General features: G+C 41.9%; 3 protein-coding genes across 3 annotated transcripts; 1 reads left to right on the top strand and 2 right to left on the bottom strand.

The window, feature by feature from the left end:
- Positions 1-17917: 17917 nt before the first annotated feature.
- On the top strand, positions 17918-18976 carry LOC308279944 (ataxin-3-like; the record flags this gene model as incomplete). Its single annotated transcript, XM_080720169.1, has 1 exon — positions 17918-18976. The coding sequence occupies one exon, from the start codon at positions 17918-17920 to the stop codon at positions 18974-18976; it is 1059 nt and encodes a 352-aa protein (XP_080576295.1).
- A 1169-nt stretch (positions 18977-20145) lies between these two features.
- Positions 20146-25113, bottom strand: LOC308279945 (transmembrane protein 182-like; the record flags this gene model as incomplete). The annotated part of the gene is made up of 5 exons (XM_080720170.1): positions 20146-20201; positions 21404-21541; positions 22501-22556; positions 23784-23890; positions 24907-25113. The coding sequence occupies 5 exons, from the start codon at positions 25111-25113 to the stop codon at positions 20146-20148; spliced, it is 564 nt and encodes a 187-aa protein (XP_080576296.1).
- An 846-nt stretch (positions 25114-25959) lies between these two features.
- Positions 25960-41840, bottom strand: LOC308280380 (actin-related protein 3). Its single transcript, XM_080720642.1, has 12 exons — positions 41660-41840; positions 40575-40630; positions 40190-40314; positions 39147-39257; positions 38955-39050; positions 37239-37346; positions 36643-36786; positions 33960-34133; positions 32330-32422; positions 31810-31935; positions 30383-30466; positions 25960-29092 (listed from the first exon to the last, which is right to left on the bottom strand). Exons 1-12 carry the CDS (start codon positions 41701-41703, stop codon positions 28997-28999), a joined length of 1257 nt encoding a protein of 418 aa, XP_080576768.1. The 5' UTR covers positions 41704-41840; the 3' UTR covers positions 25960-28996.
- Positions 41841-72089: the final 30249 nt, after the last annotated feature.

A 72089-nucleotide genomic window follows, 5' to 3' on the forward strand; every position in this document is an offset into this window, starting at 1 on the left:
AATTTACAGCTTAAGAATGCACTCCAGCCCACATAAGGAGAGACGAAGGCACGAACGGGGGGGAAGCCTTGTCAGGGGCGTCACAAGGGGGGGGGGAAGTGGGACTGAGTTACTAGGGCCCAAGGTGGAGGGGCCTTCATACTTTTAAATATTGAAAAATAGCAGATCTACAAGCTCGCAGCGCGGCACTCCTTTGAAAAGTCGTGAAAATGTGTGCAAATCTTTGAATATATGTATTTTTTAAGCGAACATCTGTAACTCAAATTTTGCTTCTGGGTGGTCCCTGGAACTAAATATTTTGAGATGGGTGTCCGTGGCCAAATACATATCATTTTGGGGGTCCTTCACATGAAAACATTTGAGCACCACTGACATAGAAACATAGGTTTTTCAAAAAACCTTTTTAAACGATTTTTAAAAAATAGCAGAGCTTGTGTATCTGCTATGTTTCAATAGTTAAAGCACAAAATGATGCGTTCCTAGTCTAAATGGGTTAAACCCCCTCCTCCCCCTATGAAGTACATTCATGGGGGGCCCGCAGTGAATCCTTGTACCCACTATCCAGGGCCCAGGATTTGGTGCGACGCGCCTGCTTGTGGTTGTGGCGTCCGTGACATGGTTTAACAGTCTCACAGGATCCATGAAACACCCTGAAGGGTTCCTATAATCTCTCCTTTTTTCCCCTGCTTAATAGGAGATAATACAAGCATGCGCCCCAATGAATCAATATGCAACACCGGCTTTAGTCTGATAATTAATACCAGCGTCGGAAATAGATTTGTGATTTGGCAGCAACGCAGGTCTCCGAGTCTGATATCGCAGTTGTTGTCGGGGTGGAAACCTTCTATGTCCAAACCGTTCGTTTTTGCGACCGTCAGGTCCGTCTGTCTGTCCATCACGTCACGTCACACTTTTGCCCTACTCATATCTCTGCCACCGTTGCCCCTATCCATGCCAAACTTTGCACACGCACTCCTTGGCTGCCAATCCACAACGTCATTTCTCACATGGCCCTCTTCTAGCGCCACCATGAGGCTGATTGTTGCAAAACACATTTTTGGATACTGTTCCTACAAATTTTGCCCTAAAATCTCGCAAATCGGTACACAGTATGTCTACAGTCATGTCATCAACATGGATCTGTCCCATATAGCGCAACCATCAGCCCGTTTTTTTTCCAACACATATTTGGACACTGCTCCTACAGATTTTTCCCTAAAATCACGCAAAGCGGTACACAGTATGTCTAGAGTCATGTCATCAACATGGATCAGTCCCATTTAGCGCCACCATCAGGCAGATTTTTACAGGCGACCTGACGGTCGCTTATCTCCCGATTAGGGAGTCTTACTGGTGTATTTATCTTTTCAAAAAGGATTTCAAATAGTGAAAATAGCTGACCTACAAGCACCCAACGCCTCGCACCGCGAGGCATTGTGTGCTTGCAGATCTCCTATTTTCATTAGTGTTGTGCGACAGTCTTGTGTGACTTTTTTTTTTACGAAAAAAACGTACAAATGTGAAACTGTGGCGATACAAGGTTTCTGCCCGACAGTAATGATATGACTCCCTGGCCTCTGTATCTCTCTCTCTCTCTTTCTCTCTCTCTCTCTCTCCACATCCACAGTCCTCGTTCCACCACTCCACATATCCACATCCCATTGAACTAATCTCATTCAGATTCTCAATAGCGTTAATTCTTTGACTAACTAAAGCCTGTTATCTCATTAAAAGGCGGGCCCTGCGATGAGATTCGATGGCATCCTGACATCTGTATTCATCCCCCCCCCCCCCCCCTCCCCCCTCGAAATTAGTCCTCACACAAATTTAATGAAAAAAGAAAAAACACACTTGGAACAGTGGAGATTAGATGTCACGGCAAGTGTGTCAGCGGCGGTGAGGGTCGGGAGGGGTGGGGGTATAATCATCGTTTTAGTTTTGGTAACATTTTTAGAAGGGTAGATTAGTGCTGTTCCCTTTGCACCAATGAGGTCTGTGTCTGTCAGTACAGTACCTCTCACTACCTCTATGGCAGGGGTCTTCAGCGTTTTCGGGCCAGATGAAGGACAGTCCTCTCCTTTCTTGCAATGGGCCTGCATGGTGTACACGATACACTAACACCAGGCTTGATTTGGGGTCTCAATTCAATTCAAAGGAGCTTTATTGGCATGAGAAAACATACGTTTACATTGCCAACGCAAGTGGCACAAATAAAAATAAAAACTGTTGAAAATGTGTATATATGTGTGTACTGTATACACGCACGCGCGCACACACACACACACACACACACGCGCGCGCGCGTGTGCACACACACACACACACACACACACACACACACACACACACACACACACACACACACACACACACACACACACACACACACACACACACACACACACACACACACACACACACACACACACACACACACACACACACACACACACACACACACACACACACACACACACAGGGTATAAAGCTCTTGGAACAAATACCAGCATTATTTTTTTCTCAAAATGCATTTAAAGGTAGCAGCTCTGTTTCATAATGTACTGTATGTGCAGTAGGTCTAGATGTCAATCCATATTGGGTATTGGTCTCAATACCCAAGCTTTCATTCACACAGAGAGCTCTAAAAGGTAAGAAAGAAACAGGGAGTGGAGACAAAGACTTGAACCCCAGGCTTCTGTTAGATAAACACTGTAAAACCTAACAAACTGAAGGAGAGGAACCTACCGAGAGGTGGGTTTTCTTTTTCCCTTTTCCTTTTTTGCAACCAACTAACTTCCCTTCCAGGAGTGTCACACCAAATTCTGGGCCCTGGGTACAAGGATTCACTGTAGGGCCCCCCATGAATGTTCTTCATAGGGGGAACTGGGAACACATTATTACGCATTATTTTGTGTTTTAACGATTGAAAAATAGCAGATATACAAGCTCACAGAGCTTGTAGATCTGCTATTTTGAAAAATCGTGAACATTTGTGCAAGTCTTTGAATATTTCATATCCTTCTAAGGTTTTTGAAAGAACTATGTTTCAATGTCAGTGGTGCACAAACCTTTTCATGTATAGGACCCCAACATGACAAGTATTTGGCCACGGACCCCCATCTCAAAATATTTCGTTCCAGGGACCCCCCAGAAGAAAAGTTTTAGTTACAAATGTTCGCTTAAAACATTTGATTTGCACACATTTTCATGACTTTTGAAAAACATATCTAAATATCTAAATATAATCTTCAAGCTCACAGCGTGGCACCCTGTGCCGCACTGTGAGCTTGTATATCTGCTATTTTTCAATAGCTAAAGTATAACATAATTAAGGCCCCTCCACCTTGGGCCCTGGCAACTCAGTCCCACTTTCCCCCTCCTTGTGACGCCCCTGACCACCTAACTTCCCCTCCCCTCCCTGCATCTTCTCCCCGCTGCCCCCCTCCCCCCAACACACCCCCTCGTCAAAAGCTGTGTCGGTTGCCGTGCTGATAATTCCCTCTGTTTGGAAAAAAAAATGATGAAAGCCTTCATGGATGAAAGAAACTCGGATTTAATCTTTCTCTCTCTCTCCACTCGTCTCTCTCTCTTTCTCTGTCTGTCTCTCTCTCAGTCTCGCTCTCTTTCTCTCTGTCCATCTCCCTCCATACTGTCTCTCTGTCTAATGTCTTGCTCTCTCCACCAGTACACAGTAAGAGTAAGACGCCTCAGGGCAACATGCGACCTGCCGCCTGATTTGGAATCGCACATGAGTTCTGGGCGGAGCCGTTTGTTTTCACGCCCGTTGGCATGTTAGTTACTCACCAGCGTTAGTTTCATTGAGGTTAGGTTTAGGGTTAGGGTTAGAGTTAGGCATAGTTTTACTGAGGTTAAGGTTAGGGTTAGGGTTAGGTTTAGGCATAGTTTTACTGAGGTTAAGGTTAGGGTTAGAGTTAGGGTTAGGTTTAGGTTTAGGTGGTCGCACCTCCGCTCGGTCCAAGCGAACACAAAGGAGCGCTCCCTAGCTCCAGTTCAGTCAATCAAAAGCTTCCATGGGCGGGGTTTGCCCAGAACTCATGTGCGTTTCCAAATAATGCGTCTTGGCCATCTGGCCAGTGATGTATATAGGACCAGTTACCCATATATGGAGACCCCTGGTACCCATATATGGAGATCTATGTACTGTATATGGAGATATGCTGCGAGAGCCCAAACATGCTTACTCAGTTATTCATTATGTGAAAGTCCTATGACGTCTATGACATCTGACATCATACATACAATCCCTTTTATGCCCCTACAGGGAGATCCCTGTCTGTAGAACCAGCCACACAGGCTGTCTTGACCATCTGTCTTGGCCATATATATGGATTCTTTTAGTGTGGTATGTGGCCGATGTGGCCTCCATATATGGGCATTCCCATATGAAGTCGTTGAATATGGGCTTAACTCTTATACTGCTTTGGACGTTCCTGTTCGCCCCAATTCTCAAGAGACCGCGTTCGTTCGTTCGTTCGTTTACCTTGTTGAAGCTGATGAGGGGTCGCGCCGCCGTGTACTGTAAACACATTTTCCGCGGTGATGGTGTAAAAAATCCATTATGCGTTAACATCAACGGAGACCAATTCACTTCCTTGTTGATTTCCTCTGGCTGTAAGGCTCTGTGGCCAGTGACTGGTCTGAATGTACGGCAACACATAACAGGCAAATTAACATTCATTCTCGCATGACGCCGCCCTCTGCTGCCTGGCAGACCAAAGTGCACTATTGCACAATCAAAAAATAAATAAATAAATAAATAAATAAATAAATGTCTATCTACTATAACGTCGCAAAGGTAAGCCGCTTTTTGATGGCACCAGACCCAATAAATAAATAAATAATCTGGCAGTAGGAGAGTTAATATTGATGACATCAGGGATCTCCATGTATGGGCATGAAAGACTGCGTCTTTGAAAGACTGCGACGCATGCGTCACGTTTCAAGTAAAAGTCCCTCCTAAGCTGAAACACCCGCAGGTCACTTGACATGTTAATGGTATCCCACTCGGGAGAACCGGGTTGGAATCCAGCGTGTTGCAGTTGCCATTACCTCTCTGTCGGGAGAGGGCATAACGTAAAATATACGGAAAACAGCTTTAAAGGACAACTTTGTTTTTTTACAACAAGGGTTCATATTTTAGATTGTAATTAGAGGAAAGAAAAGATGAGTGTTAAAATGTTTTCATTTACTGCTTTCTATCGTTTTATCCATTTTAGAGAGTTTGATTTCAGTGGGGGGGGGGGGGGGCATGCGTACAAGTGGTTAAATATGTCTTTTTATACACAATAAGCCGACAAACTATTTTATTATTTACACTAACACTACAATAGCCCCCATAAGTCACACCTAACCATGAAACGGTGCATGAAGGGGGCTTATTGTGTCTAAGAATACATATTTAGCCACTTGTACGCATGTCCCAAACCACTGAAATCAAACTCGCTAAATTGGCTAAAACAATAGAAAGCAGTAAATGAACACATTTTAACACTCATCTTTTCTTTTCTCTAATTAAAATCTAAAATATGAACCCTTGTTGTAAAAAAAACAAAGTTGTCCTTTAGGCCAGGAAAATCTGAAAACAACTAGAATGCGAAAAATGAAATTCGATATGAAGCTATCGCAGGACATTTCAGATAAGGGAAAGAGACGTGTGAACGGAATAGAAAGCATCAAGTAGAACCAAGAAGGCAGACTAGAAGATACAATCAACCTGCACTGAACCCCGGAGGGAAATTCCACTGGTGAATATGTACTGTGAAAACAAGGAGCAGTACAAAGTAATCACACGAGTCACAACCAAATAGAACGGAAGGCAAAAAAACTAAAACAAAAAACACGACTGCAAGTTGGATCAAAGAATAAGTATACAAAAACAACAGTATGTGAGTCATATAATGGGGAAAGGGAATGATGATGGACAGAATCATGATGTACAAGTTCATTCTGGATCAGTAATACTCCCTAATCGGGAGATAAGCGACCGTCAGGTCACCTGTATACGCCCGGGGGCCGAGTTATGGCCTTTTTAGCGGGCTGCAGTGGCGGGAGTCCGACGCTAGAGGCGGACGCGTGGGTACCGGCCCCTGCTCTCCTGGTCGCTTGTAGGCCAAGTTAGGGCATCTTATGTGCGCTGCAGTGGCGGGGGTCCTCCACTTGGGGGCGCGACCACTTTTGCATGCGTGTGTGTGTGTGTGTGTGTGTGTGTGCGTGTGTGTGTGTGTGTGTGTGTGTGTGTGTGTGTGTGTTTGTCTTTCTTTGTGCGAAGCTAAGCATCACTGATCTAACCTAAGTACCTAACCCATAGAATTTTCCAAAATAACATTTACAGTGCGACGGCAACATTAAGGCAATGCAGAGTGTCAGTCTTATTGTGAGTTGTTGTTGTACAGCATCATGGCAGGCCTGAGGACACCAAGCCATCCTCCCAGGTGGTTGGAGGTGGTGGAGGGGAGGGCAGAGGATAATACAGCCCGCAGCTCCCCACTTTGCCAGCCGGGGCGAGGAACCATATGCAGGGGCGTCGCACCAAATTCTGGGCTCTGGGTACAAGGACTCATTGCGGGTCCCCCCATGAATGTTCTTCATAGAGGGAACTGGGAACGCATTATTACGCTTTATTTAGTGCTTTAGCTATTGAAAAATAGTAGATTTACAAGCTCACAAGTGCCACGCTGCGAGCTTGTAGTTCTGCTATTTTTTGAAAAATCGTTAAAATTTGTGCACGTCTTTGAATATTTCAAATCCTTCTAAGGTTTTTTGAAAAACCTATGTTTCTGTCAGTGGCGCTCAAACCTTTTCATGTCAAGGACCCCCAAAATGATATGTATTTGGCCACGGACCCCCATCTTAAAATATTTAGTTCCAGGGACCGCCCCAGAAGCAACATTTTAGTTACAAATGTTCGCTTAAAAATATATATATATTCAAAGATTTTCACACATTTTCAAAAATAGCAGATCTCAAGCTCGCAGCGCGGCACTCTGTGCCGCGCTGTGAGCTTGTATATCTGCTATTTTTCAATAGCTAAAGTATAAAATAATTAAGTGCCCCTCCACCTTGGGCCCTAGTAACTCAGTCCCACTTCCCTCCATTGTGACGTCCCTGACCATATGGCAGTGAAGCGTGGCCGGGGCCGTGGCTGGCTCATATGTATGGAAAACACTGGGCGTGGAGCGGGGAGTCACAGGGGGTCATAACAGTCGTCGGAGTGGCAGCCCCGGGTCCTGGTGCAGGTTAGAAAGGTCTCGGTGCAGGAGGAGAGGCTAATTTCTTCTACTTGGCTGAGCAAAGGCCTGAATAATTGCGCCCCCTGGGTTGGCCTCTGGGTAATGTGGAAGCGGAGTGGAGTGTACCAAAAAGAGAGGTTGGTGGGGGGGGGGGGGGGGGGGGGGGCAGCGGCAGCAGCAGGCCGTTTCTAGCAGCGTCCCTGATTATATTCATTTTTATTAGTTCTCAAACTTGGGGTCGGGACCCTAAGTGGGGTCCCCAAATTATTTTGTGATGTCCCCAGATGATTAGCTTAATGTAATTTTTTTCTCTTCCCACTCAATGGTAAACAAACCAACACACAGTATAAGTGTATACAGGGTATCTGCACATTCAAGTGACAATTTAAGGACATTCAAGACTGACCAAACTGGCCAAACTGTCAAATATTAAGTAAGCAAGAGGCAAACGCGAGGCGTTGTGAGCATGTAGATCTGCTATTTTCACAATATTTATCTGTGAAACCGAGTCACATTAAATGTAATACCTACAATTCCAAGTGCTTGTCAGGGCGGGGGTCCCCAGTTCAAATATGTTTATTTTGGGGGTCACGGCCTAAAAAGGTTTGAGAACCCCTGCTATACATTGGTAACTCTGCACTCTTGAAGGGTAAAATATATTATGTATATTTTTCACTAAAGTAGTATTGATTGGAGCCATACTGTACATTTAAATGCCCTTCTAGGCAAACTGACAGCACCTCAGATAAACACGCTCTGCTGCACATTGTAACGTTAACATTTCACCATAGCAGGGGTGCCTTTTGGCTCAGCCACTTAGTGCACAGCGGACCATGCGGATGATGCGGTCCTTGTGAACCGTGAGGATGCGAGTTCAAATCCAACTCCCGGCCTTGTCTCTCATAGAGTATCTCTCCTCTCCGTGCCCTGGGTTTCCTAGTTTCTTCTTTAATACTAAACTACCCTAATCTAAGATTTAACTGAGTAGTTCACCCCCAAAATGAAAAATGTTCTATTGAATACTCACGCCATGGAGACTTGAGTTCAATAATATATATTTTTTTGCATTTGTCGCATTCCTAAGACAAAAAATTGATTATAGTAAATTTACCCCCATTGGTTCCGGATGGGGACATTTGGAATCAATGGTGGTAAATTCATTGCAATAAATTTTTTGTCTTAGTAATGCGACAAAAAACTAAAAATATAATTGAACTCAAGTCTCCATGGCATGAGTAATCAATAGAAAAAATTGCATGTTGGGGGTAAACTACTGGGTAAACTACTGTACTCCTTTAAAGGGTAAAATGCTTTTCTATATCAGCAAGTGTTGTAAAAAAAAAAAAGGCATTATACGTTCAAAACAAATGGTAAATACAATTCAGAAGGTGGAGAAATAGGTTAAATTTGAGATTAAATGTCTGTTAAAAATAAAAAAAGAATGACGGGCCAGTTCTTACCAAGCGTCCTTGTAGCTCATGTCTTTGTTGCTGTATAGTAATTGCTGTGGACAGCTCTATCTACTGGGGACATCTAGAAGACCAACGTGACAAGGCCCACTACTGAGCTGTGTGCATTGTACTTGGCTGACAGTAGCACAGTGCACTACAGTACACACACACGCACACACACACACACACACACACACACACACACACACACACACACACACACACACACACACACACACACACACACACACACACACACACACACACACACACACACACACACACACACACACACACACACACACACACACACACACACACACACACACACACACACACACTTCGGTAATGAAACTGCCATGAAACAAAAAAGACCAAAGGAGAAAGGGGGGGAAAAAAAGGCAAAGATTGAAACCAAGCGATATATGAATGAATCTCTGGATATTCATTAGAAGAGACCGTCGATAGGACTTAAAATCCTTGTCTGCTCGTCTGCTACTGCTGGCAGTATGAGCGGGGGGGGGGGGGGGGGGGGGGGGTGAGAGGTGAGAGCAGGGGCGTCACAAGGGGGGGGGAAGTGGGACTGAGTTACTATAGGGCCCAAGGTGGAGGGGCCTTAATTATTTGATACTTTAGCTATTGAAAAATAGCAGATATACAAGCTCACAAATAGCATGTAGATCTGCTATTTTTTGAAAAGTCGTGAAAATGTGTGCAGATCGTTGAATATATGTATTTTTCGAGCGAACATTTGTAATTCAAATTTTGCTTCTGGGGAGGGGTCCCTGGAACTAAATATTTTGAGATGGGGGTCCGTGGGCAAATAGCCTACAATAATTTCGGGGGTCCTTCACATGAAAGTGTTTGAGCACCACTGGCACAGAAACATAGGTTTTTTAAAAAAAAAACTTTTTGAAATATTCAAAGACTGTGTGCTTTAACTATTGAACAATAGCAGATATACAAGCTCACAGCGTTGCGCCGAGTGCCCCGCTGCGAGCTTATAGATCTGCTATTATTGAAAAATCGTGAACAATTTATGCAAGTCTTGTGCAAGTCTTAAAGCACCAAATAATGCGTAATAATGCGTTTTCAGTCTAAATGGGTTAAACCCCCTTCTCCCCCATATGAAGAACATTCATGGAGGGGGGCCCACAGTGAATCCTTGTACCCAGGGCCAGGGCCCAGGATTGGGTGCGACGCCCCTGGGTGGGGAGAGGTGAGGTGACAGAGTTGTTTAAATATAGTGTGGACCGGGGAAGTGGAGGTGACACGCTCAGCTGTAATTATACTCACCTGGTTCACAGCGGAGATTAAGCAGAGGAGGAGGAGGAGGAGGGGAGGAGGAGGGGAGGGGAGGGGAGGGAGCGTTAGACATGAAGGAACATAGGAACGCTCACTGATGAGCAGTGTCAAGTCTCTCTCTCTCTCTCTCTCTCTCTCTCAGGGACGTGCAGAGAATGCTAGAGAGGCAGGGGCTGACATTCCTAAAAGTGCCTTTTGGTGAAAATATCGAAAATAGCAGACCACCAAGCTCACAACGCGTCGCAGCGAAAATAGCAGACCACCAAGCTCACAACGCGTCGCGCTGCGACGCGTTGTGAGCTTGGAGGTCGGCTATTTTCGGTGTTTGATACCACACTGAACTACTATACTGGGAGAAATACAACAATGTTTGAACACAGCAGCAAGATTTGTGAACTGTTGTGACAAAAGAAGGCTAGAAACACAACCACCCTAAGGACTACAAACCATGGATTGACATCTAGACCTACTGCACATACAGTATGAAACAGAGCTGCTACCTTTAAATGCATTTTGAGAAAAAATAATGCTGTTATTTGTTCCAAAAGCTTTATACCCTGTATATATATATAAAATGTCACAATGCGACATACAGTAGCTCTGTTTACACAATGCTGTACCCCCTCCAACTGTATATATGTTCCCCATTTTCAACTGTCACTTTTTACTTTATTTGTGACACTTGCTTTGGCAATGTAAACGTATGTTTTCTCATGCCAATAAAGCTCCTTTGAATTGAAAATTGAATTGAACTAAGCATAATCGAGCATAATCGAGTCAATACTGGAGATGTGGCATAACAGCATGGATTTCTACACAGAGAGGGCGATTCTTTCAATCGGCTATTTAGATGTAGGTCGGCTATTTTCACAATTTATGCCTCTAATATTTAAGAACTTGGCAATTTAGAGGTATTAAAAAGTCCTTAAAAGTCCTTAAAGGAGTAGTTCACCCCCAAAATGACTTTTTTTCTATTGATTACTCACGTCACAAAAATGGGACCCAAATCGATTTGGGTCCCCATCCGGAATCAATGAGGGGTAAATTTACTATAATCACATTTTTGTCTTAGGAATGCGACAAAAAACTAAAAATATTATTGAACTCAAGTCTCCATGGCGTGAGTAATCAATAGAAAAAATGTCATTTTGGGGGTGAACTACTCCTTTAAATTGTCACTTTAGAAATGTGCAGATACCCTCTATACACTTAAACTTTATGTTGGTTTGTTTACTGTAAAATAATAGCCGATTTGCATTCAAGTTCAGGACAGTTTGGACAAGGCAATTCTCTTGAATGCTGCCTTCAGGTATGACATGGAAAGAGGGCAGTTGCTTTTCTTTCACCACAGTAAAAACTGCATTCATGGTCTGGAGAGGGCACTTTTTACAGAAGGATAAAAGGACAGGGGCTCAAGCCCCCTTTGGTGTCTATGTGTGCACGTGCCTGTTCTCTCTCTCTCTCTCTCGCTCTCTCTCTCTCCTTTCCCTTTTTTCTATGTCATCTCGAGATAGCACTTGGGTTTGCCTTTTCCAATTATCAAGGTGTGACTGTGGGCTTAAACAATACATTATCCCCAGTTTGAAGTTAACAACAGTTAACTAAAGCAAAACAAAAAAGATCTTTGTCTGACAGAAATAAAGCAGCTGAGTTAATTGTTGTTAATTATTGTTTACAAACTTTCTCCTCGTCGTACACAGAGAGCTAATCCAATATACAATCGGTGCAGGTATACGTGTCTGAGATGTTGTCAGACATCGTTGTAATGATGCTCCCTCAGATAAGGTGATTTATTGGGGTTAGAAAAACAACTCTGATAGATGTCTCGTCTCCCCCATCCCCTGCAGTTGAAGCAACACTGCACTCTAGTGGCGACTGGCGGAGCTGCTTAGGAAAACCAATTCACCCATGTGCAGACAGAGTCCATCAAGGAAAAGTGCTGTCAGAAAATAGATCATGACAGTCTAATTTACTGTGTTCGTCCCCTTGACCCTGCATTCTAGAGATTTAAGCGGACGTCCTAATGACGGGCTGAGTCACAGTCAAACTCAATTATCATATCTCTCCAACAAACCAGCAGCAGCAGGGGTGTCACACCAAATTCTGGGCCCTGGGTGGGTACAAGGATTCACCCATTTAGACTGGGAACGCATTATTACGCATTATTTTGTGCTTTAACTATTGAAAAATAGCAGATAGGTGCGAGCTTGTAGATCTGCTATTAGTGCTATTTTTGAAAAATCTTTTCAAAGCCTACGTTTTTTTTTCTATGTGAGTGGTGCTCAAACCTTTTCCATGTGAAGGACCCCCAAAATGATATCTATTTGAACACGGACCCCCATCTCAAAATATTTAGTTCCAGGGACCCCCCTGAGGCAAAATTTGAGTTACAAATATTCGCTTAGAAAATACATATATTGATTTGCGCACATTTTCACGACCTTTAAAACATAGCAGATCTACAAGCTTGCAGCGCAGCACCGAGTGCCGCGTTGCGAGCTTGTAGATCTGCTATTTTTCAATAGCTAAGGCCCCTCCACCGTGGTGCCCTAGTAACTCAGTCCCAATTCCCCCCCCCCCCCCCCCCTTGTGACACCCCTGCATACCAGCAGCATGGTGGCATACATGGCCTCCACACTTCATCAGTGTTGAGTTATCAGTTATAATGAATTTGAATTTTTTTTTTCCCAACGGCAGAGACAACTACAGTGTATATGAAACAATGACAGACAGTCAGGGACCTGTTTGTTGCATTTCTAAATTTGTATAATAATGATCACTTATAAATTGTGTCTTCTGGTAATGCCTGCTATTACACAAGCCAGTGGGCATTAAGGGGTGGAAAAATAGGTAGGATTTCAAGAGCCTTATAGCACATATTACTATTTCATTATTAATATTATATACAGTAGAACCACTGTGTGCTACCTGAATATGAAGGGCAATGTTTTGCTAGTTGCTACAGTACATGCATACAATGAATGAGCTGCACGTTACAATGTGCTACATTATGACCGACAAATCAATATAAATAGGATCCATTGATCAAGGCAACACATATTCATATTCATAATAGATAACTGATAAGGCACAATATTATAATTACTGTGTGGAGAGCAAGTTTATACAGGACTCTTGACTCTTGCTGGGGCCCTCATTCAGGTGCCGGCTACACAGAGCTGGATATTTCTAAAGCTAGACATTTGCTAGACATTTGGTTGGAGCTTGCAGCCACACGAAGCTGCATATTTTGGCCGCGAAGCTGGATATTTTTTAAACCGGATAAGTGGAGACATTGAAAAATATCCGATTCACTGGATCCGTGTAGACATGGAACCCGGATATCTCTGAAGACTTTACTGTGTGTGTGCTTGTCCTATAGTGGAGGTCTGGGGACTCAGATTATTTTAGACCTAGATATCTTTGTTGTGTGGACCTAGATATTTTCTTTGTGGATATCTGAAAAACCGGGGTATATGAAATATCCAGCTCCGTCTGTCCCCTTAATGACTACACCTTAGCCGCAAATTGCAACACTAGATTTTTTTATAATCGGATGAATCTAGGGTTGCAATACCTCCCATAGGCAGCCAATGCATCAAAACGTTATTTTGCTATCTGATTGTATTAAACGACGTCAAACTCACCAATATTGCGGCTCTATGGAAAGCTTGGAATTTACTCTTGCAATCTGCAAAGTGTTTATTTCTGAAAAATCCACCGTATAATTGTTATGATTTATTTTCTGTCAAGAAATCCGAGCAGACATGGTATATTTTCTAAGTGTTGAACTTCGGAAGCGCTTGTCTTCTATAACGCCATGTCCCGCTGCCTCCTGCATAATGTGACATTTAGAGCCAGGTGGTCACAGGACCGTTGAGGGATTTTCCACGAGCGCTTCCAAACTCCAGGACTTAGAAAAAATAATCACCTGAACCAAATTTCTTGGATAGAATTCGAAAGTAACTCATAACATGTCTACTGTGGATTTTTCTGAAACAAACACTTTGCAGATAGAACGAGTAAATTCCAAGCTTTCCATAGAGCCACAATATTGGTGAGTTTGACGTTGTTTAATACAATCAGATAGCAAAAAACAGTTTTGATGCATTGGCTGCCTATGGGAGGTATTGCAACCCTAGATTCATCCGATTATAAACAAATCTAGTGTTGCAATTTGCGGCTAACTACACCTGCACCTCCTGGTACTCCAACACCAAAATGCCATTGAAGACTTAACTCCAAACCTCCCAAAACAAACTGATTTGACTACTTCTTCTTAACCTGGCGCCCAAACATGACCCACGTTTCTCAATGTGGCTCAATGTAGACGACAGGGTTAAACAACTAAAAATGGGATTGACGTTCAAAATAGTCAATGCAAATCGGCCCTCAACCCCCACAGTACCTGCTTATCTGACCAAACACCTCCAAACAGTTAGCGACACCCAAAGCTACAGTACAACACCAGAGGGAGAGCACAGAACGATCTGATAATACAAACACATAGCACAAATATGGGTAAATTCTCATTCTGGAAATCTCCGTGTGGAATTCCTTGACTGTTTCTTAAGACATGTAGCGCGCTGGGCCCCTTCAAGGCTGCCCTTAAAATCCACCTTTCAGGAGGCCAGAGGCAAAGGTAGTCACACCCACCCCCCATTTATGTTACATTTTATAATTGCATTGAACGTGGTTCTTTACTCCGTACATATAATGTATTTTATAATTGCATTAAATGTTGTTCTTGTGATGAATTGAATGCCAGGACTTCCAACGTAAACAAAACCTGTAAAAGGTGTTATTTGGGATGTTCCTTTTTGGACAAGATGTAATACAACTTGACTGACAAAGTGATGAATAAAACTCACCATGCATCATGTTGTGTTCCAGGTTCAGTCCATTTTAATGGGCAGAAAGTGCAGAAAGTGGAGTTCATTTCATACAGGATGTCCATCTGCATTGCATCATGGAAGAATCCAAACAGAGTCACATGGTTGAGGTCACATGTCAATAGAATCAATCATGTGATATTAACTTTAAAGCTCGACCAATGGCAGCAGGTCTCTGGACCCAGGGGGGGTCCCCAAATTATTTTGGGGGGGTCCCCAGATGATTAACCTAATGTGCAACATTGTTTTCTCACTCAACAGTAAACAAACCAACATAAGGTTTAAGTGTATAGAAGGTATCTGCACATTTCTAAAGTGACAATTTAAGGACTTTTTAATACCTCTAAAAAGTGACAACTTAAACATGCACTGTTTTGCCAACTTTGTATATTAATGTCCCCAAGTGCATTGGTAGTGTTGATCTATGACCGCCTGGCAACGCAATACTAAATACAAACAGAACAACTCAGCTAAATTGTTTGGTGTCAAACTGTACTGTAAATAAAACATGTTAAATAAAGTGTCTGTCTATGGCATACTGGTGGTTAATTACGTACATTATCTGCACTTCACATACTGGTGTAGGGTCAAATCCCACCAGGGATGCCTCTCCTGCTGAGCCTCCCGCACACTGTCACCATTTAATCTCGGCTGATGACAAAGACAATCCTTGTTTCATCTTTTTAAACCCTCATGGGCCCAATAAAGTTGACAGGACACATATGGTCCCCGTTCTCAAACTGCCTGCTCCTTGTTGGGCTCTGACCTACTTGCAAAGGTTTTCAACAAGAAGAGTGATGATGGGAATTTAGGAAACTCCTTTTTGCACTTGTTTTGAAAGTGCATAAAGCACTTCCTAGTGTAGCAATCTTTGGCCTTTGAACTTACTGTACATGAGCACTACTCATTCAACAAAATTAATGACATGAATTACAATCTGTGATCACAAAATTGCACTGAGATCTGAATTTGGGAAACATGTTTTCATCTATGCTGTACCTCCTTCTCCTGAAATATCCTAATATTTTAAGCTAGATTCATTGATAATTTTATGGAACAAACTAAACCTATAGTATGCGGCCTTCTTGGCCAGTGCCCACTTGAACAATAGATGGAAATCTCAATGTGGTTTTAGCCTTGTTACTGTACATAAAACATAAATAAATATAGCCTTTCTTAGCTCACTATTTTCAAGTCACAATGATGAACAGGGGCAGCATGGTTTAATCGTTCAAGTTAATAAATCAAAGGAACTTTAAATGTCAATGTCAATGAATTGAATACCAAGGACCTCCAACAGAAACAAGACCACAAGCGCTTTTTGGGGGTTGTTCCTTTCAGGCAGGGTGTTTTGACTGTGCTTGTGCTGTACTAAATCTTTTTGTTTTGTCTGTTCTTGTACTTGTTCTTGTCTAATCAAATATTCAATCAATCAAAAACCCTAAACTGGCTCATTCATTCATTGTTAGTTAATTCCTGGTCATAACAAACTAAAATGCATACAAATATTATTTAATGAATTTCACAACTTCAGCATTTATTCTGGAATACCCGCAACTTCCGGCCAATCGTGATGAAGAGTAGGCCAGACAGGAGGCAGAAGAAACCAGCGACGGGAGCCAATAGGAAGGAAGGGCCGTTGTAGACGGTGAGGCGGTAGGCGGGGTTTGTGGCGAGCCTCTGCTGTGATGCAAACTGCTCCAGAGTGTCCAGCACATGGATCCACATGACGAACATCACCACCACCCCCAGTAGACACACACCTGATGAGGAGAGAGAGAGATGGATCATATCATATACAAATTCGAATATTGTGTAAAATAGCATTGCAGAAGCCATAGCACCCCAAATCATAACTGACTTTGGAAACTTCCCAATGGACATCAAGCAACTCTGACTTCAGAAGGTTGACATTTCTATTATAAATCCTTGTTTTGAGTGGTCTCATGTAATATTGCAATATTTTGAAATATGGACTTTTGATATTCATGAACTGTATGCCATAAAAATTCAAAGTTTTAACAAAAAAAGGTTGGGAATAATTCACTGAATGTCCAATGTATCTAGAATATTATGCAAGTAGCAAGAAATATATGAAAGTTTCAAGAACATTTTTACACAATATTAATACTAATTTTGTAGAATTTAATAGGACCCAAATATATCTATAATAATGTCTACTGCAGTGGTTCTCAAACTTTTACATTTCAAGGTCTTCCCTTAACTCCGACATTATACAAATGGAACCAAACGGACCATGACGGGTCCGTTTGGTTCCATTTGTATAATGTCAGAGTTACAGACCTGTAAGGGTCAATTTAGACCCCCATAAATGAACCTCGAGAGTCCCTGAAATCCACTTTGAGAATCACTGGTCTACTGTACAGCTTTGTCTCCAAAAATGTGAACATGTGGAAAAATCATTATTTTCCATAAAAACCCATATCTCAAAATATTACAATATTACACAAGACCACTCAAAACAGGATTTATTTGTCAACTTTCTGAAGTCAGTAGTTCCTTCAAGTTCAGTGTGAATTTCCGAAGCCAGTGATGATTGTTTTTATCAGTACAGAGTGGGTTATTGCAAGATGTAGTTCGAAGCAAGTCTATGTTGTAAGTCAGCTACCTATGATGATGTCAGTACTGTGATGACCGGCATGACATCAGCACTATGTGTGTACTGTATGTCTGTATGTCTGTCTAATCTATCTATCTATAACTGTACCCGTTGTAAAGATGAAATAGACACTACAGTAGGTCATTCAAGGGGCTAGTATGACGTCAGTATTATGACATCAGTACTATAACATCAGCACTGTGTGTGTCTGCGTGTTGCCAGTCTTCATTGGGACTGGTCTTTGTGCGCTTGCACGTTGTTGAATATACCAATATTATCCGGGTAGCAAATCACATATTGTAAATCCTCAAAGTTGCTGAAATCGACGTGTATGAAAGTAAAGCACAAATAGCGAACTTGCATTGTACTCTGAGTGGGAAAGTCTGACACAAATGAATCATGGAGTCCATATTTCACGAGAAACAAGATGGCTCTCTTTGCGCCCAGCACTGCCTCAACAACCTTTTGCAAGGCGAGTATTTCAGTCCAGTGGACCTGTCCTCCATTGCTCATCAGCTCGATGAAGAGGAACGGATGAGAATGGCAGAGGGAGGGATGGAAGGTCATGAGTACAGGACCTTCGTGCAGCAACCATCTGGAAACATGGATGACAGTGGTTTCTTTTCAATACAGGTTATTAGCAGTGCTCTGGGGGTGTGGGGTCTGGAGCTGATCCTCTTCAACAGTCCGGAGTATCAGAGTCACATGATAGAGCCAACCAATGAGAGATCCTTTATTTGCAACTATAAGGAGCACTGGTTCACGGTACGAAAACTCGGACAACAGTGGTTCAATTTGAACTCGCTGTTGACCGGACCAGAGTTGATTTCAGACACCTATCTGGCCCTGTTCCTCGCACAGCTACAACAGGAAGGCTACTCCATATTTGTAATCCTGGGAAACCTACCAGAGTGCGAAGCAGAGAAGATTCTTGGCGTCATGAGAGTGCAGCAACGGCAACGGCCAAGACTCATGGGAGAAGTCGAGGCCGGGTCAAGTGGCTTCCATGGTGGACCTTCAGCTCCGGGACAGAGCTTCAGCTCTGGGCTCTGGGACAGACCTGGGGGAGGCATGGGGCCGGAGGAGAGGACCGAGCTGTGGAGAGCCCTGAGACTCAGCAGACAGGACCTGGAGGTGGAGGACGAACAGGCCGACATTCGGCAGGCCATGCAACTCAGCCTGGAGCCAGGGGCGGTGATGAGTAACAAGTCTTTAGAGTCCAAAGTGGGAAATGTTAAGAGTGCCAGCCAGGCAGCAGCAGCAGGCGGCGTTGTTGGAAGATCAGAGGGCACCCAAACGGAGATGCCCACAGCAGAGGAAGTGCGTAGAAGGAGACAAGCCTACTTTGATCGGCAATCCCAGACGCAACAAGCAGAGAATGAATCAACGGGCAGCAGCTCAGGATCACAGGACAGTAGTGACTGTGAGGAGAGGCCACAGAACAAGCCTAGCAAGTGAAGTGGAGAAATGTTCCCCGATGTTGGTCACCAGCTGACTGGTCTCCCATAAAGGAGTGGCCTTCTTCCTATCTCTAAACCTTTGCACATGGGAACACCAACCAGTAAGACTCCCTAATCGGGATAACATGTCGTATACACACACTTTAGAAGGCAATCCAATCAGGAGGGAATATGGGAAATGGGACAGATCCATGGTGATGACATGACTTTAGAGATACTGTGTATCGCTTTGTGTGATTTTAAGCCAAAATCTGTACGAGCAGTGTCCAAGAATGTGTTTTTCGGCCTGATGGTGGCGCTAGAAGAGGGCCATGTAAGAAATCAGGGAGGGCTGGAGGTTGTGACTTGCCATCCAAGGAGTGTGTGTGCAAAGTTTGGCATCGATAGGGCCAACAGTGCCAGAGATAGAGTAGGGGCAAAGGTGTGATGTAACGTGACATGACGGACGGACGGACAGACAGACAGCCGGTGGAGCTTTTCATAGTAACTTGTGACCTGACGATCTCAATAATGACCAGCTGGAAGGCAAAGCCACATCTCCTAGGCTAGTTTTCTGATGGAGTGAGATGACATGACAAAAGGCAGCAGCTAGTTTAATCTGACTGAACTAGCACTGAGATGAGGAAAGGGGATAATACACAAGGTAGCGCTTCGTTGTTTCTACGTTTCATCTTTTCGACACCCAAAAACCTCACCTCCGTGGGGTGGGTCGCTAACCCTCCCGACGCTCCTTTGTCGAAATGATTGTTCGAAAGAGCGAGATTTCCCCAATACACAAATCTGATGCAGTTGGTCCAAGTCTGTAACAGCCTTTTTACCATAGCGCCTCTGTTTCTAATGGAGCTTTTTTTTTAACACGTGTTGTTTTTCTCTGGAGAAGTGGAAAATGTCTTCAGCATACCATGGTCTGTGTTGTAATTGGGTTACTTGTAACGTTTGCCAATATATATAGATGTTATAGGTGACTAAAAGTTAGTTCACAGATAGGTTATAAGTTTCACTCAGAGCCACAGCATTGCCCAGGTTAACTTAACACATGGTAATTCATGGACAATTTATGATGTCAGACAGCGTCAATACTCTGACATCATTATTGTGACGTCACATCAGGCATGTCCATATACGGGCATATTTGTCCAGTCACACTGACCCACAGACAAAAACAGGTCAAAGCCGGGCCGGGGCGCAGAGCGCATGAACAGGCCCCACTATGCTGTACTGTCCTGTGTGAGTGGCCAAGCCAGGTTCAGAAAAGCAATATAAGGCAGGGGTTTTTTGACTATTCTTTTCATCCCCGGCACCCCTGAATAACTCTGTTATTTTTTAGAATCTTATATCATATTACACTATGTAAATATGCAAACCTTTCTCCCTAAGATACAGACATACTGTATGTCATGGTGAAACAGACTGAAAATAACTTTATTCTTGACGTTCAACTACTTGAACCCCAGCATCCCTATTCTGGGGGGAAGACTCACCAAAAATAGACGATATACAAGCTATATACAAGCTATATACAAGTCTAAATAAATATAGAAAATCACAAAATCACAATTGCGTTCCATCGCCACATGTTGTGGGCTATTTCTGCTATTCATACGACACAGATTTGAGATTTGTGAGTCCAGACGGAGGCACATTAAAAACAACTTGTGTGGGAACTGAATGTCAGATGGGTTCTTTGTTCATAAAAATTAAGACCCTCCAGATTTGTCTTCGGACGACGGACAATGATGTCATTTTCAACTACTGAAACAGGTAACATGTCCTTGGTTCGAACTCCCTTTGGTCCGACCACCTAAACCTATATAACCTTAACCCTAACCCTAACTTCAGTAAAACTAACGCTGGTGAGTAGCTAACCTGCCGACGCTGGTGAGTAGCTAACCTGCCGACGCTGGTGAGTAGCTAACCTGCCAATGCTGGTGAGTAGCTAACCTGCCAATGCTGGTGAGTAGCTAACCTGCCAACGCTGGTGAGTAGCTAACCTGCCGACGGTGTTCAGACCAACGGGAGTTCGACCCATGGGGCAGTCCCCCTGAAACAAGACATTTTCTCAGAAGTCTAGTCTAGAGTGCAGATATTCAAGGTCATTGATGCATGCTCTATTTCCAGGGAACTGTATAACTTGGGTTGAAGATTGCACACAGTTTTTCCCAGTTATAATGTTTTTTCCGTCATTTGGGTGTACCCATAGTTAGATAACCCTATAATTAGATAACCCTATTGTTAAAGTAGACCAGCAATTTCTTAATCAGTGCTGTGTGCCATATTTCAGTTAAATTCACTGTTATGTCACAGAAAACGTGTGAACATTTGTTCTTAAATAACACAGCTTTGCACAAAACGTACAAAACGTCCGCAGGGAAAACATACTTGTAAAGTATGATGACCTTCTTACAGTACGTGGATCCATCCTTACCTCCAGACAGCTGAAAAGCCCCGCCTGCTTTATAGAGTCTGTGATTGGCCAGTGGGGCGGCGCAGATGACAAGAAATCCACCAATCACAACCGTGACCACGCCCATTATGAGGAAGACACTCCAGAAGGTCCTGAAAACTGTAAATACAGACATTAGGGTCTGGTAGAAAGAACTTCCCCTTTTTGCACACCCTACAGCAGGGTTCCCCAATAGGCGGTCCGCGGGCCATTTGCGGCCCGCGGGGGGCTACTGTCTGGCCCACACCAACCACAGTAATAATGGTGGTATAAGAGCAGCAACAACACTAGTATATCGTCGTTGTCGGGTGGAAATCTCGTATCTCCAAATGTGTACGTTCTTTCGCAAATCATACAAGGCCGTCGCACAAAAGTAGTGAAAACAGCAGATCTACAAGCACACAACGCCTCGCACCGCGAGGCGTTGTGTGCTTGTAGATCGGCTGTTTTGGGGAACTATTTGGGGAACTATTTGGGGAACCCTGCCCTACAGTAAAAACTTATCAGCTGATCAGAGTCACCCAAACCCACTTAAACCTTACAGTTTAGACTTTGCTGTATTACCAGTCATGCCAATGAACTGCAGTGGCGGATGAGGTATCTATCTAGCTTTTTATATCTGTGGTCTATACTAGGTATTCCTCTCGTTCTACACCTGATACAAGCTCACAACACGCTTGTAAATCTGTGATTTTTTAGCAGAGATTGTAGATCGGCTATTTTTGCAGAACTTTAGCCAAAAATGGCAGATCTACAAGCTCACAACACGAGGCTATTTTCGGCAAAGAGGTTTTTTCTTGTAGAGGGGAAAACAGAGCAGACTAAGTACAGAGTGAAGGGTCAAGTTTATTACGTATTGACGGTTCAAGTGGTTAAATATCTGATAACACAAATTGACATGAATCCAAAATACACTGATGATTGTGCTGTCAAACAATGAAACTATATGGAATCTATGAAAAGGTTGCGGGAGTCCCTGCTTCATCTCTCTCTCAGCTAAGGGGCCCTTGGCCTGAAAACGTTGAAGACCCCAGTATAATATACTACAGATACATTATGATCCTTTGAAGTGTACCAACCAATGGCAGAGTCCGCTGCAGAGGTGTGTACAGGTAAATGATGAGGCTCTATTGGCCTGTGGACAGGAAATGGAAAGAGGAAGGCGGGCTCACAGACTTCTGAACTTGGCAGACTGACTGAGGAGAACAGCAGGAGAAAAAACAAAACAACATTGAGAGAAAGTGTGTGGATTTATAAGAGGACAGGAATTGTATTTCTTCCATCTATGCTTGTGAGAATGAACTGAGATAGCCTACACTAACAGTATGGGCTCTGTAAGCTCTTTCATGCCATCCAGGCTCCTGATGATTCATGACCAGGGCAGGAATTTCATGGAGGCCATGAAGGCCATGGCCACCGTTGCCCCTCAGTTTGGCCTTGTGCCCCTCGGGTGTCGCTCTCTATTCCGACATGTCGCCACCCCGAAATTGACTTCTTATTGTCGGAGTGGCGACACTTCCATAGAGGTTAAGTTTAGGGTTAGGGTTAGAGATAGGGTTAGTGTCGGAAAGGAGACATGTCAGAGTGGCAGGGTGTAACCGTGCTCCTCAAACCAATGGCATGACCTGAGGCCACAGTGGCCTTAAAAGCCCAGCTGACTGTACCACTTTCTCCTCCGTCTCTTTCTGGTCAATATGTAGACAGTAGACACCGGTGTCTCTTTCTTGTCATGTAGATGCCAGTGTCTTTTATTGAGATTCTGAAATATTAACTCCCCCGAGTCCCCATCTTTAAACCATTCCAGTATCTTTGATTGGTGCAGGGCTGAGCATGGAACAGATTGTAAATATCATCATTTATCTATTTCACTGCAGAGCATCCCTAACCCTTAAATTCAACAAATTCTTTCAATGGACTAAAATCATGTTTTATTTGATGGCCTTCCTGCCCTGGCATTTGGCCTTTGTGCCCTAAAAGAATGGACAACACCAAAGGCCAAGTGGACTTGCCCCTAAAGTAGTAAAATTACAAAATTCCAGGCCTGTTCATGACCATAAAAAATATTATTCAAAAGATATTTTAATATTCAATTAAATTCAATTAGAACCTTATTCTTTCTTCTTTTTTCGGTTTTCACATATTTTTGGTTCAGGCTTAAAATAAAAATCAGTTTGCCAATATAAGGCTTTTTTCCTCCTCTCATATCATCCATGGTTATAAAAGGCACACACACACACACACACACACACACACACACACACACACACACACACACACACACACACACACACATATATATATACAGTAAATATATATTCCTGTATAGGCCTATACGTTTCTTTCTCTGGAACAAATAGCCTACAGGTCCTTACTGATCCACAGACTCCACACAGAGAAGTGGTCCGGGCTGCCTCTGAACGAACACCTCCAGAACAGGCCTTCATGAAAGAGCCGCACGCTCTTCTCCTCCTGGAGCAGAGAAACATTGTTATATTCTTATATTCCTATTAGCTCGCAATAATCCTTTAAAATTGTTTTAAAGATATTGTAGGAATACTTCACATTTTCTATCAATTAGTCATCCTGTTAAGCCTTGAATTCGTGGTCAATCTTTTGTTTTGACCCCAAAGGAGTCCAGGGTTAACAACATAACAAATCTACAGTATTTAGGATCGTTTTAACTCATTCCATGCCATGGATATATTGACAGGTTTCTTATGTAAGCCCAGTGGCAAAAAAAAAAAGAACTTCTGGGAATTCAAATTAGCCAGGAGGTACCTTGACAGACTATCATTTTTGACCACTAGATGGCACTGATGACTAAGCCAAAAGCATTTGACTCTAGTATAGGCTCTTCTGCAGCTGTTGATAAACATGACTGTGTGTGTGTGTGTGTGTGTGTGTGTGTGTGTGTGTGTGTGTGTGTGTGTGTGTGTGTGTGTGTGTGTGTGTGTGTGTGTGTGCGCGCGCATGCGTGCGTGCGTGCGTGCGTGTGAGCTCTCATTCACTCCAATTGTAAACTTTCTTTAAAACAGCATTCATTCAGTTCGATCTAGCTTTGCATGGGAATGGCGAAACTGGACGATTTTCTTCCCCCTGATTTCATGGTATCCATGGGCATGTTGGGGGCAGTTCTCAATTTCTATTAGAAATCACTCTCACAGTTAAACTGTGAGTAGGCCTACAAATGGATTTGGTTCCATTAGTACAGTAGTGGTTCTCAAAGTGGATTCCAGGGACTCCGTGGGTTCCTTTGGGGGGTCTAAATTGACCCACACAAGTCTGCAACTCTGCTCTGACAGTGTACACCCTAACTGGTTCATTTGGTTCCAGTTGTACACTGTCAGAGTTAAGGGGAGACCTCGAAATGAATGTGCTTGAGAACCACCGCATTAGTATGCTCTCAACACAGAGGATTTTCCTGGGTGGCGTGAAAAGCAGAAATACTGTACATGGATGGTAATGTTAGAAATGCACATAATGACCTCAGGCGCCGTGGTCTTTCCGTGACTCACACCCAACGTTTCCACAGACGGCTCCAGTTCTCTCCCATCTTCATCCTCCTCCTCCTCCTCCTCTGCGACCAGCAGCCAGTACTCGGTTCCACAGGACAGCAGCATGCACAGGAACCCTACCGCTCCACAGAACCCAGCCACGAACAGGAGAACACGGAACCTATCAGCGGGAGACATGTCTGTTCTGTTGCTACCACAGGGGTGTGTGTGTGTGTGTGTGTGTGTGTGTGTGTGTGTGTGTGTGTGTGTGTGTGTGAGAGAGTGAGAGAGAGAGAGGTGTCACGTGTCAGTATGAAAATAAAAGCGGTCATACAGTATGTGCTGGTGACTTCATGGGATATGGTTACAGAAGTTTTTTTTAAATAGCAGTGTTGTGTTGAGTCAATGCTATTTGGAGAGTAGAGGACAGAACAGTACGGTTCCAACAAGGCACATATTTACTTTTCCTATTTCTGTAGTGGCGGAAGGACTCTTGTTTTTGTTTTCTACTTCATTGGTTCTCAACCTGTGGGTCGGGACCCCCAGGGGGGGTCACCAAATTATTTCTGGGGGGTCCCCAGATGATTAACTTAATGTGCAACATTGTTTTCTCACTCAACAGTAAACAGACCAACATAAAGTTTAAGTGTAGATAGAGTACCTACACATTTCTAAAGTGACAATATAAGGACTTTGTCATACCTCTAAAATGACAAATTAAACATTGGCCAAATTGTCAAATATTAGAGGCTGAAATTGTGAAAATAGCCGTTCTTCATGCTCACAGGCAACGCCTATGTGAGCATGTAGATCTGCTATTCTCACAATAGAACCCTGCTATTCAAAATGTAATGCCTCAACTCTTAATTCTAGGGTGATTTCGTGCAGATGTGGTAAAGGGAGGGGACCACCTTGGATCTCCGGGGGATTTCAGGTCAAATGACCCCACCACGTAACCTAGGGTTGCATCCTCAGTGGCTTCCTCCACCTCCATAGTACTGTCTAACAATAAAGAGGAGAGGAATATTCACTCTCACAACTGTAGAAATATCTCCCCAGCCTTTATTAGAATGCCAGCATTGAAATCCAGATTTGGTACAGTACAAGAAGGCTATACAATAGAACAGTGATGGTCCAACAGTCTTTCAAATTGAATGTTTGTATATATTATTTATACAGTATAAATTATGAAGATTTTCAAAAGACATTACACTGTTCCGAGACATTATGTCAATTAAAAACAAAAAGGTCATCATGGCTCCTGAACCGGTAACCAATCAGCAATTTCCACAAACTCAAAAATCTGACATAACCACGCAAAACCCATACATCATAGTCATACCCATACCAGGGTCGTGCAGAGAATGAAAGGCAGGGGCTGACATTTCTAAAAGGGCCCTTTTGGTGAAAATATCTAAAATAGCAGACCTCCGAGCTCACAACGCGTCACAGTGCGACGCGTTGTGAGCTTGGAGGTCGGCTATTTCCGATGCTTGGTTTCTATGCAGAGAGGACAATTCCTTCAACATAAAATGCTGTGTTTAAGTTCCGGAGAGTTTGGACAAGGCAATTCTCTTGAATGCTGCCTTCAGGTATGGCATGGAAAGAGGGCACGTTTTACAGAAGGATAAAAGGGCAGGGGCTCAAGCCCCTTTGATGTCTATGTGTGCACGTGCCTGACCCATACAGTTCACACAAATTTCAAATGCTTCCACCTAACAGTCTGTAAAGGAGTCCCTCCAAGACACACCTGACCTGGCACAGAGACCTGGAGGCAGACACCAAGACCATGAAGATGACCTGGAGGCAGCTGGAGCCAGAACAGCTCAACACAGAGGTGCCTGGACATCGAATGTTGACGGCCTATGCTCCAGAAGCGGGTAAATTAATTGTCTGTACATGCTTAGTGTTTAGCCTTCGTAGTCACATAACTACAGTAAGTCCTACTGTAAATGAAATGAGTCGAAGCCTATCTAGCGTGTTGAAAATGGAAATTTCAAAAATATATTTTAAGATATTTAAAATAACATTTTTGTGAAGTGAAATAAGCGGATGACCGCTTCCTATTAGGAGGCAGAAGTACAGACTAAATGCATTTGAAGATTGTGTGGAAAGAGTCGTCTGGCTTCAGAGAGCATCTCTAACCTCATGCCTAAACCTTTGAGCTTTGAGCTTCTATCTATTTTTTAATTGCAAACGCAGGAAAAAAAAACAGATGCTTTCCCAGTTTTAATGGGTTAAGTCAGGTTGTCTCTTGCCCGCCTTTGTGCAATGCATCATGGGTAGGATACTGCCAGTTCAGGAGCCAGTACAGAAAGAAAACTCAAGGGTGACATAATCAGTCACAATGCTTAAAGGAATAGTTCACCCCCAAAATGACTTTTTTCTATCGATTCCTCATGACAAGGAGACTTGAGTTAAATCATATTTTTTTTATATTTTCTACAAGACAAAAATGTGATTATATTAAGTTTACCCCCATTGATTCCAGATGGGGACCCGGATGCATTTTTTTTTTTAAATCTAATTATTGTCTTTAGAATGCGACAAAACTAAAAATATTATTCAACTCAAGTCTCCATGGTATGAGTAATCAATAGAAAAAAGTCATTTTGGGGGTGAACTACTCCTTTAACTGAGAGTACATAGCGACGGACAAACAATAATTAAAATAAACACACATTACTGTCGACAACCATGCCACGTCGTTTAGACCATGGGAGATTAGGCTACTCATTTACATGTTCCAGGGTAAAAAGAAAACATTGAAGAATGTTTGATTTGTCAATGTAGTGTAGTTTCTTTTAATTTCATTCATGTTTGATGAAATCAAGCTCACTTAAAATTAATTAGTGGACATTATCAATAATGTTTTTCAGGATCTGGAGAGGTAATAGGTAAAATAAAATATCAAGAATGCCCTTCAATAAAGCCACCGTAAAAGAAAAAAAATAATACAAAAAGAATAAACAGTAATCATTTTAAGTACTCATGTTTTGATTAGCTGGTCAAGTTACACTTGATTTACTTTTTAAGGATGTCTTGAAGCCCTATGTTGTACCTTTGATATGTCTTAACGGCAATAGAATTCTGATATCATCGTTTATGGTGTAAAGCAGGGTTCCCCAATTAGTTTTCCCCAAGGGCCGAATTATGTCTAGGGTACCAAGCCGAGGGACACAACATTGCAGGGGGCGACGACGGCGTTCCCGCTACTCCAGCGACTGCGACAGTTCAGATATTGTCGTTGTCGGGTAAAAATCTTGTATGTACAAAACCATTCATTTTGCATTTATCATTTTAAAAATTATTTAAACTAGTGAAAACAGCCGATCTGCAAGCACACAACGCCTCGCACTGCGAGGCGTTGTGTGCTTGTAGATCTGCTGTTTTCACTACTTTTGTGCGACGGCCTTGTATGATTTGCGAAAGAACGTACAAATTTGGAGATGCGAGATTTCCACCCGACAACGACGATATACTAGTGTTGTTGCTGCTCTTATACCACCATTGTTACTGGGGTTGGTATGGGCCAGACGGTAGCCCCCCCGCGGGCCGCAAATGGCCCGCGGGCCGCCTATTGGGGAACCCTGGTGTAGAGTTTTGTTTTATCGCTCTAAGCATGTAATCCTGCTTCCTTCTTGATCCAACACAACATAATAACAACATAAGCAAGAACCCAACCCATAAACACAGAAGTGCATTTATACAGGAGTCACATCCATTAACTACATATTCCAACCCTGTGAGGATAATTAGAACAACATATATCAGGCACATGGAAATTAAAGATTTGCTCCCCCTATTTATTATACTACTGGCAGGTAAACATTTGTAATGAGGATGCTTCTTGTCCCCACTATCCTCTCCCATGGGTGAGGAGGACACTGCCGTGCTTTTCTTTTGTTTGTGTTTAGTTTGGTCCATTGTCGTTTTTAAAGTAGAATAATGAACAAGTGTGTCGGCGCGTCCGTGTAAAATGCTATTGGTACTTCCACAGTATGCGTGGTCTGGTCTGGTCTGCGCTTGCGGGGGATCTCGTGCCACACTCTGCCTTCTGGGACCGCGGCTGCCAGGCCACCTAGGACATCACGCCAAATACTGGGTTGTGGCGGCAGATGCTGGGGCCGATCTCTTCATAGTCTTTCTTGGTGTGGCACACTTGGTAGAACTCAGGCTGGAAGAGAACACAGATGGGCGTCAGTGTTTACCCCCACTTTAACCACTTTTGGCCTAGAATTATTTAATGCTTTAACTATTGAAAAATAGCAGATATACAAGCTCACAGCGCGGCACCGAGTGCCGCGCTGCGAGCTTGTAGATCTGCTATTTTTGAAAAATCATGAAAATTTGGCGCAAATCTTTGAATATCTCATTTTTAAAGTGAACATTTGTGACTCAAATATTTGCTTCTGGGGGGTCCCTGATACAAAATATTTTGAGACGGGGGTCGGCGGCCAAATACATAAATGCTAGGGGTCCTTGACATGAAAGAGTTTGAGAACCACCGACATAGAAACATGTTTTTGAAAAAACCTTGGAAGGATTTAGAAGACACTTGTAGAATCGGGTTAGCATAAAAGCATAAAATAATGCGTACCCGGTCTACATGGGTTAACCACTTTTGACCTGGCATCCCTGCTTTGAGCATGTGACTATAGGAACACATTTTCAAGCATCTTTTTTTTATTGCCGATTTACAAGTTCATAATGCGACACATTACGCACTGTAGATATGCCAGTATTTTCACCATGTTTGAAACGTTTTTAAAGTATAAAATGGGGTGTAAGAGGTTTTCTTATTCAATATCAGAGGCTGAGCCTAGTGTTAATTGAATTAAAGAATCAAGTAAAGATGAGACCGTGCTGATATCTAAACAATGGATTGCCCTTTAAGTTAAAAACCTAATATACCGGTAACTGTTCTCAAGTTGCTCTTTGTCTAAAGACAATCTTCATGTACAAAAGTATTTTTATTGGTCGTTTAATCAGGTATCTCTTATGATACAAGTTGGAATTAAACCTTCTGTATTCAATGAAACAACCTTTGAAAGTGGAAGACTATTTTAATGTTGCTCTTTTCCTAGGTACCCGTCGGTGTACAATACGACTTTTTTTCTTGAAAGAATCCTCCCAGAACATCACAAGAATTGCCTTTGAGTTCTCCTGAATCTCCTGGTTAGTGTTATGTGATGCAAAACCAATTGAGCTTCAGGCAAAATGTATCATTCTCACCACTAAACCACTTTAACACACATATCAGATTCCTCTTGTACAATAATATTTTCATGTTGACTACTGAGCATCTTCTCCTGCCAGCATCAGAAACCATTGTCTGAAAAATCACAAAAAGAATCAACACTCACAAGTCGTAATGTGACGCGTTGCAGAACTGCTTTCTTCACCTTGCTAAACCATCGTATGACAAAAGTATAGAATAGGGCTGAAGTGGTGTTTTGCTACTCACAGTGGATGCGAGCATGGACCCTCCAAACCACACAGCATATCTCTGCATGTGATGGGTGATGACCTGCACATCAATAGGCTTGGGCTGGGAAAACACAGGAGACATTTTAATCTATCTATAAATGCGAGAAGTCTCTGCGTGTCTGTCTGTCTGTCTGTCTGTGTGTCTGTAATCCGCGTATCTCGAGAACCGTTCGTCCCACCGGCTTCAGATTCGGCACGCGCGTTCCCCGCCGCGGCACGGAGTGCAGTGCCGGGTCTCGACCCGACCCGACGCGCGGTTTTCCCGAACCGGCGCGAAACGTTCGGAATCTCCTTATGCGGGGTTGATTGTTGACATCAGGCTGTTCCGGAGGAAATCGGCGAAAGCTCTGACTCATTGTGACATCACTTCATAAAAGGCTCTGACATCACGTACGCCACATGAGTCAACAAAAAATCTCTGTGAGTGTGTATGTATGTATGTAATCCGCGTATCTCGAGAACCGTTCGTCCCACGGGCACGCGCGTTCTCCATATATGGGCATAAAATGAATGCCCCCATATATGGGCATAAAATGGATTGCAGACAGACAGATACAGATATCTCCATATATGGACATAAATGGACAGAGGCAAACAGATGGTCAAAGATCTCCATATATGGGCATAAAATGGACGCAGACAGACAGATATCTCCATATATGGGCATAAATGGACACAGGCAAACAGATGTTCAAAACGGGTCCTATGACAACAGGTATAATGAGGTTTGCATTAAAGGGGGAACCGGCACGGTGTCTGCAACACAGTTGGAGGCACAGACAGATACTCCATATATGGGCATAAAATGGACGCAGATAGACAGATATCTCCATATATGGGCATAAAATGGACCCAGAACTATAACTGCAGTGATCTCCATATATGAACATAAAATGGACGCCGACAGACAGACAGACAGATACAGATATCTCCATATATGGGCATAAATGGACACAGGCAGACAGATGGTCAAAACGGGTCCTATGAAAACAGGTATAATGGGGTTTGCATTAAAGGGCGGGGCATTCATTCCCTATTTACATTGTTCCGAGTTGGCCAGGTCGCCGACTAGACGCTGGGAAGGGCGGCCCAGCTTCTAGTAATAAGTAATACAAGTAAAAGAAATTGCCTGCTTATTGTGTCTAAAAACACATATTTAGCCATTTGTACGCATGCCCCCACCCACTGAAATCAAAATACTCAAATTGCTAAAACAATAGAAAGCAGTAAATGAAAACATAAACACTTATCTTTTCTTAATACTTAAGAAATTGTATTCTCTAAATACAATCTAAAATATGAAAAAACAAAGTTGTACAGTTCATTTTGCTGGGAACCACTGAAAGTCCCTTCTAAGAATCCTGCCACAGAGGATGAGCAGACTTTATCCCTCCTGTATCTTACCTTTAACTTGCCTCCGCTCAGCTCTTCGCTGAGCTTCAGTCGTCCGTCCACGGTCCTCTTCAGGTCCCTCTGCAGACGTCGACCAAAGTCCCTGAACATGGTGGACCCTCCAGACAGCACCACGTTCTGTGGGACGCGAAACACTGGTCAGCTTTGTACAGCACTCTCACTCAACCACTTGAATAGATACTGGCATCCCTATTCTGGCCATGTCATAATAGGCACACAGTCAAGTGAAATTAGCTGATTAACAAGTTCTAAGTAGAGCTTGTAGATCCGGACATTTTCTGCAAAGATTTGGCGCCAAGTCCCTGGGGGACCCTGGTCAAGGAAATGCACCCTGTACATAGTTTAGGTGGTTAAATCAACACTGCCTATTTTAACATACATATGTGAGAATTGATTGAGGTTGTGTTTTGGCAGGCAAGGAGTGTGTGTACAACATTTCGGGGCAACGGTTGCGGAGATATGAGCAGGGCACAAGTGTGACGGTCGCAACCAGTTGCATTTATAGCATTACCTTGTACAGTGGACGTCTGACATCAATAGGACAGTTCTGAATCACCTCGTCCACCACCTCAGAGATGGGCTGGGTGAAGTCTGGGTTGGCAAACTGTACAAAAACATTAGTATTTAATGACCTGGCTCCAAAACAGCATATCCACTACCTGAGAGAATTACATAAGCACATGGTAGGTATGAAGAGAGCAAGCTAACCCCCTTCAACATCATTCTGTTCTACATCTTTCCGCTCCTGAGATAAGACAGAATATTGTTGAGCTTTACAGCAGGGGTCTTCAAAGGCCAAGGACCCCTTAGTTGAGAGAGAGATGAAGCAGGGACCCCCATAACCTTTTCATAGATTCCATATAGTTTCATCTTGGAATCATGTCAATTTGTGTCAGATATGTAACCACTTGAACCGTCAATACTTAAACTTTCACTCTGTACTTTGTCTTCTCTTTTCCCCTCTAACCCAAACGTCTTTGTCGAAAGTAGCCGATCTACAAGCTCACAATGCCTCGCAGCGCGAGGCGTTGAGAGCTTGTAGATCTGCTATTTTTGGCTAAAGTTCTCGGAATATGGACACTAGGGTTCAAGTGGTTAATATAGAAAAGGAGAAAAAAACTTTCTATCACTCAAAGGTTTGGAGGACCCCCTGTAGTAACTCTGAGGACCCCCTGTAGAAGACCCTGCTTTACAGTATTGAGATCTAAAAGATGTGCCTCTCTTCAAGGCAGCAAAATGATCATTCTCTCTTAAAGTTTCGTAAAAGTCCCTTCCTCCCAGTTATTCTACCAGTAGACAGAAAGGCCTTATACCTTGCCATGCATTGCTGTGGGCAAATAACTGGCAACTACCAGTTTGGGGCAACTTGAGTCCTCTGGTTACAATACGATGGAGCTTTTAAAGACTCTTTCCACACAGACAGCAGGCTGAACATAATCCAGGATTTATTTATTTTTTCCACCCAAAAAACGTGAGCTTAGAACGCTTCAGTTACTGTACTGTTGCTGCTTATAAATGTTTTTAAGTGCATTCTTTCCAGCTGGCTTGTCTTAACTTTCCAGAGTAGTCTCTCACATCCGCCCCCCGCCCTCTGTCACCCTCTCAGCTTTCCTACCATCCGTCTCAATAAGAAGTAAACCAGGGGTCTTCAACAGGGGGTCCTCAGAGTTACTACAGGGGGTCCTCCAAATCTTTGAGTGGTAGAAAGTTTTTTTCTCCTTTTTTATATCAACAACTTGAACCCTAGCGTCCATATATTCTGAGAACTTTAGCCAAAAATAGCAGATCCACAAGCTCACCAGGCCTCGCGCTACGAGGCATTGTGAGCTTGTAGATCGTCTATTTTCGGCAGGAGGTTTGGTGTAGAGGGTAAAAAGAGCGGACTAAGTACATAGTGAAAGGTCAAGTTTATTAGTATTGGCGGTTCAAGTGGTTAAATATTTAAAAACACAAATAGACATGAACCCAAAATATATACCGATTAAACTATATGGAATCTATGAACAGGTTGTGGGGGGTCCCTGCTTCATCTCTCGCTCAACTAAGGGGTCCTTGGCCTGAAAACATTGAAGGCCCCTGACAAACTAGTGTTGGACTACTCCCTGTTTTGATGCAGTTATTGGGTAGTAAAGGTCCTGTACCTCCGGGTGGAAGAAGATCTCTGGTCCCAGGAAGCGCTCGTAGCCCACGTCGATGGTGAACTCCTTCTTGCTGACGGCGTTGATGCCGTTGTACTGCTTGATCCACTTGGAGCCGTCCGTGTCGTACTTGCTGAACTCCTTCACCAGGTCAGGGCAGACGTAACTGTAGCGCTCCTGGAAAACACACCATGTTTGAGAGTTTGTGAGCCGGAATTAGCTCACTGCTGAAACCCTCATCCACGCATTCATCTCCTCCCGACTAGGCTACTGTAATGGCATACTTCATGGCATCACCTCCAAAACCCTAAATAAACTTCAATATGTCGAAAATTCAGCCGCTCGTCTCCTCACCAGCACCCGCTCCAGAGACCATATCACACCAGTCCTCCATGACCTCCACTGGCTCCCTGTCAAACAAGGCTCCCTCAGGTCCAGTGAGGATGGCCTCCTTAAGGTCCCCAATGCAAAGAAGAAAACCTGGGGTGACAGGGCATTCTCTGTAGCCGGCCCCACCCTCTGGAATGAACTCCCCAAGCCCATCAGAGATGCCCCCTCCCTCCCTGCCTTCAAAACTGCCTTGAAAACCCACCTGTTCCAAATCGCCTTCCCCAGTTGATATTTTTCCTAATAAAGTTGTTGCTCTTAGTTTTCCCTCCCCCTAGCCCCAAATGTAAAGCATCTTTGAGTACTCAGAAAAGCGCTATATAAGTCCCAGGTATTATTATTATTACAATATGTCCCATTGTTAGCTTGTAGATTTGCTATTTTTTGGTCCTGGTTAAATAGGACGGGGGAAGACTACCCATTTTCAACATTTAACTATGTCATTGCGACCGTAGGTCGCATTTACTACCAAAACCTCCACAGGCTGTCTGTCAGTGAGTCAGTCAGTCCGTCACACTTTTGCCCTGCTCATATCTCCACAACCGTTCCCCCCATCCATGCCAAATTTTGCACACACACTCCTTGACTGCCAAACTACAACCTACAACCTGGGGGACCCCCAGATGTAAAAAAATGACCAAATGTGCTCACACGTCACACGTCACACTTTTTCCCTGCTTATATCTCCGCACCCGTTGACCCGATCCATGCCAGATTTTACACACACACTCCTTGCCTGCCAAACTACAACCTCCAAGGACCCCCGGAGCCCCAGGGGGACCCCCAGATGTAAACAATGACCAAATGTGCAAAAATGACCAAATGACCACCCGGGGCTGCTCACGGGGAATTCCTGGGGACCACCGACTCCTGGTGCTCCAGAACGGATGCAAAAGTGGTGGCGCCCCCAGTGGAGGACCCCCTGCCACTGCAGCGCACATAAAATGCCGTAACTCGGGCTAGGAGCGTCCGGGAGAGCCGGGGCCGGTACCTATTCGTCCGCCAAGGCAACGCGGAGACCCCACCCCTCATTTCTCACATGGCCCTATTCTAGCGCCACCTTCAGGCCGATTTTTAAAACACATTTTTGGACACTGCTCCTACAGTTTTTGCCCTAAAATCACGAATATCACTACACAGCATGTCTACACTCATGTCATCAACATGGATCAGGAAGATTTTGGAAAAACACATTTTTGCCCTATTTGTGGACATAAGCCACCTACGGTCGCTTTTCTCCCGATTAGGGAGTCTTACTGGTTAATATACCTTAGAGGAGGAAATAAGAAAAAAGTAACCCCCCTTCTGTGTTGCTTAGAACTGGAGGATTGATTTTGGGATTTGTATTGTAAATCACACCAGTGTGATGTCATCTCGGTGTGAGTTACAATACAAACTCCCAAATCAATCCTCCAGTTCTGGGCAACAAAGAAGGGGGATAACCTTTTTTTTTTATTTCCACACAACTCCTCTAAGTTATATTAATGACATAGTTCAATTTTGAAAATGGGTGGTCTTCCCCAAAAGATGAATTACAGAAACAGATTGTTAACCCAATGTCCATTATTACAGAAGTATCACCAAACCTCCATCTATCACATAGTTCCTTGGTGACATGGTTGCTTTACTGACCTCAGGTGGCCAGTATGAGAAATGCATGGTCCTAAACAACAATCTAAAGTATACATGGCGACTGGCGGCCCGGGGGCCACATGCGGACCCCACCTTCACTTAATACCGGAATACTGATATATTATTGATTTCAGCTGTTACAATTCCAAACATGACCTGCTGTAATTCCATCAGTCTATATTAGTAGCTTAATGACTAGTATAGTAGTATTAAAATGTATTTCTTTTATGTCCAATGTATTTGTATTTAGGTTCATAAAGTTAACATGAGTATATAACTAAATGCATTTGAAATTAAATCAAAAAGTTACATTTCAGGATTCCAATTAAAAAATAACAAAAAATTATTCAGGATTACAAATGCATCGCAGCGCGATGCGTTTTGAGCTTGTAGATATGCTATTTTTGCTTCTTTTTCATGAGATACTAGAGTGACAAAGTAGGACGTAGCAATAGGCATTGTGGAGTGAAGGTGGAAATATAGTGGCCCTCGCCATCATCAAAGTTGCCCACCCCTGATCTAAAGAGTCAGCAATACATCTCAGATCTGCCTTCTCATTTTCTCACCACCGGTGTCTCGTCCTATGACAAAGGTCATTCGTCCCGTGAAGTAAAGCACACTATAACCAGGTCATGTCAACCTGGAAGCATAAAGAATAAAGACTGACCTTGACCAGCTTGGCGGTCTCCAGGGACTGTTCTGGAGGGATCCCCACTTCTCTCTCCCTCAGCAGCTGCTGGATGAAGTATGTGATGTCCCTCCCAGCGATGGGGATGTGTTTAATACAGCTACCGATGACGTAGCCTTCTGCCTGGAACATGCATAATATCATATTATTATTCCCTGTAAGGTTTGGTGGTTATTGGTTTATTAACATGTAGGTATTTCTAAACAAACCAACATAAGGTTTAGAAGTATAGAAGGTATCTGTACATTTCTAAAGTGACAATTTAAGGACTTTTTAATACCTCTAAAACGACAAATTAAACATTGGCATGAGGCAGAAATTTTGAAAATAGCAGATCTACATGCGCACAACGCCTTGCATTGCGAGGCGTTGTGAGCATGTAGATCTGCTATTTTCACAATAGAACCATGTTATTATACAAAATGTAATGCCTCAACTCTTAGTGCTCGTCGGCAGTTAAAATGTGATTATTTTGGGAGTCGCGGCCTGAAAAGATTGAGAACCACTGGGTTAGAAGAAGAGAGTGAGAGACATAGATATCAGAGGGTGGAGAGACGGGGGTGATGCTTGCTTACCACTGGAATGACGTGCGTCACACCGTCCCCGCTGTCGATCACCGTCCCCGTCAGCGTCCTCTCTCCCACCTGTCTGGACGTCCAGGACGCCGCCAGAGCCAACACAGCCTGAGGACCGAGCAACAACAGGTTCAACCTGGTGTGGTCTGTTATGGGCAAAACATGACGTCTCCAGAACTAGTACTTTTCCAGAACTTTTCCAGAATATTTAAACCAATTTCCAGACCCATGTAAGTAATTTGGCGTAATAATGAGTCAGTCAATTAAGTCAATTACTAATTAGTAATGCCCAAAGACTGGCAGACAGTGTAGCAAAAATAAAGCATAGAATGGTATTATGGTATAATTCCATGCAAAATTAGCTTGTAGATCTGTTCTTTTTGTCTGATACAATGAGAAGCACCCAGCTGGGCATTAGGCTGCAATCACGCAGCCCTTTCGGCAAAAAACTACATATTTCGTGTAATGTTATACATGTTTTAGAAAATGTTTTTAACAAAATCAATAGCTGAAAACTGTGCATAGCTATATATTGTCCATGACTTTCCAGGACCTTTGATCAATTCCAATACTTTTCCAGTACTGGAAAAATATTTTTCTAATTTCAGAATATTTCCAGGAATTTCATGACCGTGGGAACCCTGGTATGACAACCAAACCATGCACGTGTTCTGGAGAGGTGAGAAAAGTGCTGCATGTGACGACGTGTAACCTGCGCGCTGGTTTCAAGTCACCACAGCAGCAATGTGCACATGTCACACCATGTGTTCACGGGTGAAATCATCCAGCTCTAGGCAGTCTGTTGCGTTCCATCGCAAAGTCACATCTATGACACGATAAGCTTGCTTCCAATAATGTTGCACTTCTTTTAGTTGTAAGCAATTCAGGTTGAGTAGTACATGTAGGTTGAGTAGTACATGTAGGTTGAGTAGTACATAATGAAAGCTTGTTTCAGCACCCTTAAGAATGAGGGACGGTTTCATAACCCAATGATTTGTTGGGCAGACAATGGATGCAAAAGTAGGTCATGGAACTAATATTTCACTTATCCAACTTTTTCCAGTCATGCCTTAGCTGTCAGTGTGGCTTTTAGAACAGAAAAAAGCCTCTAGATAGGGTTGTGCTTGGTCTTCCTCCTCGACAGAGTACAGCAGCTTGCAATGGGCCTGGTGTACAAGATACACTACACCTCCAAGATACCCATGTACCTGACAAACTACCGTACTTCCTAAAGGTTAAGGATGTCCACGATCACAACACCTGAGGCAGCTCCACTAACCATGTTCAACGTAGATTTAACACTAAACAAGGCTCTAATTGGTTCTCCAGCTATACCACCAACATGTGGAACGCCCTACCGCAGGCCTTAAAGGAGTGCAAATCTCTAGCCTCCTTCAAAATCGGTCTGAAAAGTCACCTTCAGACGGCTGCTACTCGTGACTTGTAAAATGACTAAGCCCGTCTTTTATTTCTAATCTTTTTGTAAACAATGTTATCCTATCTAAAGTACTATGTTTTATCCGTCTGTCTTTCAATGTTATATGAGATACATAGAGTGGACCCTGTGTAAATAAGCCGTAAAGCTTACTAGGATCTCCTTTTAGTTTACCTTGTACCAGTGATAAGTGCTGTCATGAAACTGTACTTTAGTAAACAATCAAGTACAACCCAGGCTTAAATGTGAGGATGTTGCAGTCGTTAAGACTTCCAGCTTACCTGAACAGCGATGTATAAACCTGGCACATTGAAGGACTCAAACATAATCTCTGCCGTGTATTCTCTGTTTTCTGGTGTGTTGAGTGGAGGTTCTGTCTGGAGAGAGGGAGACACACAAACAAGACCCATGAACATACCGACACCCAAGGTAAACCCAGGGCTGAGGTTTGTGTGGCGAGGAAGCAGCCTTACCAACAGGAAGTAATGGTCTTCAGGTTCTGCCCGCAGATACTTGAAGATGACTTGCTCCATAAACCTCTCCATCAGGTCCCAGTCCTCCACGATTCCATGACGGATGGGCCACTGGGAAGAGGAGAGAGGAAAATGAAAATAGATTAGCGTTTAGTGACGTGAAGTGCAATCCAGAAACAGTGGGACCCATAAGAATATGTAAGGATTGGGCGGGTGAAGGCCAAATGAACAGAGTATTGAGATCACTATATCAGATCAGTTGATGCAGGACAAACAGGCTACAAACATAGCTGTAGACTACATTTTAATTAACATACCGTATATTTCCAAATAGTAGCCTGGGAGCAAATAGCCACTGGGGACCAAATACCCACCTTTGGTCTGACACCGCTTTGCGCATCGACCGCCATTCAAATGGAAGCAAATAAGTATCGCAAATAGCCAGCCGGTTGTTTTAAGCACCGGGGGTTTCCAATCGATTTGGGGAAGTAAACGCCCAGGCTACCATTTGGAAAAATACGGTAACACACTTAGATCTTTCATCCGTTTTTTCACTTGCTGTGTTTATTTTTCTATCAACTAGCAAAAGGAGACAAAACCAGAGCTGTTCTTTATTAATACCCAATGTATTTTAATTCAACTTTTGTGTCATGTCAGCTTATGATAGTGGATGGCTCTACATGTTACAGGCTACTGAAAGCATGTTCCCATGTCTCTCTCCATGGTGCTGAACAAGCACATTAACAGATGAATATATCGCCTAGTCAATTCCAAAAGCCTGTCGAGTGCCTACTGTTCTTAAACACAACAGTCAATTACAAGAGTTCTGCAAGACGTTAATAATATTTTTGTGATTTGGTTAATTTGGTTTGTTTGGTTGTTTAATGTGCATGAAACATAAGGTAGTTCATCCCATGCATCACTTTTAGGTGTGAATAAATATATGGCATAAGAGCTGCAAAAACACACAGTCAAATCTGTCTTGGCTAATTCAAGAAGACCCCTTAATGTCATTCATCCCAGAAGGATGTTTGTGTGTCTACCTTTGTTGCGTATGAGGGCTTGTCGATGGCCTCGTCACCGATGAAGAAGTCCAGGTCATCCACTCCTTTCATCAGCCTGCGTTGGGCCTGGTCGCCCACGCCGGCAGTCTCTTTGATTGCAATACCTGAACACAATAAAACAGTTATCATTTTGGTCCAGCAGTGTACCGTTATATCTGTACGTCACTTTCTCACCTGGCTGGCTACAAGAATTGTGTTTGACAGATGGAATCAGATAGTATGAGTAATAACACAATAATAGTTTGAGAAATAGAAGCTATTATGACACAAATGCACTGTGTCTGTGGCAATTCTTTGTGGAAATACAGTCTGATTAAAATACACAAGTGTAAATATTAACATGCCATAGGATCATTATACTTACATGAAGGAATAATAAATTGTGGTTCTGTGTTTCCTGCATATCCAATCTTGGTATACCTACAGGAATAAATGTGAATTATTACGTTAAGCTTGGGATTGATTCATTGATCGATTCCTGTATTAGTAAGCAGTTTGCATAGGAAAAGCACAAGACAGTACAGTTCAGATACAAAGTCTACCAATAGGATTTAAACCCAAGAAAGCACTATGGCTTGTTTACATTGGGGTCTTTTTGTACTCAATTTTTAGAGCAGGGGTCTTCAACAGGGGGTCCGAGACCCCTAGGGGGTCCTCAGAGTTACTACAGGGGGGCTGCCAAATCTTTGTGTGATAGGATCATGTTTTTTACATTAACCACTTGAACCCTAGCCTATTCTGAGTGGAACATTAGACAAAAATAGATTGTAGATTGGCAATTTTTGTCAAAGAGGTTTGTAGAGGGATAATAAGAGCAGACTAAACTATTTGATGGTTCAAGTGTTTAAATGTCTGAAAATACACATTACTCCAACATGATGACAGTGCTGTCAAACAAGTCTAAGAATTTTAATCTGCAACACAATTGTATACAATATGTAGTGGGGGTCCCTGCTTTATCTCTCTCTCAACTAAGGGGTCCTTGACCTGAGAACGTTGAAGACCCCTGTTTTAGAGGGATAAAGTGATTCAAACAGTGACTTGAGTTAAGACACTGTTGTTAACGCCAGAGCAATGGAATGCGATACTTCTGCTAGTATCAATATATCCCATGGATTCACAGCAATCAGCTGCTCCAGGAAGTAACTAAGCTCCCATCGTTAGCCTCGGCTAATTCATCTTTAAATGAAAAGCTGCTGTCCTGCTAATAATAATCTATTCATAGACAGGCAAACAGGCACGGTTACATTGCGGTGAGTTCATTTTTCGGCATAAAAGTGAACCGATAAATTAAAACAAACACAGCAGAAGTGTTAGCTTTAGCTAGGCTACATTGCTAGACAGGGCGTTAACTCAGTTTGACAGCCGCCTGACTGTATGTGGGCTCAATGAATAGGACGTGCTAATGCTAACATGCTAGCAGCGCCCAGTGGGTCCATCATCACTTACCCTGTGCCGCAGTCCACCACGCAAGCCGGCAAGCGACCAGCCATGCTTCCTCTGCTTCGATGGAACGACCACTTAACACGCAAATAAATGGGTTAACTTGGTTTTCAACTGGTTTCTATGAAGCAGAGCTGCAGAGATCCCCTATAAATCCAGAATGAGCAGCAGTGCTAGCAGCGGCCGATTCAGCTCATCCAGCAGGAAAGCTTCCGGGTTCTGTAACAAATCAATTCAGTGAGTGCAGTCACAACGCAATGCCGCCCCCGCGTGGCGGAGACTAGGCTTGGCATCCCTGGGCAGTGGGCATGCCATGTCCAGTGGTGTAAAGCAGGGGTCTTCAACGTTTTCAGGCCAACAAGGACCCCTTAGTTGAGAGAGAGAGAGATGAAGCAGGGACCCCCCACAACCTGTTCATAGATTCCATATAGTTTCATTGACAGTTTGACAGCACAATCATCAGTATATTTTGGATTCATATCAATGTGTGTTTTCAGATATTTAACCACTTGAACTGTCAATACTTAATAATCTTGACCTTTCACTCTGTACTTAGTCTGCTCTTTTCCCCCTCTACATCAAACGGTTCAAACCTCTTTGCCAAAAATAGCTCACAAGCTCACACTTGTGAGCTTGTAGAAGAGCTATTTTCAAACATTTTGTTGGTACTTCTTTAAGTATATTTTGATGATGGAGGGGAAACGAACTGGTTGGAATAACATGTTCCTTCCAAGTGCTACGCCCAACCAGGGAAACTCCCCCCTGTCAGGAGAAAAGAAGCGGCTTGGGCTCCTCATGCATATAAGGAAGCATGAGGTCAGTCCGTTGCTCTCCCCAGGTTGGCAGAGGGAGTGTAGCGTGCACAGGATTACATTAGACAATTGTCACACACACACACACACACACACACACACACACACACACACACACACACACACACACACACACACACACACAATGATAATGGATGGGATTGATTCACTGCTGCTGCTAAAATAAAGCCCTGTGATTTAGGCTGTACTGAACAGATTGCAGGCACAACAGAAGGATGGGTGATAACAGGGCATTCCTGTTTCTCTGGTGAGCAAACTATTACTCCTTGGAGCAGAAGCTTCTGCTTAACTACAACCCAGCAGCAGGGGTGTCACACCAAATTCTGGGCCCTGGGTACAAGGATTCACTGCGGGCCCCCCATGAATGTTCTTCATAGGTGGAGGAGGGGGTTTAACCCATTTAGACTGGGTACGCATTATTTTGTGCTTTAACTAGGCTATTGAAAAATTGCAGATATACAAGCTCACAGCACGGCACCGAGTGCCGCGCTGCGAGCTTCTAGATCTGCTATTTTGAAGAATCGTGAAAATTGGTGCAACTCTTTGAACATTTCAAATCCTTCTAAGGTTTTTTGAAAAACCATATGTCAGTGGTGCTCAAACCTTTTCATGTGAAGGACCCCCAAAATGATATGTATTTGGCCACTAAATATTGGTCAAATTATGTAATTCCAGGGACCTCCCAGAAGCAAAATTTGAGTTACAAATGTTCGCTTAAAAAAATACATAGACCTATTGCACGTACATTTTCTCGACTTTTATAAAATAATTAAGGCCGCTCCTCCACCTTGGGCCCTAGTAACTCAATCCCACTTTCCCCCTCCCTTGTGACGCCCCTGTCCATCAGTGAGCTACAGTACAGCAGGTGGAGGATAGTGATGATTTACCCCCCATCAGATCACATTCCAGGGAAGTGGTCCTCCTCTCCTGCATGCGACCACACCCGGTGGCCCACTGATAAAGAAGATATATAGTTGGAGGAGCACTCTTGGGGTCAACGGTAGCTCTGATATTACACCAAATCTCAAAGAACATTGCTGCTCTCTCCTCAGACAGAGTCATCATTCACACACTTGAGGGTCTCGTCGTCTCCTCCTCATCTGTTCCCTCTTAAATTCCCTACCTGTTAAAACTACTCCTTCTTCTTCACTCTACAATGGAGTCGATGGATGCAGAGTTTTGCTGCTGCTTCAATATATAACGACTTTTCAAAAAGTCAGTGTTACATCTCACAAAGACTGAAATTCAGTTTCCCTAGCAGAATCCGTTATGATGAAAGTTGGAGTCCCATTAAATTAACTATACAGGATAAAACACACCAAAATAAATATGTTTTAAGTAGCATGTTAGGGGTCAAACTAGGGGTTTTTAATGATTCTGAATCCATTGCAATTTGCAAGCATTTGTTTTGCACGAAAAACATTCCTTGGGGTAAAGGCGGCTCCCACAAAACTGTGAAAAGTGATGTAACGCATATTTATATTTATATATATATATTTATATGTAACGCATATTTATTTTGGTGTGTTTTATCCTGTATAGTTAATTTAATGGGACTCCAACTTTCATTCTGCTAGGGAAACTGAATTTCAGACTTTGTGAGATGTGTTACTAGACACCTTTACAAACACATTGGTAAAGAAATGCTTTGGTAAGGAATTTATTCCAGGATTTGACACTATTTCTTAAGATATCCCCTGACTATAAACTCTACAATGTAATAAATCATGATTAAAACACAAAATTACCTCATAAAGCTGTTGGTGAAATATAGTGTTGAATTAAAAAAATAGTAAATATATAGCCTATATATATCCCACTATCATTAACTAAAGAGTAGTATTGCAGTACAATATTTACAGCCTTCATGTGTCACCACTTCTTAACACTAGAGGGCCCCAGGGTCATCGATTACATACTGCAGGACAGAAGATTAGAGAAGCACACTGGTTAAATTAGTTCATAATTTATTTATGGGTCCAAACAATGTGACTTGGTCTTAATTGACCCATACAGTATATGTGTAATTAGACAAAGCATCCTCCTTGACCACACCACCACATGCCATTAATCTTTCTTATTGGATTGTCTTAATCAGGCTGCTGGGGCAATGCTACATTAACAAATATTATACAGATTAATTATCTCAGGGTTCCTTCTGGAGATATACAACATCATATTTACTGTAATGACAGTCAAGCTCTTGTTAAGTTTTTCTCAGTCAGTGAGTGATAGGCCAGCATCAGGTTCATGTCCATTTCACTCCCAAACGTTAGTACTTTTGTTAGAATTAATAATTTGGCTTTGATTTCGTTGGTGTTTCTTTATTAGCTCACTGACCTTGCAAACTGGAATGAAGGCACTTTTTACTGCACAACATTGGTTCTGTGTAGGAGGAAATTGATTGAACAGACTGGATTTGCTTCAGTGAAATTCCTGTGAACTCAAGGGCAGAGGTATAGGAAAACACAACAAAGTACAGTATGCAAGCTGTTCACCGCTCCTAAGAATCCAATGAGAGACCAACTTGAGCTAAAGTGAATACTATGTATACTCAGTGTGGCGTAAGTAAACTAAGTACATTTACACAAGTACTGTACTTTTTCTTTTTACAATTTTGAGGTATTTACCTTATACAGTATTTACAATGTTCAATACTTTTACTTCTACTCGACTACATCTCATAGGAAAATATTGCACTTTTACTCAAGCCTTTAGTTACTAGTTATTTTGTAGATTTGGATTATTATTACAAATAATACATTAAACAATTAAGCCCTATAGCCTATATATTTCGGCCATTTGAAGATTGTGAGCTTGTAGATCTGCTATTTTCAAAATATTTCTCTATACATTCTGCACAATGACTTCTTTTACTTTTGGTACTTTAATTATATGTTGATGCCAATACTTTTGCACTTTTACTAAAGTACATTTCTACTTTTACTTAACAGAGGATATCTACATTGCAGTATTGATACTTTTAATTAAGTAAAACGTGTGAGCTTCTTCCATGCATACTGTGTGTGTGTGCACTGCAGTTCATCCAAGGTTTGCATTGCAAGTTTAGGACATAATTGAGCCCCCTGCTGTTATCACTCTAGCTCAAAACTCTTCCCTCCCACTGAAGAATAGATAATTTGCCATCCTCATTTCCGGCACACTTGGGCCCCCGCAGAAAAACAAAATAGATATGGTTCGAGACTCGCAGTCCCCCATCAACTAAGGTCCACTGCCAAAGCCCTGATAAGACTGTTTGCATGCACATCATTAGAGCGCTGCAGAGGTATAGGTCTTATTATTTTTAATAATCTCCCATTTTTGCTGCATCTTAAAACCCAGGAGATCTGTGCAGCCTTCACTTCCCCTCTCTGATCTTTAGCCTCCGCTCTCTCCACTTCCTAAACCAACTGTCCCCATCTGTCCCCACGTGTTTGTCTCTAATGACGTCGTGTCACAGCCGTGTTTGGCCCCTGCAGTGTCTTCGCTGCTAATAGTGCCAGCCAACGTTTCAGATGCAGTGAATGAATGTGTACTCATACATATAGTATATATTTGTGCATGACACAGCTTTAACGGTATATCAATGCTTTTAAACCCAGATCAAGTGACTAAAAAGAAATAACAAAAACAATTATTTTAAAATACACTATTATGTCAACAATAGATCCAGATAGGCTATTTTTGGCAAAGAGATTTGGTGTAGCTGGTGTAGTTGGTGTAGACTAGAGCAGGGGTCTTCAACGTTTTCAGGCCAAGGACCCCTTAGTTGAGAGAGAGAGAGAGATGAAGCAGGGACCCCCACAACCTTTTCATAGATTCCATGTAGTTTCATCGTTCGACAGCACAATCATCAGTGTATTTTGGATTCATGTCAATTTGTGTTTTCAGATATTTAACCACTTGAACCGTCAATACTTAATAAACTTGACCTTTCACTCTGTACTTAGTGTGCTCTTTTTTCCCCTCTACACCAAACCACTTTGCCGAAAATAGCCGATCTACAAGCTCACAACGCCTGGCACTGCGAGGCGTTGCGAGCTTGTAGATCTGCTGAACTTAGATCCAGTTTACAAAGTCTAGAGGGTTTATGTGTTTAAAAAACAGCAGTACGCATTCTCTGCAACAAAAACAAATATTGTTTTGCTAAGCCAGTAACCATTTGCCGCTGCAACATATTCTCACCTCTAAAGCGGCATACGTCCGACGCGTTGTGAAGTACTGTACTGCGTCGGACGATAGACACTTTGGGATTGCCTACTGTGTCAAGGGTTGGACGCATTGGGTGGTCTAAGAAGAAAGAAAAAAAAAGTAGTTCCCGAAGCGAGATTCGATACTGGGAACACGTCGGGAGGGTGACACAAAGGGGGTGAGAATGGGCTGGCCCTTCAGACTTTCTGTCTAAATTAAGAGCCAAAGAAGAAACAGATTTGTACATGAGAAAATAAATTCATTGGAGATGTTGAAACATATTGTTAGAATAGTATAATCATATTGTTTTTAATCATTTCAAGATTTAAAAAAAATGTTGTATGTAATTATTCTTTATTTGTCTGGGGACCTGCTGGAGACCCCTCAAGGCCCCCCTGGGGGTCAGTGGACTCAATACAAGTTGTTTCAACTGACGACTCAATAACCAATAACCAATAACCATACCAAGTTGTTTTGATTGACTGAGATGCTATTGACAAACATGCAGATTCATATTGTAGTGCAGGCTATATCTGTCAAAAGGACCACAAAAAAAAAAGCTTAAGAGCACAAGCGTTTTTACTGCCGGAAATTAAGAGTGACCATCTTTCTATGGCTTTTCAGCAACAACCTACTGTACAGCATTATGGCAGTAGATCACAAACTGTTTTAAGTTTACCTTGAACAATGTACAAGTACAGGCTCGGCTCTGCTCTGCCCTTATTGTGGGCTCGCCTGGAAGGCGAGCACACGTATGTTATCTTCATTATTTATTTATAGCTATATGTGTATCTCCTCAAAACTTTGGCGCGCTTCATCTCTTAAACGCATACACCTTTCAACACCATTCAAATTTTTATGTGTTCAGCTTACTGAGGACACGTGTGCTTGTATTTTTCGTTTTGAAATGTTTTGTAGAATAATTATAAAAAAATAAAAATGTTTAACTTTAAGCACCCAATGCATTCCCAATGAGTGGAGAGAAGGATAATAGACCCATGTTTATGTTAAGGCGCTGTGGCTGCAGTGTTCACACTTCAGATATGCTATCTATATCATTGCGTTCACACAGGTCTGCTCTCTGATTTGATCCAAATGTCTAAGCTGTGTGATGTATAAAACTATAGTTATAGTTAAAACTATAAATAAATGTCCCTCTCCACTCTACTGATTACACAGCTGTGATCAAGAATCAAGTCCGGGCGATGGGATGTAAATCCCATAGCCATATATCCTAGAGCCCGCAGGGACAGTCAGCCATATTAGTGGTTGTTGTTGGTTGTCAGGGAGATATCAAAACCAATGCATTTCCAAGTCAGATCCACAAACACAATAAAAGCCATGCTCCACTCCTCAGTCTGGAGTGGCCACATAGAAGAACGCCTTGGTTATAGACATAGTGGAGGACAGATGTGATCTGGGATTGTTAGCCTACAGTATATGCACTCAATATACTCCACTACAGTTGGAGTCCATTTGACAGTTGCTGGTTCCCAAACACAGAATCAAAAATGTAGATCTAGAACACATAGAATATGTACAGTACAGTAAGGTTCAGTAGAGTACAGTAAAAGTACAGTAAGGTTCAGTAGAGTACAGTAAAGTACAGTAAGGTACAGAAAGGTACAGTACAGAAAGGTACAGTAGAGTACAGTACAGTAAGGTACAGTAAAGTACAATACAGTACAGTAAGGTACAGTAGAGTACAGTAAAGTACAATAAAGTACAGTAAAGTAGAATAAAGTACAGTAAGGTACAGTGGAGTACAGTAAAGTACAGTAGAGTACAGTAAAGTACAGTATAGTAAGGTACAGTAGAGTACAGTACAGTACGGTACAGTAGAGTACAGTATAGTATAGTACAGTAAGGTACAGTACAGTACAGTAAGGTACAGTAGAGTACAGTACAGTAAGGTACAGTAGAGTACAGTAAAGTACAGTAAGTTACAGTAGAATACAGTAAAGTACAGTACAGTAGAGTACAGTAAAGTACAGTAAGTTACAGTACAGTACAGTACAGTACAGTACAGTACAGTACAGTACAGTAAGGTGCAGTACAGTATAGTAAGGTACAGTACAATACTGTAAGGTACTGTACCTTACAGTACCTTAAAGTATCCTATTTGTTGGGTTGGAAGCGAGCCCACACTGTTTCGAAGGAACAGTATTTCTAGTTTAGTCTGTAATCTTCAGAGAATTAAATAAAGGTTGATTGATAAGCACACAGTATATTGTTGTTGTATTTATACAGATGTGATCTTGGTAATACCCGAATCATACAAGTATCTGGCCCTTCTCCAAGACATGAAAAAGCTACCGTAACTGTAGAAAGGATTATGGCTAATCTGTATTCCTCCTAGTAGCCAGGCCTTAATTGCCTGCTTTATAGAAGACTTCTATCACCTTCCATTAAAAACCAGAGGTGATAATATTCCTTCACCATGCAGCTGGCTTGGTGCCACTTTGGAAATACAAACATGTCCAGCACGCAACTGCTTAGGCATGTGCCTGCACAACAGGAACTGCCAGTAGCACATAAATATTTTCTTTCCCCCTGTATAGTATAGTCAATGGGACCACAACTTTGATAGGCTCCCACTAAGTTTCCCAACTGAGTTGGGTTGGAACAAATTCACCTTTATGAACACATTTGTGAAGAAAGCTATTGGTAAGCATTTATGTTCCAGATTGGTCAAGAATTATTTCCCTAACTAATAGTCCATCTCAATTCTCAAGGACCCTCTCGAAAATGAGATAAATAAATTATTGAAATCCTTTCGATAAAGCTATAACATTTTGACAACCTTAAGGCGACCCCGAAGGTCCCTCAACCCAATTTGAGGACCACAGCACTAGTATACATTTAGGGCTAACTCTGTTTCTGGTAATATTTATGTTCACCACAATCCGGCCTGCATGAACCCTTCATACCACACATACACACACACATTGAAAGCAAACTTCAACTTGATCCCAATCGATGATGGCAAATGTGTATGTCACACGGTCACAGTAGAATCTAGCTGCAGTCCCATATTCACTTAGAATGGGGTTGGGTGGCCTTTAATTAGGCCTAGAATTATTGAATGCTTTAACCAGTGAAAAATTGCAGATATACAAGCTCACAGCAGCTGCGAGCTTGTAGATCTGCTATTTTTGAAAAAGTTGTGAAAATGTGTGCAAATCTTTGAATATATGTATTTTCAAAGCGAACGTTTGTAACTCAAATTTTGCTTCTGGGGGGTCCCTGGAACTAAATATTTTGAGATGGGGTCCGTGGCCAAATAAACATCATTTTGGGGGTCCTTCACATGAAAATGTTTGAGAACCACTGTAGTCTCTCAAGAACAGACTAACTGAGCTCCAATTAGGTGAAAAGGACCTTTTCTTTGACGATGGCTGGCCAGATTGCCGACATAGAAACATTTTTTTTCAACAGTTAAAGCATTCAATAATCCTAGGCCTAATCCAGAAATGCTATCTCAGAATTTGCACTTGATTTGATTGCAGCAGACCAGGCATAATTGCATGAAATAATCGACAGCTTTCTGAAAAGGGAGAGTCATTGAGGACCATAGAGTGTACTCAGGCGTAGTGTGTAGCTAATTGTATTTATCACTTTATTCCACTATTGTCATTGGTCTGGCTGTGTGAAAATGAAAGAATTCAAAAGAGGCCTATGTCCTTTTCCAGTGAGTGATGGAAGTAAAAGTATCAATAGGCCTGGCTACTGCATGTTGATATACTCGTATATATACCCGTATTGAGTAAAATACAAAGGTATTGGCAACAAAATACAGGCTACAAAGTACTTAAAGTAAAAGACTCATTATGCAGAATGTTTTTAAAATGTATGAAAATCCTCTGAAAATAGCAGATTTACAAACTCTAAACTTTGTAGACCTGCTATTTTCAAATAGCCATACTCTAGATCTGACGTGGTTAATGCAGGGGTCTTCAACAGGGTGTCCGGGACCCCTATGAGGAGAATGAACGGACTGAAGAGCTGTTTAACATTTAAGGCTCCAAGGCAGCTCGGCTGATGAGAAAAGCACCAATTCATTCAGCGTAGAATATAATCATGACATTCAAACATCCAGACAAGCAACAGCAACAACAAACCATAGACAAACATGCTGTTAAATGCGAGACGTTTTCTTGCAGAAAAAAAGTGAGTCCCAAACATTTCTGTGTCTGAGCAGTGCTGATTGGCTGTCAGGACGTAATGGGTGGAGCCGGGGGAAGCGAATGTCGCTTCTCTCCTCTGACCCAGTGAGCGGCGGTCACACCTGGCCTAATATAAGCCCAGCCTGGTGTTCGTTCACAACAGGCCGTTTGGTTTCCGCCTAGAGCACGGAAACCACTTGAAGAAGCGGCGTCGCTTTGATTTGGTTCCCTCCATTTGTTTCCCCAATCCCTATTAAAATGCTGGGGTAGCCTAGTGTAGTCTTGCCAGTCCAAAAATAAATTTCAAAAGCAAAACTACTCCGCATCAAGGAGTTTATTAGGTAGGCCCTGAAAGTGTGTCCTTGAGCGCAGGGGAATATTTTGGGTTAAAACTGAATCCGGTTTGAACTTTCCGGCAAATTGTAGTCCTTTGAGTACTACAACATGACGTTTTGTGGTTTCCGCCCCAGACCGGTTACAAACCCGAAAAGTGAAGTGATCCCAGACTACACCTGGCCAAGTTGAACAAAATCGAACAAAATGCACAACTTGGCCACGTGTGACCGCCGCTCGGAGGGTTGGAGGAGAGAAGCGACATTTGCTTCCCCTGGGAAAACACAAAACAAACCTTGCCCGGCCTTACCCTCCCCTGACCCGATCTGTATGTATGTAGGCCTACCTACATTTTCAATGTTTTATTTTTTTATTTCTATCAGCTTTATAGGGGGCTCAGCATATTTTGTGCAAGATTAACTCTGCCTGACTCAACACAAAGCATATCATGATTACGGGAGATTTGGTGATATAGTCTGGTGTCTACTGTCTAGTGATCTCTATGGTTTCCTGTGGAAATAAGCTTAGTCTTTTCTAGGATCTCCTTTTAGTAGACCTTGTACCAGTGAACTGTACCGTCATGAAACTGTACCTTTTCCTATGCAAACTTCTAATAAAGTCTTCAATCAATCAAAGTGCTTGAGGGTCATTGCATGGTGTTGGGCGTATGCCATATATATGCCTTTATTTTATGCACAAGTTGTCAGCTGTTTGGAGATGACATCCATAGATGTAAAATTAGATAGTTCATCTACCGCAACAGTTCATTGGAACGAGATTTAGTGCGAGTAGGCTAAAACTAATTTACAAACTTTCCTATGGAAAACAGTTTTAAGTAATGTAAAGTAGTCAATTAAACAGAGCTTTATTCACTTGTTTCCATCCAGTTAAAGTCAGTGGTTGTAACAATTTGTTTTTCATGACGTTTAGAGAATCTGATCAAACCTGACGCCCCGGGCGCGGCGGCGCGATGAATGACGAACAGGGCTACGCCAAGAACAGCAGCTGCGTTTATTTTCAAAGTCAGACCTGGCCCCGTTTCCAACTTTTTAAACATCGGGTTTACGACTCCCCAACCGGGATCTTGGGGGTCAACTCCCCCAAGAACATCTTAACACAGCTACTTAGAGTACAATTACCTCAAATAAATCTACTTTGTTGCTTTAATTACACAATTACACCACACTGACGCTCCCCTGTCCAAGTTGAAAAAATGCACCAGTTGCCACCTCCGAAAATTTGCGCAAAGAAATTTGGACGCCGGCTCGCATCGGCTCACGTTGGCTCACTCCGTCCAAATTTCGGATACATGTAGAATTTCATTCTATATATAACTCTATGGCTTTATCTGATTATCCATTTGGCATTTGAAATACAGTAAGTACAGACAGTAGCACACCTGGGGAGTAGGGAGTCACAGGTTTGATTCCCCAGCTTGATTTGTCTCCAACATCTTACATTTTACATGTTTTCAGATAGTGGTCTGTGGCCAAATTTGTATTGATCAGATTTTACTTGACAATGGCTTCTAAATGTCTGTGTCATTGCAGCTCAATGAATAGAGTAACTAGATCTCTGGAGTCCAACATCTGGATGAATATCATCTTTCATTTTATCACTGAAGCAGGGAGTTCAAATCTCCCACATTTGCTGTCCATCTAAATTCTAATAGTTGGATTAAGTGTTACGTTCGCCATTGGGCAATCCATGCCAGTGTGGCTCAAAGGTTAAATCCAAGGTATACAAATGAAAGGTTCCAAGTTCAAACCTCAAATAGAACTGAAATATCTCAACTTATCAAACAATTAAGATAGCTGGTAAATCAAACTGAAAGTGCACTACAATGAAACTCAAATGTCTCAACAAAACAATTATCAATTAAAATGGTAATGGGAAAAATCAATGACAGTCACATATAAACTGAAAAAATACCACAAAACTGCTGGGTAAAACATTAACATAATAATAAAAAAAGCCCCAATAACTGTATATGTATACATTACTAAAGATTCTTCCACCGCCGGGCCTAAAAGAGGGCGTGAGGAGGAAGCTGGGCTGTCTCTGCCCCTGTTGCCTTAAAAACCCAGAAATTGAAGGCATACCCTGACCAAGTTTCAAACCCTCAAACTTCAAGTAGTGAAACATCTACTTCACTTACCTTTCACACTAATGCAATCTTGGAGCTTATATTTAAAGTTGAAATGAGAGGTGACAGGTCAGAAAATGAAAATCCACTGCAAACACCTCTACCCCTGATAGAATAACTTAAATGATACTGGCCATGATACTGACCATAATTATTACTGACATGATACTGGACATGATCAACATAATACTGAAGCCTGAAGAACCCACCGTGGGTTGAGTATTATGTTCTCTGAAGAAGATTTCTGTCATTGTAGCTCAAGAGATGAACACAGGTTTAACATACCAAAGGTGTGAAGTTCAAGTCCCCACTGGATAATATTTTCACTGTCCATCTAAATTCGAAAAGTTGGGTTAATTATTACGTTCACCTTTACATCACTCATGCCAGTGTGGCTCAAGAGATGAAAGAAGGTTTAACAAACCAAAGGTGAGGAATTAAATTCCCCAATGGATATTTTCGCTGTCCATCTAAATTCTGAAAGTTGGGTTAACTATTACGTCCGCCAGTGTATCATCCATGCCAGTGTGGCTCAAGAGATGAACAAGGGTTTAACAAACCAAAGGTGAGGAGTTCAATCCCTCACTGGAACTTTTCACTGTCCATCTAAATTCTGAAAGTTGGGTTAACTATTACGTCCGCCATTGCATTATCCATGCCAGTGTGGCTCAAGAGATGAACACAGTTTTAACAAACCAAAGGTGAGGAGTTCAATTCCCCACTAGAATGTTTTGCTGTCCATCTAAATTCTGAAAGTTGGGTTAATTATTACGTCTGCCATTTTATCATCCATGCCAGTGTGGCTCAAGAGATGAACACAGGTTTAACAAATCAAAGGTAAGGAGTTCAATTCCCCACTGGAACTTTTCGCTGTCTATCGAAATTCTAAAAGTTGGGTTAAGTATTACATTCGCCCTGGTATCATCCATGCCAGTGTGGCTCAATGGTTAAAACCAAGGTCTATAAGTCAAAGGTTTCAAGTTCAAAGGTTCCAAGTTCAAACCCCAAATAAAATTGAAATATCTCAAGTCTCACAACAACATCAAAAGCAAATAAACCAACCCAAAAGTGTACTACAATGAACTCAAATATCCTAACAAAAAGTGAAAGAATAAAATAAAACTGGTAATGGGCAAGATCACTAATATATAAACTGGAAAAAAAAAAAAAATTACTGGGAATAAACTGAAAAAAATAAATAAAATTACTGGGAAGAATCACTAACACAATACATTAAAGAAAATGTTGAATAAAAATTATTTCACTTAATATGTAAATTTCAAAAGCTCCTCCCCCTGGAGGTGTGGCACCTGCAGACTCCTCCCTCTTCTACCGGGGCTAAAAGAGGGCGTGAGGAGGGAGCTGGGCTCTCTCCGCCCTCATCGCCTTAAAAAAAAGAAAAATTAAGACATTCCCTGACCAAGATTCAAACCCTCAACCTTCAGGTTGTGAGACATCTGCTTTTCTCTTGCACCACCAGGCATTTCACACTATTAGAATTTTGGAGGTTATATTTAAAGTTGAAAAGAGAGATGACAGGTTAAAAGATGAAAACCCACTGCAAACACCTCTACCCCTGATAGAATGACTGAGACTACTAGATCACCCCCTGATGATCAGGGTTCATTTTGACACAATTGAGTTCTATTCCAGGTTATTGTTTAAAACCATTTGTACTTTTACCGAGTCTGCACCTGCATTTACACTTGAAAGCACTTTAAAGCAAACAGATGTTTCATTTTAGCCCAAGTAATGTCATTCAAATTCATACCCTTTTTGTCATATATGGATTTCTTAGTTTCAGATGATCAAAACTATAGCAGTTTCAGCCACAAGTTTTTCTTGTTTTGCCCTTCACTTTAGACAGTTACATTTAAAAATGACACTTTACATTCGTGACAATCTCAAAGTGCTACAATAGGCATAATACAAGTATCATCACACCATTAAAAAACATTTAGAAACTTTAAAGTTTAACTAGTTTCTCAATTAAATACTGCTGAATTATTAAATATATAATTAATAATTAAATGTGTATGGGTCACAACCCGGCCTGTGGGGCCATGACAAATTGAGGAGGACACGTGGTAGTGGTTTTAAATGTAACAATGATTTATTAACAAAATGTTTAAGTAATACTTTCAAGAGTTTGAGCTGTGTGTGTAGGACAGTAATCAGTATGTGTGGTAGGTGTAGTTAGCCAGGGACCCAGTCACCAAAATGGAAGGGGACCTGTGATTTTCTGCTGTACTTTTTATTTATGTTTTATCTATTAGTTTGGTCATTAAGGTCCACAGAATGAGAGGCCTGCTCTGCTGGAAACATCGCGAAAGTATTGTAAGTTATGGCCATTTGTATATTCACTGTCCCATTGACTCCACTAGAAATATTTAAAAAAAATAAAAAAAAATCTGCTTTAATTAGCATGCGAGGGGTCAAACTAAGGGTTTTTCGTGATTCTGAATCCATTGCAAGCATCCGTTTTACATGAAAAACATTCCTTGGGCTAAATATCGGCCCCCCAAAACAGTCAAAAGTGATGAGTCATCACTTCTTTTCCACTTTTCACAGTTTTGGGCTGCCGAAAGTTAACCCAAGCAATGTTTTTTATGCAAAACAATGCTAGTGAACCCCTACTTTGACCCCTCACATGCTAATTAAAGCAGATGTTTTACCTTTTTTTAAATATTTCTTGTAGAGTCAATGGGACAGTGAATATACAAATGGCCATAACTTTCTTTTTGCGATGTTTCCGGCAGAGCAGGCCTCTCATTCTGTGGACCTTATAATGACCAAACTAATAGATAAAACAGAAATAAGAAGTACGGCAGAAAATCACAGGTCCTACCCTATTCCTTGAGCTTTTGGGCTTGTGGGTCCACAGCTAAGTGTGGGGTGTTGAAGAGTGTGCAAACTCAAACATAAGGGAAAGCAAACAAAAGAGGTGCTGTCTTCTACTCTGGACAGGGAGAGAGAGACTGGCTTGCCACCCAGTCTTATGTAGGGCTCCAGGGAGTACTGGCCAGGTGCTCCCAATGCACCTAATCATCAAGCTCATTGGCCGACAGCCATAGGCTCTGTGGGAGAAGCACACGTACAGGAGGTACACCATATATGGACACCACAGGCCCTAACATGCCAGGTCAAAGGGGCTGTGATATAATAAATAATATGTAGATGATTATTTACAAAAAATAGAAATCTCCTGGATTCTGACAGTCCTCTGTTGGCAACCCTGCCCCTAGGGGGTCCTTAGAGTTACTACAGGGGATCCTCGAAATCTTCCAATCCTTTTTATAACTTGAACCCTATAGCGTCCATATTCTGAGAACTGTAGCCAAGAATAGCAGATCTACAAGCTCACAACGCAGGTGAGCTTTTAAATCGGCTATTTTCGGCAAAGTGGTTTGGTTTAGAGGGGAAAAAGAGCAGACAGATTGAAAGGTCAATTTTATTAGGTAATGAAGGCTCAGCTCAAGTGGTTAAATATCTGAAAACACAAATTGAAATTAATCCAAAATACACTGATGATTGTGCTGTCAAACGATGAAACTATATGGAATCTATGAAAAGGTTGTGGGGGTCCCTGCTTCATCACTCTCTCGACTAAGGGGTCCTTGGCTTGAAAATGTTGAAGACCCCTGGGTTAATGTGTGTTTTGCGATAATAATCTAAATCTACAAAGTAAAATGTGAAACCCCAAATCCACCCATGCTTGCCCATTCATCATCAGAGTTTGCTTACTTGGTACCTTGAAGCGAGGTCTGCCAGAGGCAGGATGCCTCACTGATGATGAGAGCCCATTTGGAGTTGCAATATTGTTCAGACTGGGTCGGGGGCAGTCACAAAACTCCCATAAAAAGAGAAAACCCATTTGATAAATAAGAAATACAAATAAAAGAAAGATAGAACTTTCACTAAAAATAGAAAAGAACATGGAATCCGGAGATGATATAGTAGTCGTTCCTTGCAGCTTTATTCAGAGAAGCATCAAAAACAAAGTCCAGGATAGCGGCATAGAATCAAGTAGAAAATCAGAGCACACAGAGAGAGTCCTCCGGGCACTGGCATCCTATTTCATCAAGTTCATGTCAGAGTTTATTTGCTATGAACCTGATGGGGTTTCTTTCTTCTTCTTCTTTTTACAACTTTCCTTTGTGTAGGAAATAAACACCAGTAAGACTCCCTAATCGGGAGATAAGCGACCGTTGGCCGCTTATCTCTACAAATAGGCAAAAAAAAAATGTCTTTCCAAAATCGTCCTGATGGTGGCGCTAGATGGGACAGATGCGTTTTGATTACATGACTGTAGAGATACTGTGCGATTTGCGTGATTTTAGGGCAAAAATTGTAGGAGCAGTGTCCAAAAATGTGTTTGAAAAAATCGGCCTGATGGTGGCGCTATATAGGACAGATCCATGTTGATGACATGAGTGTAGACATACTGTGTAGCGATTTGCGTGATTTTAGGGCAAAAATTGTAGGAGCAGTGTCCAAAAATGTGTTTTAAAAAATCGGCCTGAAGGTGGCGCTATATGGGACAGATCCATGTTGATGAGATGAGTGTAGACATACTGTGTAGCGATTTGCGTGATTTTAGGGCAAAAATTGTAGGAGCAGTGTCCAAAAATGTGTTTTAAAAAATTGGCCTGAAGGTGGCGCTATATGGGACAGATCCAAGTTGATGACATGAGTGTAGACATACTGTGTACCGATTTGCGTGATTTTAGGGCAAAAATTGTAGGAGCAGTGTCCAAAAATGTGTTTTGCAAGAATCGGCCTCATGGTGGCGCTAGAAGAGGGCCATGTGAGAAATGAGGGGTGGGGTCTCCGCGCCGCCGAAGCGGACGAATAGGTACCGGCCCCGGCTCTCCCGGTCGCTCCTAGCCCGAGTTACGGCATTTTATGTGCACTGCAGTGGAGGGGGTCCTCCACTGGGGGCGCCACCACTTTTGCATCCGTTCTGGAGCACCAGGTGTCGGTGGTCCCCGGGAATTCCCCATGTGCAGCCCCGTTGGGGTGGTCATTTGGTCTTTTTTGCACATTTGGTCATTTTTTACACCTGGGGGTCCCCCAGGGACCTGGTGGTCCCTGGAGCTCCGGGGGTCATTGGAGGTTGTAGTTTGGCAGGCAAGGAGTTTGTGTGGAAATTTTGGCATGGATCGGGCCAACGGTGGCGGAGATATGAGTAGGGGGAAAGTGTGACGTGTGACGAGTGACGTGACGGAGGGACAGACGGACAGACGGACTGACTGACGGACTGACAGCCGGTGGAGGTTTGGATAGTATAGAAGTAACTGTGTAATAGAATTCTTTAAGCATCATACTTATATAAATAATAACATAATAAATTGAATCGAATTCTTAGAGGGTGGAGTATAATGAATACAACATTTATTGAACAATCTTATCAAGAGCTCTGAGCGACACGCATCCCCATCTGTCGCTCCCATTTCTCAGGCATGGTCCCATTATATACACGGACAGTGTGACAAGAATAGTTGAGAGGGTGTATCTTTAAACAATGTCTAAAGATACAATTCTGAAGAGTCTTCCATGTATGGACTGATGACGTCGGAGCGCGCGTGGAGCCACGGTCCCGACAGCTGTTGCTGAGTCAGTCTTACTGTATTCTTAGGTAAAGTGACAGACACGTGACTGCACATATAAAACAAATAGATTACATTTCATAGAATCTATTACAATTCCTCCCTTTGATCATATATCATCATATATGGTCATTAACAGTTAATGTAATCTACAAGAGGATCAAACATCAGTTTTGAAACACATTTAAATCTGGTAGGGGCGAAAATCCAATTAAGCATTTATCTTGGTAAAATTCCATCCTACGACCCTCAGGTTTGAGCGATCACTTCGTAAAGCCAGCATTTTGTTTGTGTATGTGTTTCTCCTGCACTCTTTTCCACTTGAATGAATGAGTCCCTTCTTAGGTTGGTTCGTAATGTCTCTTCTTCCCTTATTTGGGCAATGTCACGACACAGGGCTTCCATGCCCCTTTTCCGATCACAACGTCCTCATAGCAGTTGGATTGACAGCGTCCTTCATAGTGGATGGGATGCAAGGCAGTTAGGGTATGTCCCTTGCACAGTTCTATCATCTCATCTGGTTGGGATGCAAGGCGGCCATTCCATGGTGATTTCCCAGACATCTTTTGGTTTCCATACATCTCATTTTTATGGCTCCGTCTCATCTTTCATGTATGGTTTAATTTATTGGATTTCATAAAACTGGAAATAGAAAACTCAGCACCAAGGGTTATCACATCCTAACCTAGAATGATTTTTATAATCTATACAGCCATCAATATTCTGTATTTTCCAACATGGCAATGGGGAGCATTTATCACTTAAACAATATTCAATTTGTAGTACAAAATGGTCATAAATAGTGCAATAATGAATGATATCTTATATTTTTACATACCTTAATGTGTGGAAGTATTTTCTTACCATAGGGTTTAGACATATTTGACATATCTTTCCTTCCATTTTTTCCATTGTTAGGAGTGTTCCTTTACCATATTGACTCAATGTTTTTGGAAACATTTTGACATCTCCTGTAATTACATTTCATCTTCCCAACGACATTCCATAGCATAGACATGTTGTTATGGGTTTAGTTAGTTAGTTAGTTTGTGTTAACCACACATACAGTATGTTGGGAAGAAAGAATAAATCTGTTAAAACCTTCACCACTTGTGTTTTCTCTCCTCTCTTAAGACCCCCATAGTATTTCAGCACCTAAAAATTGGAAAATCCTTTCCTGGGAAAAACCAATTTTGAATTAAAACACATTGACACCTTCCCCATAGCTAAGTGATTCGTGGGAGAAAACAATCTTTCATTAGACAATCCCATGACATATAGAAGACATACAATATATTTCATTTCCGTCCAAAATGGGACTCAGGATCCCTATAGAGAGAAATCAAACGTATAGTTAGCGTGACTTTTCTTTCACCTTCAAAGGTGAAAACATCCTAATTTTGAAAACATACTCCGTATAATGCATTCAACATTATTCTCCAACAAACCAGTGATTCTCAAAAAACACTGTCTTCACTCATACATACACATATATTCGACCCATATATGCTCAATATACCCGGGTATCACTCAACCTCAGACATGCACTCCTTGCATTTCAATTCAGTGGGCAGTGGCCTGTGGTTCAGGCTCCTGTTATTCCCAAACATACAGTGACTCCAAGGGTGTACCTCCCATTTCTATCAGCTGGTCATTAACCCAGCAGGAGTCCCTCTGGCCAGTAGAGAACTGAACAGGTGACCAAACAAACCTGAAAATGTACTAGAGTCATTCTATAATTGTAACTTCTTCTAGTCCTCTTATAATTAATAGCCTAATGCTCATAAAAAGGCTAATTCATATCCTGTCTTCTTTTATGATTTATATTACCATTCTTTTTATACGAATTCTTCTTATACTTCTTTTATAATCCATATATTACCCCCCCCCTCTTTTTGAGAAGCACTGGTTAAGCTCACTCTCTCCAAACCGAAGCATCCCGGTCTCCCAATTGAGCATGACCTACAGTACAAGCTCTCACTGTGACGCGCTGCTCACCCAAGAACACCAATAATTATTAGGAGCAGGCAGACTCAAATACACATAAACCCCCCCCCCCCCCCACAGGGCCACTGGCGGTGCGGGGGCGGCGGCGGGCAAGCAAGCCATAAAAAAATAAAAATAAAGAAAGAGACCAGACTGCCATGTCACCTGTGACGCAAGCCTGGCTTAGTAGCGTCGTATTAGAAACTGAATACAACCGCATTGACCCATTCGAGTTTATGCTGACTGACCCCATGTCGCGGGCCTTATCCATTAAACTCCTAGGAACTTCATGGATAGTGCTTATTAGTTAAATAAGAGGGCTCAATTTGCTAATAACATGCTATCCCCCAACACCGATTATTACCGTCCTTAGGAACCACCGTAAGTGTTCTCACTATTAACTAAAATAGAAGTAAACAACAACCAGCCCACTGGTTTAAGCCTGCATGTATTAACTTAACAACTTAAATGTTAAACTCCATACTGACCCCCCTATGTATAAAACATATATTTTTCCTTTGCCTATTAGTAGTGCAATACATTTAATACATAGATCAATCCGTTGTTGCAATGTACTGTACTACTCCAACAAGCTCAACATTACTCCTATGGATATCCTATGAGAAATGACAGAACTATAAGGCCAAACTTTATAGTGAATTCACATTAGTCCAACTCCATGGTATAATTCTCCTTTCAATCTTTGAATGTCCTCATTTCAACCTAGTCAATTACTGTCACCTGAAAACGACACCGTTCTTGTCATTCAGCTATTTTCGTTACCCTTGGGTGATTACAAGCTTGAACCGCTGAACTGACCTCTGCCTGTCTCCCCCAACGTCCCATGTCGGACTTTCCAACCCACTGCAGACCAAGTCGTAAGTGGCCACCAGGCGTGATCTAGCCTGAAAATAATAAATACTATTTTTGTTGTTGTCCTTCTGTATGTTTACCCCAGAGTCAGATAATACCTACAGTACATACTAGTAGGCTTACCTAAAGTACCTATTTACTTGAGTCCAACTATTATAGAATCAGTACTGTATGTCAATACATTCAAAATAAGAGTTATATTATAATTATTTATGTCTAAGACATTAGACCCCTCTATTCATATAAAAATGCATCATTCCTACTCTAATCTCAATAGATTTAAGATGACTACTCTATTTAGTCGGAAGAGAACAACATTTGATATTGGCCTACGACAGGGATTCATTCAAATACGATTTTAAATCATTTTAAATCAGTTATAATTATCCTTAATTATATTGGCAACAGTCAGTCTGATGCCACTGTTGTGTTCTTAAATTCCATGCCACTGCACTATTTTACATGATCTGGGTCCAATATTAATGACAATGTGACACTTATCCTATGTAAGTGTAAAAATCAGGCTTCTATTGTTAGACATCCTTGGGACCTTCTCTTAAGTCCAAAGGACTACCCCACGGCTGAACACTTCCTCTCCTGGGCATAATAATTTTCAGTGAGACAATTCTCTTCACAGACTGTCCTATGACTGGCAAGGTTAAGAACCATCCCAGTATACATAGTTATGGGCATATTAACTAAGCATACTACTACTATAAAGTATTTTAAATAGGGTTCAAATTTCACAGAATACTTCATTCCCATTCACCCTCTTTTAGTTAGGTCTATATTTCAAATCCAAAATATCATGGTTCCAAACACTCTACAAAACTCTACATGTTCTGTAAACAATTTTGATTGAGTTATAAGTAAATGGTTTATCTATATACTGGTTTGTATCACCCTGGCATAGGACTATATTTATCTAGATAGTAATGTTGCATTTTTTATCATATGGAAGCCACTTATACCTAGAGAAACAGCCTTTCTACTCACAGTCAGCTCACTACGGATCCATCAATGTCCCACCGCCACACCGCGCTCCACCCGGAGAGGAAATGCACCCATTCAAGGAAAAAAAAAAATAGTCAACGGAAAGACAAAATCATTAGTTCATGAAGAGAGTTCATTCTTCCCATGTGACTCCAGGAATGTTCGTCATCAGAGTCTCTGTTTTTGTTGCCAGTTGCCACCTGGCGACCTCCGTGTGCCCTGGTGACCTCTGTGTGCCCCTCACAGTAGGTCATGCCAATCTCAAAATGTCTCAGGAATTAGATTCCTTCTTAGTCATTGTGTTGCTCCATGTCAACACATGTCGTTCTGGAAGTGCGAATGTACGTGCAGTTTTCCTCCCAGTAATCGCACCATGCGACAAGTGAGACACTAAATGGAGACGCAGTGAGCAACTGGAAGGATTCCCCATTTTGTTCACCACTACCATGTAATGAATCTTAGTTTGTCTATGCTTTTGAGGGTTGGCCTATACCAATATGATCAAACAATACAACCATACACTATCACTATCCTTACCCCAATGTTACAATTATCTTCATTCTTCTGGTATTTAATTATAACTTCAATGATAGTAATTAAGTGGGAAATGTCATGCGATCTTATTTTACAGTTACACAGAATCTTCCTTCAAGCAATTCTGTAAATACTATGGACCGAACAGCTGCTGTGAGAGAATTATTTCTATTACGTCCTGACTCCGAAATACATGCACTGTCCGTATACCGTTTTATACTAACCTTCTTATAGTCAGTTTTCTAGATCTGACTACTAACCTGTCTTCCATTAATAACAAATAATATAATATTATAATATTATGTCTATTTTTCACATGGGAAAAACCCCAGTACATTGGATAATTTCACTACCCATCTTACAATATTAAGTACATACATTCACCACTATTTAGTGCCCGTTTTTCAGCTCCCTTTCTTTAGATACATTTTACATGCCACATCTAAGAATTTAAAATGGTTACACTTAAAAGCTAGTCATCCAACCAATCGGTTGTTTATCCTTTCTCAAAGAAATTGCCATGTTGGCTGCTAAGACTTTAAAAATAAACTAGTAGCAGTGCTCCCCTGAGCACTGATCTCCACACAAGTTGAAGTATGCGAAAATATACTGACAGGTTGGCAACCGTTTTTTTTTTTTACTGTCTATATTAGGAAAAATTAGATTCTACTGAAACATTTAACTTCTTGTATGTGACATACTTGTGTAACCAGATTACACCATCACTTTGCTTGAGTTTCACTGAATTAGAGAAACATTTTATCAATAAAGTTTTCAGCCAACCATATATATTTTGCACTACTGTTTATTTCCTACCCTTACCCTTAGTCCTTGCTTGACCTATGAAGAGAATAGCCTGACAACAAGCTGACTACAGCCTATTTTAAATCAATGTTCATTAGTTCATATGGTCACTTTTATTTTTACAACTGCTAAACTGCAAAGCTAAAGATATATTTTGGACAATCTCTTCTTCAGTCCACTGGCTGAAATAAGTTATATTCTCCTTTTAAATGAGCGTACAAAGGCCAAATAGGCCCAACTATTGAAACAGCCATTCCACCCAGACTGACACACATTTGTGATGGACCACAGAAATGTTATTCTCACAGCAGGGGTTGTCTTCCACAGGCCCCCACCATTCCTAAAGCACGGCACCTGTTCCCCATGTCCAGCTATTCTACACTGTCCTATCCAAGTCAGCAAATAGCATAATGTCAATCACAGCCCAAGCTGTCTATTAATGAACTACTAAACCATTTAGACTGACGTCCACTACCATGTCTATGATGTGGTTCTCACCCACAAATTACCTCACTTAATACCTGGCACAAAGCAATGCCAACCGATTTTACCGTAGTGTTAATAATTAAGAATAGACTGCTACCCAACCTTAATTTAACCCTGGTAAAATAATCTAAGTCAAGCTTTAGAGGTCAACCCAGAATGATCTGGTCAACACATACATGTAAATTCATCCATTTAACCTTCAAACATCACTGTTTACCAAACAATGAGATACTCTGTCACAACTATAGCCTAGTTTCCAATCACTGCAGCTAACATTCACAGTACAGTATACAGTCTCAATAGTCAAACTGACTTCTATGTCCTGCTTAAATATTAAGACAAAATTAAGCCTTCATTAACCATTATAAATTATAATCAATATTCTCCAACATGCCTTGAAAACCGCTGATCTACCGTTCTGCTAGAACAGACTCACAAGTTTACAATGGTCTACTCTCATGGGTTTTCCCTGACCCCAACGTGTCCCTGGGTTTTAGATTTAAATCAAATAATGTCTATTTAATTGTGCCGCGGTTTCCTTTGCTGTATGATTATGCAAGCGTTGACGCACGAGAACAATCGTCTCCTCAATGTAGGCCTATCCGCTTCTTCGTATGGCCGGTGCGGTACGCTACTAAAATAGCCAGCAAAGGAACCCTTGCCTGCTGTGACCCTGTATCTCATTTAAAAATAGCAGACCTACAAGCCCACAGCGCAGCGCATTTCACCGTGCTGTCAGCTTGTAGCTCTGACGGGTCCGTGAAGTGAAGTGAGCAGAAAGAACGTTTCCGGTCTGAGAGACGGCAGAAATATGCCAGGCTCCAGCCTTCAAACTAAAGGTGCAGTAGGCCTACATAATGTATATTATAGCCGGCTTTAGGGATACTCTTATTCTTAAGAGACCAGCGCCGGAAGCCTTATTTCTGCTAACGCTATTTCTGCTCATTTCACATAGGCGCTCTGTCACCCCCCCACCGCGCGTAACTGTTGTACGGCGAGAATAGAACGTAACAGAAGCAGACAGCTGCCGTATCAGACAGACTCACAAGAGTTTGACAGGTCATAGACCTCAATTAATTAGGTATTGTTGTAGCTTTACCACTTTAGACAAATAATAATGTGTAATTTGTAGTTTTATAGGCTTAAATTATAGCCTAAAATCTTTCTTTTCCCAGCTGACCATGGTAGTCGTGGATTCTTTATTACCAATCAACGGAACAGTTTCTTCATTTCAGATATATTGATCGCTCGACCACGACTGACTAGTTATACAAGGTAACGGACTCTCCCGTCCGCCTGGTATTTTTTCCAATAGCATCAGTTATTTGATATAGGCCGAAAATGCATTTCCTTACATTCACGGCCTCACATTCACACCCCCAGCAGCTCGAGACTTATGCTTTTCACAAAAAAGGTAAGGTCAAAACCTATATTTTTAGTCTACCCAATGTCTTAATGACATAAGACCTTCTCCCAGGCCATTTTAACCCAGCGAGAGAAAAGAAAAGATGATCCCGATTCCTATTTTGGTTCTGGTTTCAACTACCCACTTCTAGTTGATTATCATAAATGCATAAATTAAATTCATACCTACCCCCCCTTTGTAAGCAACTTTCACAGGAGACGGATGCCCATAAAGGCACCCCAAAACATGGCCTACCAGAAAGATGCTCACAACACATCGAATTTAAAACATTAGTTGTACTGTATCAACTGTACTACATGGAATAGTTATTTAACAACCAAGTCTGGCTTTCACAGTTAAATATATAGGCCTACGACCATTTCATAATTACATATTTCACGTCTGGTTACGTTCATTTATGATCGCCTGATTACGTTCATAATCACTCGCCCACATGCGGCGTTTTAGAGAATATTTCGTCATGCAATATCCTATACCGAGATGATTATTGCCGAAAGGCGATTCCCCAATCGATAATCAACCCTAACCCTGGTTTCCTACAGGTACTGTACTTTAACAGAAACAACCCACGATCACGTGGAGCTACGTATTAGCTTTCACCCCGAATTACACGGGTACTGTACGTTTAAACAGTATACTTCCGAGATACGGTAGATACCTTCTATACATGCAAGGCATCTCTCTATTAAATTTTGTTCATGCAAGTACGACAGCCGCATAAAAATGTCGTGGCCTGTCCCGGGTACATGCAATTATAATGACCACGTCTGGCCTCCCAAATCATATTGTATTCACGATACTCTCACCCCGTTAAGTTCGACCGGCGATCCCTGTCCGTCAGCTGCTCTGAATCAATAGCCAGTGTGTCCTGTACAGAAAAAGAGAAAAGCTGACAGACAGATTACGCCGGTCCCACCAGAGTCGCCACTGTAATAGAATTCTTTAAGCATCATACTTATATAAATAATAACATAATAAATTGAATCGAATTCTTAGAGGGTGGAGTATAATGAATACAACATTTATTGAACAATCTTATCAAGAGCTCTGAGCGACACGCATCCCCATCTGTCGCTCCCATTTCTCAGGCATGGTCCCATTATATACACGGACAGTGTGACAAGAATAGTTGAGAGGGTGTATCTTTAAACAATGTCTAAAGATACAATTCTGAAGAGTCTTCCATGTATGGACTGATGACGTCGGAGCGCGCGTGGAGCCACGGTCCCGACAGCTGTTGCTGAGTCAGTCTTACTGTATTCTTAGGTAAAGTGACAGACACGTGACTGCACATATAAAACAAATAGATTACATTTCATAGAATCTATTACACTGCGACCTACGGTCGCAATTAAATACATTCTAGCAGGGGCGTCACAAGGGGGGGAAAGTGGGACTGAGTTACTAGGGCCCAAGGTGGAGGGGCCTTCATTATTTTATACTTTAGCTATTGAAAAATAACAGATCTACAAGCTCACAGCATAGATCTGCTATTTTTGAAAAGTCGCGCAAATGCGTGCAAATCTTTGAATATATGTATTTTTTAAGCGAACATTTGTAACTCAAATTTTGCTTCTGCATGGGGGGTCCCTGGAACAACATATTTTGAGATGGGGGTCCGTGGCCAAATACATATCATTTTGTCCTTCACATGAAAATGTTTGAGCACCACTGACATAGAAACAAAGGTTTTTTTTAAAAAAACCTTAGAAGGATTTGAAATATTCAAAGAACTTGCACAAAGTTTTCAAGATTTAAAAAAAATAGCAGATCTACAAGCTAGTTAAAGTACCCAGGGCCCAGAATTTGGTGTGACACCCCTGTGTGTAGGGAATAAACATTCAATGCATTCTAGTTTCACCTTATCCTCATTGTGTTGCCCAACTTGCCTCATATTTTGTTGCAACTTCCTCCTTCCGTTGTTTATGTTTTCTTCATTTATTCTGAGAAAGCTGAGAAGGGAGAGAGTTTTTCTTGCAACATTTTATTTGCGTCAACAGATCAGCAGAATACAATTATTACTCTTCACAGAAGACTGATCAAAAATAACCGTTATATAAAATCGCTGTATGGCCCCTTTCTCTCCCAAAAATGTCTTGTTTCTTCAAAAGGAACATTCCACCTATCCATTGAATATTGCTCTGGTGTAGTCCTCTCTTACTGTTCTCATATCTTATTCATGAGTATCAAATAAATGTGGGCTGAATAGAACCTCAAGTTCTCAGCTTGGTCTCTTGGCATTTTGGCTTTCTTTTGTGCTTTAACTATTGAAAAATAGCAGATATACAAGCTCACAGCGCGGCACCGAGTGCCGCGCTGCGAGCTTGTAGATCTGCTATTTTTGGAAAAATTGTGAAAATGTGTGCAAGTGCCAAGTCTTTGAATATCTTGGACCCGATCTTTGGCCCGACTTCTAAATCCTTCCTCTAAATCGGTGGTTCTCAAACTTCCAGGCAGGGACCCGCAAAATTACCTTTATTTGGCCGCGGACCCCCATCTCAAAATATGTTGTTCCAGGGACCCCCGCAGAGGCAGAGATTTGAGTTACAAAAGTTTCCTTTGAAAAATATATATTGAAAAATGTGCACACATTTTCACGATTTTTCAAAAATAGCAGATCTACAAGCTCGCAGCGTGGCACTGTGAGCTTGTAGATCTGCTATTTTTCAATAGTTAAAGCAGTCAATAATCCTAGACCTAAATTAAACAACTCAGTACCTTTGTGCCTAGTATGACATTACAGGAAATTAATGTGCATTGTAATGCCTTACAGCATGTGTACTGTATTATAACTGCTGTTAATATGGGGCATGATGGAAATAAATCTATGGTGGAAAATTCAATAACAAGCAATAAACAACTTTGTGTAAACAAGGTAGGGAAGGGCTGCCCTTAACTCTCACTATTTGGAGAGAAATCCAGGAAGAAAAACATTTATCAAGCGGAAATGTTTGCCCCATTTAGTGCATAAAGTAATACTATACAATACGTTTGGTCTACAGAGTTGGCTACATGCATAACCATTTATAACTATAGGGCATGAGGATCTTTAATTAATTTAAGAGCAATTACGACTGCTTCCTTAAGGGAATTCTTTATATAATTGGGATCATCTACAAGCAAATGCAATGCCCAAATCTTTTATGAGTAATTGCTTGTGATTGTAACGTCTATTTATCAATATTAACATAATTGGCTATAATATGCTATGCAATGCAAACCTAAGGGTTCACTGTATTGGCTGTTTTAAACTCACACAAAAAATAAATCTGGGTGATCACTTTTAGAAAGGAAATAAGGTGCTTTTGTTGAGCATTTTATCTTCATGTAATACTTCAGTATTGCTGAGTCAATGTTCTCAACTAAGTGAACTTAAAACTCATGAATAAAATCAAATGGCCAACAACCCAAAGAACTCTATGCAAATCCCACATCAGCATTTCTTATGTTTCCTGCCCTGAAACTAGGAATGAAACACAATCTAACCGTCCTATCACAGATAGCTTATACAGTAGCTACGAGCTACTGGCCATAAAACGTTGTTGAACGCTGCACAACTTTGTAGGTACATTAATAAATAGTAGTCATGATTTGTCCATTAACAGATCTCCCAGTGCAGCCAATTTCAAATGCCGCTGTAAGACACCGGAACATCGGCATTGTATAATCCTAGAACTCAGGGATCCATTATCACTGTGTGACATTGAAACAGATAAAGTAAAACATAAAATAGTGCTAGAGCTACTACACTGCAAATATGCTACGATAACTTCAGACTAAATAGAGTACGTCACCTTCAGTGTTGGAAAGTTGCTTTCAAAATGTAATTCAATACATAAAACTGTAGCTTACTGTACGTATTACTTTCCAACAAAAGTAATGCGCTGCTGTTACAATACAGTATGTGGCAAGACAATAATTATATTACTTTTGCGTTACGCTCACATAACACCCTCAAATGAAGTGCAAAAGGACACAGCATAATATTAAAACAACCTAAACCATATTCAGTTGACAGGAGTCCCCAAGGGTTCAATACTATGTCCCCTCCTGTCTTCACTCTACACTAAATATGAGAAAACAGCCGATGTACAAGCTTGTAGATCTGCTATCTTCACAGTTGTTTGCCCCAGAATAGAGTTCAAGTGTAAATAGAACAGGGTAGGCTAAATAGAATAATATAGAACAATATCACAATAAGGTTATGCTATTATCAGCCTAAATTTCAACAACATGAGGAAACACAAACAACTCTAACGCCACAGTATACACTATACTAGTAAGACACCTCAGGGCGACAAGCGACCCCGCCCTAAAGGGCGAGGTCACGCCACAGTGATATGGACATCAGGGATGTGGACATCAGGGATCTCCATATATGGGCATAAAAGGGATTTGTTCCCCTGGCATCACAGGGATCTCCATATATGGGCATAAAAGGGATTTGTCCCCCTGGCATCACAGGGATCTCCATATCTCCATATATGGGCATAAAAGGGATTTGTTCCCCCTGGCATCACAGTAGCTCTCTAACAGGGCATCATTAATATTGATGACATGAGGGAATTCCATATATGGGCATAAAAGGGATTCTGTTAGTGTGACATCACGGTGAAGCCAGAGCGTGAGATCAGAGCAGCAAACACATTCTGGTAGAGTGGTTCCCCTGACATCACAGTGACATCATGATGTCAGAGCGGCTAACCCATAGACACGTGTACACGGGTACACGGACGCGGACAAGCTGTGACGTTTCTCATGGTAAACAATAAGGGCAGGGTATATATCAGGGTATATATTTTGAAAAATCTATTAAATAGTAATGTTGACATTAGAGTGCATGAATTCATTGGGGGCTTAAAATAAATACAAGTTTACTAAAAGTAATGCGTTACTTGATAATATGTAAAATTATTTTGTTATTCATGAAAGTAAGATACCTAGAATAGTATAGACATGACAGCAATGCTGAAGGTTCAGCTACAATTTTCTGCCAATCAGCGGGAATCAAAACAATCCCCAAATTAAATCGAATGCATACCTATAAGCAACAGCAATGAACGAGCAATAACTGATAGAGAAATACAGAAATTAAATTAAATTGTCCTTTGTCCTTTTCCACAGTTACTTAATACAAACTCTTATTTCAGAGCAAGAGCAACAACAATCAACCAAAAAACAACAACAGAATAAATAACTTCGAAGCAGGTTTGTCACAGAAATGCTCTATTTCACAAAACGCCAAGAGAGATGTCTGCTTTTATAGCAGATTTGAGTTTTTTTCCCCCTCTGGTAATGCGGGGCTCAACAATAAATGATTGAAGAAGAAGGCTCATTCCTCAGTGTCGTTTTCAGCTACCACCATGAAATGTTGAACAAGTCAACAGTCCTTCACACATACAGCTGGACCAGATATGATGTCCCGCCTTGGCCCAAGCATCACCCATTGATTAGATGCACTGCTGCCATCAGTGTGAAAACACAGGGGGGGAAAGGGGAGGGTTGTCATACTGTATGTGTTTATGTGTTCAGTTCTCACAATCCAGTGTGCTGTTGTTATTTAACTGCATCTTTCTAAACGCGCGTGTGTGTGTGTGTGTGTGTGTGTGTGTGTGTGTGTGTGTGTGTGTGTGTGTGTGTGTGTGTGTGTGTTAGGGGTGGGCAATATAATCGATATGGCAATACATCGCGATAGTTTATTTGCCAATACTGTATCGATACTTCAGGCTGTAGTGATATCGCGATACTTTGAGGAAAATAAAATATGTTCCCATGCATAGGAACCAATGGTAGAAGTCCGGTCCTGACACTCAGCTGCCTCTAGATGTCGCTTTACTATAGTAGCTACTTCCCCTTCCCACAGTTCAGTGAGTGAGGTCTCTCGAGAAAATGGCTGCGAACGAGGAAAATAACAACATTAGGGCAGCGTCTTCAGCTTTTAAAGCTGATATATCGCAATAGTATCGTATCGCAAAGATTCGCAATATATCATGATACTATTGCATCATTCATGACCCAAGTATCGTGATACGTATTGCATCGCGAGATTCTTGCCA

The sequence above is a fragment of the Nannobrachium achirus genome, assembly GCF_963921795.1.
Source record: "Nannobrachium achirus genome assembly, chromosome: 24".
Lineage (NCBI taxonomy): Eukaryota > Metazoa > Chordata > Actinopteri > Myctophiformes > Myctophidae > Nannobrachium > Nannobrachium achirus.

Excerpts from the sequence above, each read along its gene's own strand:
- LOC308280380 (XM_080720642.1), bottom strand. The coding sequence starts at position 41,703 with ATGGCTGGTCGCTTGCCGGCTTGCGTGGTGGACTGCGGCACAGG. Across the intron at positions 39,051-39,146 it reads AAGACCATTACTTCCTGTTG|ACAGAACCTCCACTCAACAC; the intron begins GTAAGGCTGCTT and ends CCCTCTCTCCAG. Across the intron at positions 31,936-32,329 it reads TCAGACGTCCACTGTACAAG|AACGTGGTGCTGTCTGGAGG; the intron begins GTAATGCTATAA and ends CGCGTCCCACAG.